Genomic DNA, 72,089 nt, shown 5'->3' on the forward strand with positions numbered 1-72,089 from the left:
ATACCTTTGCCCATGATTGATTCTATATTTATAAATTTTCTCCAAAATTCAAGTAAATCCAAACTTTCCCATTTGGATTGAACTTTGTTAAAAGTATTTCATAGAAGAATAAAATTTCTTATTGCATGGGTTTGTGTTTAAAATTTTTACGTGAGAAACCAAGATATGGTCCAAGAGAGAAGTAGAAAAAAGAGTACAAAAGGATTTTGTGAGAGTATGCTCAAAGCCAATATTTTGTCTACACACAAGCAATTAAGATCCTTACAATTTTTTTAAATGAGTGATAATCTGACATCCCCTCTGACATACGCCCCCATCACAGAATCGTAGATCATTGGCCTTGGTATACACAAGAAAAAGATTTATGATTGTGTATCCCAAGACAAATGATCTGCAATTCTGTGATGGGAGCAAATGTGGGAAGGAGTATCAAAAAATCATTATTCTTTTAAAATTATTGTGATGGATCAACAGCTCGGATTTTTTTTTCTTGCCAATGTGATGAGTCAGAATAGCATACAAATCCTTATAAATTTGGGGGGGGGGGGGGGGGAGTATATCCAACCCTGGTAGGTCACTCTCCCTGACAAGATACCTAATTTCAGGAGTCTGTGATGTCGGCGCATATGTACATGTTTTCGTTTTCCACGTTATAAAGGTGAAGAAAGAAGAATGAAAAAAAATAGTAGTAAAAGAATAAAAATAGTCGTCATTTTGTTGTGTCTCCCAAATCTATGGCACATGACGAACCCCATGACGTTTTCTTTCTTCATATAATAATTTTTTAGAGTCCCCTTACCCTTACTCAGTTGGTAAGGATTTCACCCTTACTAAGGGTTTTGGGCTCACCTCTTAGTATCCAAAAACATGATCCTATGCTTCATGATTCTAGAAGATGAAATTCTATGAATTTTAAACTTATGTCAAAGTTCAAAAGTTATTTATTTTCAAAACTTTAGATCTAATTAAAATTTTTTATTTTATTTTAATATGAGTTTTCGATGAAACTTAAAAGATTGTGATGTTGGATTTCTTATGTGGTAAACTAGTTGAGAAAAACGATCCTTAATAAGACTCAAAATTATACTATGTTACTAGGAAAAATATTTCACATTTTTGTTTTATTGTATACTCTATTATAATCAAAAGTAAGGTCGTTAAATAATCTAAAAAATATTTTTTTTATTTTAGGTTTTGATTCAAAGACTTGAAAATGGATGACTATTCTGTATTTACCGAATTCTCAAATTTAAAATTAAAATTTAATGAAGAAAAATAACATTTTTAGTTGATAGAATTTTGCTCCCTACATCCTTGTTGCATAGCATCGGATCAGGTTTTTGGATGGCTCGAGATGAGCTCATCTCCCCCTTAATGTGAGTAAGGCTAGCCTTAAAAGTAAATTATTCTCTTCATAGTCAATGTTTAGCCTCAAACTAGGTCTGACTTGAGTGTCTCCAGTAATAAATAAACAGTTTGAGATGACAGCATAATAACCAAGTTCAGATCATTCTGATAAATCTGAGAAACTTTTAAAAAATAAATTAGGTAATTTTTTAGGATTATACGAATGACATTTTTGAGTTTCTTAAAAGAAATCCATTTACTTGACCTTATCTCAATCTTGAGATTTGAAGGTTGAGAAAGTTAAAGTGTTGAGGTTGAAGGGTAAAATTTTTAACTTATTGTACGATTATTGATGATTTGTTGATTAATTTGTGTATTGGTGGATTTAATTGACCGATCCCTTATTCAGTGTTTTTTTCTTGAAAAATTAAGAGAATATTTGATAAAACATTTCAAATATTTTGTGACAGTATTTGAGAATTTCATGTAAAATGGATCCTTAAAAAATCTGAACTAATCCTTTTTAATCACAAGTTTGATGAAGAGCCTCAAACGTCATTTGAGGTTTGTACAGTCCTTTAAAAAAAAAAATTTGTTTCTTTGTACGGTTTTATTATTTAATTATATTAAAATTTGTTTAATTATTTCCCTTCGAAGGAGAGGAGGGAGAGAGTGGCCATCCCCCTTTCTCCACTTATATTGGCAACATGGGTCTCTTTGTCGCCAAAGATCAGTAGATAAACAAACCGGCATTGCCATAATCACCAAGCAATTAAAATACCCTAAAAAAATATTTAAGAATAAATTAAAAAAAGTAAATCGTGTGCTTCGTATAGCCGGTCAAATACTAATATATTAGTCTTACCAACTTAATTTCACTAATTATTTATAATTCTTGTCATAGGTGTCATCATCATCACTAAATCCATACTTTGAAAAGATTGGGGGTTGGTGCAATGAATCGACGTGTTTCTCCATTTGATTTTTTTTTTTTTTTTTTTGAGTCATGACTATTGTTAAATCAAGCTTTTTCTTATCCACGCTCACTGCTCACTCATTACGTGAAAATTCAAAATTTCAACAAGAAAATTCAATGGGTCAAGACCCACGAATTTTATAAATTGAATTCTGACGATCCAGGATAGTTGAAATTTTGATGTTTGTCAGATTTGACGACTTAGAATTGTCGAATTTCTCTCCTCCTTCATTCATTTGACAGTTTCATTCAGTTGGAAAAAAAAATCGACAATAAAAAATTTGACTACTGGAAAAGATAATATTTTTCTAAAAAGTAGTCACTTTTAATTTATCTTCCATTTTCCTCTAAGATTAATTATATGAATTGTTTGAGCAAGAAAGGCCCCAGCTATATTCTTGTTGTTTATGAGAACTCCCCCTCCCAATTCGATTCATATATCTCATCGTGGTAATATCCCAACAAAGGTGGATTTTGACGAGTCAAAAGTTAAAGTTATATGTGTCTCAAGCAACTTACATTTGAAGACAGTAAGGAAAAGTCCATGGTCGAAAAATCCACTAAAGAGGAGACATCATTATTAAGTATTGACACATGTTGCACAGGTGTAACGTATGCCCACAAGTCAAACCTCATGTGAGTAATGTGCAATGATAGTCCTCGTAATCTATATTTATTAGAAGCATTCAAGAGAAACTCTAAAATACCTTACGTGCAAGTTTAGACGACATTTAGGGTAGTGTATGGGCATAAACTACTGAACATTCGACTCTTCAAGCATAGGATTGTGGGCAGTTCTCTCCTATTTTATTATTGAAAAATAATTTAATGTTATTTATACAATATGAAAAAAGCCTAAATTTGATGATCCTAGGCCATCAAATTTTATAAAATTTGACTGATCAAGAAATTGAATTGACGTCAAATTTTTCATTGTCAAATATTTTTTTTTAAAAGGATCGAAAATGTTGAATTAATGAATGATCGGAGAAATTTAACAATTCTAAACCGTCAAATTTAAGAACATCAAGAATTTCATTGATCCTACATCGTCAAAATTCAGTTTTTAAAATTTGTGAGTCTTGGCCCGTCAATTTTTTCTATCAAAATTTTCAATTTTCACGTAGTGTTAGATCTTGTTTTGTTTTAAATTTCTAACCACTACAACAATTTTGGCCTACAGCGGCGGATATTTTCGCCGCTATATGGTTATTTGTCCGCCGGTAAAAGATATTGCGGCGATGAGCAGCGGAAGAACGATCCGACTGTGTTTCCTCCGTCGCTAACTACAGCAGCGGATAATAGTATCCGCTGTAGAAGGTAATACCATTAGCGGCGGTTTACTATATCCGCTGTAATAGGTCAAATTTTAAATTAATACTTATATACAACATATAACGGCGGGAATGCATATCCGCTGCAATAGGAAAATTTCAATTAAAAATAAAATATATGCAACATATAGCGGCGGATATTATATCCGCTGCTATAGGATAGTTTTAATCAAATAGAATAGGGGCGGAGCTTCAGATCCGCTGCAATATATCAAATTTCAATTAATTAAATAGAATATATAGAGGCGGATTATGATATCCGCTGCAATATGTCTGGGTTTAATTAATGAAATATGGACCATATAGCGGCGGATAGTATTATCCGCTGCAATAGAATAATTGTTAAATTCATAAAATCCGCCAAATCCGCCATGAAAAGCAAAATCAAACACTTCAACTCTCATTCCTCACCAAATCCGCCATTAATGAGGAGAGGATGTGGTGACTCGACCACACATGAGGATACATATTCATAAAGAGGTAATCTTTAACAAAGAGAGAGAGACTCACCAGCTGAGGTTGAGGATTCAAATCCCTCCTTCCACTCCTAGCAGTACAGGCTAGATAGGAATCCCTCGCGTCAACTCACCACAGCGACCACAAAGCAGGTGCTACACAATAGGTTGGAAATCAGGGGCCGAACCAAGCCTCTAAACGGAAGGGTCAACTGAAACTCCAATCGGAACTCAAACTGACGAAGAAAAAATCGTTGAAACACCAAATTTTAGGGATTTCAAAGAGATAGAGAGAATGAGAAGAAGAGAAGAAAAAATGATAGAGAAGGTGATGGACTTTTGAGCTTCTGATTTCAATGAGAGAGAGAGAGAGAGAGAATGAGAAAAAGAGAAGAAGAGAAGAAAAATGACATTCGGAGTTTAAGCTTCCCGCGAAAATTTTGCGCCTCTGGTTTTTATTTTTCTCTCTATAGCTGCGGAAAGCAAAATGCGCTGCTATATTACAATTTAAAAAATAAAATTTGATAAATAGAACTCACCAAAAATATCGAAGCTTTTATTTTTTAAAATCGATTTTTTCTTTTTTGTGGCGGAATCACATTTCCGCTGCTACATTACCTTTTAAATCAAATTTTTTATTTAAACAATGGAATATTTATAGAGGCGGAAGAATGAATCCGCTGCTATATTACCTTTTAAATCAATTTTTTTATTTAAACAATGGAATATTTATAGAGGCGGAACAATGAATCCGCTGCTATATTACCTTTTAAATCAATTTTTTTATTTAAACAATGGAATATTTATCGCGGCGGAACAATGAATCCGCTGCTATATTACCTTTTAAATCGAATTTTTATTTAAACAATTGAATATTTATAGTGGCGGTACCATGCATCCGCTGCTAAATTTTAATTTCAGTTAATTTTTATAATGGCGGATAAAATCATCTGCTGCTATATTCAAGTTTAAATCGGAAAAATTGGATGTTTATAGTGGCAGAAGTAATAATCCGCTGCTAGATTATCATTTTTTAAAAAAATTGATAACCAGAACACATCATCAAATATAAATTTTGATTGTTTTTTACTGGCGGATATATTAATCCGCTACAAGGTGATTTAAAATATTTTTTATAGTGGCGGATAAGTCATTCCGCTGCTATAGTTTAATTTTTTTTTTTTTTTTTTAAAAGGTTGGTAGACAGATCTCATATATTTAAAATTTTGGATTTTTATAGTAGCGGATAATATTTGCCGCCGCTATATTCAATTTTAAAATTGTTTAATTGAGAAATTGACAATGTTTATTGTGGCGGATAAATGGCTCCGCTGCTATATGATCATTTAAAAAAAATACATATAAGAACTCGTCACTAAATAACTTGAAAAAAGTGATTTTTATAGTGGCGGATACCGTATTCCGCCGCTATATGCACTGAATAAGTAAACGCGGTGCCTATGAATCCCTGTAACGGCGGGTATAATTATCAGCCGCAAAAAATTCGGTTTCTAGTGACGGATAATATTGTCCGCTGCAATAAACATATGTATAGAGGCGGATAAAAGTATCCGCCGCTATAAACAGTCGCTGTAGATCAAAAATGTTGTAGTGAACTTTAACTTTTATGTAAGTCGTTGTCTAATTGAATACGCATCTAACATCACGTTGAGAGAAATCTTTTTACTTATTTTCGATGATTGTGCAACTATAAAACACATAGAACATACTATTCCACAAAATATCTTCTCCCTATCTTCCTCAAGTTCTATGTTTCACATTTTCTTTCATTTGGAATACACCTGAGAGTTCAAAGTCTATGTTATAATGTTTGCAGAAGAGAGTAAATGGACAATATTTCCTTTAAGACAACATGCATCTCACATGCCTCGGCCGTTACACAAATTATTTATTTTCTTTTTTGTAGTTATTATCATCGTTGATATGAGATTTCGATGATTCTTTTATTTATCCTCCAAACGAATAAGATTGTTTCTTAATTTTGATTAATTGATAGCATACCTAATATTATTTAGTTTGAATTAATTATTACTTATAACTTCTTTTTTCCAACGAAGATACAATAAAACCTAGGACAAGTGACCCATATTTAGAAAACAAATTTCGAAGTCAAAGGTACACTAGATATAACACTAACCCTATTACTTAACCAAATTTTCTACTTATTTGACTGGATTTAACCACAAGAACGACATGATAAAAAAAAAACAGCATGATTAGGCACTAAGAAAGAGAATTAAATTAAGCAACCAAAGAAAGAAAATGAATGATTGAGTCTCTTATAAGTTGGTGCATGTCAAATTAAATCGAAGACGTGAAAACATTTCCTAGTGTCATATTCCAAGAACCAATGAGGGAGTTCCCCACTCTTCTTTGATTTGTCTAACCACAATTGGCTTCGTGCACCATTGACGGCAAATCCTCTCCCCCAACTCGGGAGGATCCAACATGGCACAACTAGAGTTCACAAGGATTTTTCTTTTCAAGGAATCCTCGCTATTGGATTACAAGTGGCATTTTTTTAAGGAGGTATTCCAAATTTTGGCAGATATGTAGGGGGGTGAAATAAATTCAAAACGCCATGTGTCTTATAACGACAATTGCCTCCACAAAACTTTGAGATACATGCCCCATCAACTCCCTCCAATTTTAAAAAAATGAAATTGCCTTTTGACTGAGCCTTCTGTGTTGTAGACTAATTCGAAATGACCTAAATATCTTTGTCTTCAACTTCTAACCAAAAACTTAAATAGTTTGTCTCACAACAAGAAAATCCTGGCTCCGCCGGCTGGGACGGAGTTTGCTGGACCAAAGACTTTATAGGTATAGTTCTATTATGTTCTGGTCAAGATCATATCTTGTTGACTTGGAATGCATGATTGACAAACCAAAATTATACTCAACTTTCTTCCCATACTATAATTTTGCTTGCCACAAGAAATTCCCTTGACCATTTTAAAACAAGAATCTTTCTTACTTACTTTTCTTTTAACTTCTTTGAGATAATTATGGTGTCCACCCACATTTAAACTTACATACATACCAACTCCCTCCCTGTGCTAAGTAGCTTATCTTCTCTCAAAACACTCAATGCAACGAAACTACTTCCATAAGATTCCCAAGCCAAAAACAATCATTCCTTTCCAATACAAACCCATATCCCACGTCTTGACGTGAAAGTGGATAGGATTCATATATGCTTTTTCAATCGTATCTCAAGGAAACTTCTATGGTTCTCATACACTTTCATGTCAGGGTGTGCGATGTGTGGTCCAATCTTGAGGTCACTTCAGTATTATTCTTGTTTATTACCAAATTATTCGTGCTAGAACGAATCATTGACTAACATATTTGCAAATCCAAATCCAAATCCAACTATTCATGTTCGAACCAAATAATGGAGATACAATGTATTCTTCTTTTGAGAAATTTGAATATGCTTTTCATATTCCTTCTTCGTGTATACATATAAAAGAGAAGTAAATCTTTTCCTTTTATTTATTTTTTTGACGATTAGAATTTTTTACCATATAATTTTTTACTAGGAAACATTAAAAATTTACAACTATATATATATATATATATATACTTGTAACTTGCATACTTGAATTATTCATATAATAAACAAATGAATCGAGACCTATGAATTGGGTTCATTCTAGAGTGGATCCAAATTCGAACCGATGAATCATAAATACATTTGGTTTGTACAATGGGCATTGAATCAAATGAAAAGCCAGAAAACTAAGAGAAAACAAAACAAAAATGACTTAATCGAAGTAAATTTTTACACGGCATGAGCACCCCTTTTTTGTGAATGTTACAAAATTTAAGATTGTGACCCACAATTACAAATTCCATTGATAGCCCACGACAGTAACCATCAAAGAAAGTAACCCCTTTTAAATTAGACTTGCCAGACAAAGCCTTGTGGGCTGCTTTCAGGCCCAAAATCTGACATCTTGGTTTTTCTTCATAACTTCTGGGGCCACCACGTGTCTACCTAACTGCATGGCAAGATAGAAATGTGTAAACACGTGGCAAAAGGAGATAATGTGGTTCACCTGGGCCATGCTGACACTGAATGCATACTATCACGTTTGGCTGCTTTTTGAGGAGTTACGTGTCACCTAATTCATCCATGTGGATCCACGTTCGCTTTCTTGAATTATCCCTTCGTACAACGCTGACCTCACTGCATACCTCACGCACCTGAGCACCAATATTCAATATTCATCCACCTTACTACAAGGAAATCCATTTATATTCCTCTACGTACGTATACTAGAGTTTTATATTCCTTTACGTAAGTAAACTAGAGTTAGGAGGGTTGAAAAAAAAAGAATTTGTAGGAATATTATTAGAAAAGAAGAAAAATAATATAGAAAGTTGTAGGTGTGTTTTGGGAAGGATTAGAAAAGAAAAGAGAAGACAAAAATAATATAGAAAGTTGTAGAGTGTCGAGTGTTTTGGGCTCGACACTCTACAATGAACCCTTTTTATAAGGATGAATAGAGAATTCGTTTCTTAGTTCATTTTGATTAATTAGTTGGATTATTTAATTTGATTCTTTTGTGCATATATATAATTCAAGCATGCAAATTACAAATACATTTATGATGTCAAACAATTTATAAAGTTTAACAGAAGGAAAAGTCCAGATTTGATAAGCATGGATTCACTTCATACCGGTTCATCGTTTGGTGTAGTAGGAATATATATTGGTAATTAATGGATGGCATTGTTAGTGCTGACTAATTCACAAATTATACACAAATTCCCATAATAATGCGAGAAAAGCGCGTGCAACTTTTCTTTGTAGATTTAATCATGACTTTTTCAATAAATCATGACTTTTATGAACTTCGCGATTCAATTACGAACTTTGCGATTAAATCAGATTACAACGAAAGATGAAATTTAAAGCAATAGTAAGATGAGAAGACCATGATGAAGATGGTGGTGACCAATTTATTAAATTGATGAAGCATTAGATAATGAGGATTACACTGAATATTTTTATATTTTGAATATTATAAAGTATTACCTTAAGTGTATTTTGCAAGGCTGCAACCTGGGCAGGTTAAACCCAGGCTCAACCTAAGTAGCAAAACCTCCAACCCGAGCTCAGTTCAACCTGACCATCAGGCTTAAGATCTTAACCTAAACTCAACCCGAGCTTGATCTTCTAAAATTGGGTTGAGTATGGGTTAGCCTGAATGAGGGTAGTTTTGGGCAGGTTGGGCTTGTTGAATAGTCCTAATTTCATTTTTGATTAGCAAATAAATTTTATATTTTTAAAAATGACACACAACGTAAAATAAAGTAAAACTACTAGTAAATAAAATCATATACAACCTTCAAATCCATCATGGAGAGAATGAGAATATTTAGACAAATCATATTAAACCAAAGTTCACATTGATTAAGTGTCCACAAGTCATAATAACAAGACGGAATCAAACAATTATAATTAATATAAAAATATTTATATTTTAGTAAATAGCTTCGGGTTGCTCATACGCTCAACCCGATTTGAAATTGGGTTGAGATATTCTAACCCAGACTCAACTCATCTTTTACATAAATCGGCCCAAGCTCACCCATCGATCAGGTTGAGCCTGGGTTGAGTTCAGGCCAACCCCCTCAGGTAGCAGCCCTAGTATTGTGGACTTGTGGTTACTTCTTGCGGACGCAAGGATGGTATCTACATGGGGTTTTGTGATTTATAATTGTTGCTTAATATGAGAACATCACCTAGTATGAACAATTACAGACTTAAGCCTAGTCTGATTTTTTTCCCCATTTTATCGAATTTTTTCCTTGCCTACTTATTCCCAAATCCCGGCTTGGTAACTATGGTTGAAACAACCGACGTATTTAGCAATTGACATGAAGACCTGGGACCTTATTCTAATAATGGTCTACCTCTTCACATCCACCTCGCAATGCATGCAGTTATTGATGGGCAGAAGAACACGGTATCCATTTCCGTGTAATACCTAACGTGTTACGTATGTGTGGAGGAGATCATATTCACTTTGGTGCCGGAGGTACACTAATGAATTTATCAAATGTAGATTTGAGGTAAAATTAAAAGGGTCGAAATTAGCTGTTTAACAAATACTAATGGAGTTGCTTATCAGGAATCAAATTGAATTGCATCGTTGCAGGGCTGTTTCCAGACAAGTCGAATTATAATAGGAACTTGATGATGTTTAACATGAGGAACAAATAGTAGGTAAGGAAGAATAATACTCGAGATGATCAAAATGGGAAAATTAAGATTAATTACCTGGAGGGTTTCGATATTACAAAGATTTATTAGAGAACATATCCCAAGAAAGAAAAAAAAAAAGATTTGATAACATGGCTTCTTTGATTACCATACACTCCAAATTCCATCCAAGATAAGAGAATAATTACCAGGATGAAGTGCGGTGTGATATTGTCCTGATGGAATTCTGTAAAGCCAAATAAAGGCAAAAGGAAAATATATACCAATTACTTGGAAGAAGAAGCATGAAGTGAAGTGATGCATATTGGAAACAAGAAAGCAAATGAATCATAAAGGGATACGATGCATTGTTTAGAAGACAGCCTAAAGTTCACCCCAATTGAGAGGAAATGATGCAAACTCTAAACAGTAAACAGTTCAGAGAAGCAGAAAGAGAGGCAACTATGATGGATATTGGGGTAATGACCTAGAATTTGTGTAATAAATTTCATCTCATCAATATAGTTCATTTAACTAGATTTTGAGTCAGTTTTAGGACTGATTTTTAAAGCACGTTGGCCAAATAGTGTTTAATGGAGTCCAAAGTTGTTCACTTAATGTCAAACTTTATAGGAAGTATTTGGGTACCAGTGTATTAATATAGAGAGTTTCATGAAGTTTAATTAGTTTTTGAAGGTGCAAGCAAACTAAATGAGAGAATGGTTTAGTTTTGTAAGTAGTGGGTCCCCTTACTAGTATGATGGTTGGCTTAGAACTCTGACTAACTACAATGTATGTCAACGATAGAAACTTAAGATGACCTACCTAGTTCAGAACAATCAATCAACGTAGAAAAATATTGGTAACACAAACAATCAACGTAGCTGGAGATTCATACTTCTCTGACAATTACGAACCCTATCTAAAAACAAAATCCTCAAAAAAGACCCCATAAACTCGCTAAAGAGTTCAGAACAATGAAACAGAGAAGCTTTAATATTTTGCACAATAACATAGGAGTCAACCCCTCTTCCCTTGAACATCTTTCGGCCCCTCCAAAGATCCCAGCAAACCACAAAAGGTAATATTATTCAAAGTAACCGCTGAAATGCTCATTTGAAAACACCCAAGGTCCAATTGCACCCAACAACCTAAAGAAGAAAAGCCCAAACGTCCCTAGAATTACCATACTATATAAAATATGATTGATTTATTCCTCACTAACTTTACACATGGAACATAAATCAACAACAATTCTTATGTGAATAAATAGATGATAAACAGTAGAACTTATTTGAGAGAGATGTCTAAGCAAAGAAGACAATCGAGTCCATCTCACAATCATTGAAGCTTCTCAAAAACCCAAAATAGAAAGCCATTGCCAGACCAAAAGATGATATTGTGCACTGATCAGTTTTCTTATTTGATGGAGAAAATATGCTTGAGAACACCCAAGGAAACCTTTCCAATCTCCACACCATCTATCCTTCTGAAAATAATCTCATTTCCCCACCTTGAAGTGAATCCCATTACAAATTTGGAAATTCTCAAGAGATAGAGAAGTTTCTTCTCTTGATCCAGCATTAGATCATCCAAACATCACTCCAATGTCCAGAATGTTGAACACCAACCATTATATAGTATTGAATTTGATGTTGTTTACATCACAATCATTAAAATTCATATCTAAACTTCCCGCACTAGTTTTTTCAAGGAGGCACTCCTTTAATGCCTCCTTACTGTTAAACCTTATTTCTGGCCTGGCATCTATAGCCTTCGATTGGAAATGAACTGAATGCCAAACAAGCACTCAGCCTCCATGTGCCCACCAAAAGTCCCTCATAAACTTGCTCTAAAATACTAATAGATGAATTAACCTCTGTACTACCAACATGAAGACAACTCTTCTAATCATCTGAATAAGAGTCATCAAACGATACCAACAAATAAACCATAATCTATTATCTACTTATCCACCTACCCAGCCACTCTTGTATGAATCCCCAAGGATCTCCAAAATTCCAAAAAAAAAAATGGAGACAGAGAGAGGCAAGGTTTAAAATATTGTATCGATTGAACGTTTCGGTTAATGAAAAAATGGATAGATCGATACAAACCGATACATTCCTGAAACATTCAAAGTTTTGAGGTCAATGTTTCATATAAGGATTGGTTGATAATGTTATGTATCGACCGATACATTCCGATATTTTAAACCATGGGCAGAGGAACCCAAAAACTTAGAATAGTGCAAACAGGAGTCTGACCAAAAGCATCTACAATTGAAATAGAACAATAAAAATTCAAAGAAATACAAGAACAGAAATGATATGATGACGTGAATATATCAGAAACAACTTGTTGTGCTTGCTTATAAACCTTCTTACATCCAACAGTGGGCATAGGAGACTCACTCTAAAGTTGTTAAACCAAGGGGATTACTTATCTTTGCCACTCCAAAACCTCCCCACCATAGTCTAGATAATAGGACTTCTGCAATCATCTGCACATGACCAACTGCTTGAATCAGCCTAGAACAGAGCCTCCTTGCCCAAATCAGAAAACCCAAAATTTGATGGATCATTCTATCACAAGAAGTCCGGATTCAGGAATAAGTTGGCAAGAGAAAATTTTAAAAAATCCGGTAAAATCAGAAAAAAAAAATCGAAATAAACCACCGAACTCCATACTGATATCATCCATGCATCCACAACAAATAATTATAGTTCTACGAAATATACATGATTTATATTGTACCAGTCAAAATCAATGTTATCCTCATTTGCATCATCATTATATTATGCTTTATCGGTAAAATGCTCACCATCTTCATCAAGGTCATATCCTCTTCCTAGTCCATCAAAGTCATCTTTCATTTTTCTCGATTTAATCACAAAGATGTCATTTAATCGTGAAATTTGTGATTTAATCGTAACGTTTGCAAAAGTTGTGTCTTATTAACCAATGAGTGTTGGGCATAGTGGCCAAAGCCAGTTCAAGCCCCCTCGTTGGCCACCCACAAGGATTTATCCCAACTTACTTGGAATGTGTGATTTGTGGAGTATTGCATGTACTTGGGGGATTTAGGTAAGATATGGTACTCTAAAAGGTTGCCTCACCCCCTGCCAGTCGGGCCTACGGGTCTGGACACCCCCGTCTTCAAAAAAAAATAATCGAAGTCTCATTGAAAAAGTCACGATTAAATCGGTGAAGGTTAAAAGTCATGATTTAATCGTGACTTTTTCAATAAATTGGCAAATCTGGTGCTATACTGTATGAAATGAATGACTCAAAGGGTGAAAATATTTATTGCTTCAGGAAGAATGGGAATTACCATTTGCACCCATCGTTTTTAACGAAACAAATTTTAAATAGAAAAAGGGTAAAATGATTAAAAAGAAGGCTAACTTTTAATTCGATGGAAATCTATCAAAAATTTTCATTGTGACTCAAAAAGATTGTATGAAATTAACCTAAAAGAACTTGGTAGAAACCTATTAGTGGGACATTGTAGGAACCTATTGAATCCTTTCAAGTAGATATGATAGGATCCTACTGAATCTTTATTGGAGATTTCAGTACTGAGCTACCGAATGAAGCTTAATTTGACATATCTTTTTGATTGACGAAATTTCCTAACAATCCCTAGATCAGGAGTCGAGGTTTTTATGGTTATATCTAACCTACTTTGCAAGTTCTAAGGATAATGCTTCTTGTATCACGAAATCGCCATTGAAAACCTTCGTAAATGCAAATGCAAATAAGAGGAGGAGGAGACCGCTAAATGGTGGGGTGGTAGGTCCAAAGAGTAATTGAAAAACAGGTGAGTGCAAAGAGTATTGTGAAATTTGGGGGTGGTACAAGAGCTAAGTGGGTGCAGAGAACACAAATGGTGGATGCAAATTACACTACGTGAAAAGGGGCTATAATCCACGGCCCTGGGCCGTCAAATTTTCTTGACGATTTTTTTGATGTCGAACTATTTTTTGGACAACCCAATGGTGCCGAATAACTACGGAAGGCCCGTCGATAAAAAAATTAATGGCTAATGGCTGTCGAATTTCTATTTCAACTGGGAAAAATAATTTGTTGTTTTTTCTGTGAAGCTAGGGCTATGCCTGAAAATTTAGTAGAACCTGCTGTAAACACAACCAATATTCACCATATCCAACAATCAACATTCACCAATCCATCCAATAATCAACATTTACAAAATTATCACTTGTTCTTATAAATCCATCACCTTCAGACCATTGCACTTTGAAGTTCATAATTCTTTTCGTCATAAATAGTTATAACAAGCAAATGACTAAACCTAATATAAGTTACAACTTACCTACAGTGAATTTGAAGACAACGACGGCAATTGAAACAACCCACAATTTCAGATACTTGTCCCTTGTAATAACACTTTCTATATGATAACTCACGCATAGCGATCGATAAGGATTCATGGAATACAAAACAATTAAACCCGTCTAGTGCTAGAATTAATTACTTAGATTAATTAGGTACGACAATCATTCTTTAATTTCATCATCTATAATACCAACAAGAAAATCCAAAAGGACCAAATATGGTCAAATAAATCTTGCAAATCCCCTAACACTCAATCCCAAACATGAAATTACCAAATTGAATGAAATCCTAGAACCTCAACATCTTGTCACACAAATCTCATAAACAAATTGATTTAAAAAATATATTAAAACAATACTCACCAAGAATCTGCAGCTGCGGTCGAATGTGCAATAGAAAGGTTCCACTAGTATCCAGACTAGCAAAGAGTGTACAAGGACTTAACAAGGCATATTGCAAAACTTAGAAGGCTTAAATATTTAACTAATCCATTCTACATCTATAGTTTCATTAACAAAACTAGATTTGATGTAACAAGACAAACACACCAAACTTTCCCGAAGTCCCAATAACAGTCTCCTTTTCTGAAAAGTCCTCACTTAGCTGTTCAGCCTCCCCAATTCCTAAGGGTTCCTTAATTCACAAGGCCCTCATGCATACAAGAGAACATCAAAAGGGATTTGGAAAAAAGACTTGTATTGCTCTCAATTCTTTGTGGTCTGAGTGATTAAGAATGAGAACATGTCCTTGTTCTACAAACCAGCGAAAGATGAAATGGATGAACATGATTGAACCTAATGGAAGGATCTAATGGCAGTGGAACTCTCCAGAAAAGTCCACCAAACTCAATAACTCTAGAATCTTCATAAGACCATCAAGAACTCTTCAAGATCCACTAAAAAATTCTCCTACTAAATACAATATGAGTTTATACACGATAATTTTTTAACAACAGAACATTCTAGACTTCTCTATATTAGATTAACATGTTAAAGAGCTCTCCAAACTCGTTTGGATGTCTCAAGCTCCCCTAAGACCTGCTGAAAGGAAGAAACCCCATCCAATCTTCTTATATAGGGAGTAACAATAGGGTCTCAACCTAACATTAATATGGTCAACCTTCTTTTTAAGAAAATAATTAACCACCAAGAGAACAATAGGGAAACTTCATCCCAAATTTCCCCTGTTTTAGAATTTTTTTTTCAACAATAAAAGATACTACTGGTCGACCATGATCATAACCACTAGGCTTGCTTCTAACCCATCCTGCATCATGGATTGGGTCCTTATCCATAGACCCAGTTTGCTGCATAATTTTGTCACAATTAAGGACAATTATGGAAATTTTCAAACATAAATCAGAAAAGACCATATTCAGAAATTAGAAGTATAGCTATCAATAAAGGATCAGAGGCAGAGCTTCAATAGGTATAGAAACTGAAAAATCATAATCACGAGTAGCAATTAATTTCACCTGGGTTTATGCGCAAAAGGCATCAACAATGGAAAACCAAAGCTCCTGAATCAAATGTTTTCCCATGATACATGCTAAATAGTTTCTTTATTGGGCTTTTGTTATGATACCACTTTCTACTTGTTTGCCCAAGAGTGCATACCCCATAGAGGAAGACCATATGGATGTCTATTCAACATTTGGCTAAAACAAAGAGGGAAAGAGGGGGGAAAAAGGGTACACAAATTAGCACTCCAAACAATAGCATATACAAACAGAAAATCAGTCACCCATCCTATAAAGAACATAACAAACAGTAACCTCAAGCTCAAACAATGTCTACTTTATCCATGCCATTTCATGTTAGGAAACAATTCAGACTGTAGAATTTACCTCATGGCCAGGTGTATCAAGAAAATACTCCTTGGATCATCCTTTTCTCTCCTCCTTTATCCAGGCTTGGGAACGGCAATGTATAAGGTTTAATTTTTCACTGACGGAGTAAAAAAGGTTTACCTAACAAGCAAAAAAAAATCAGTTACTAATTAAACAATATAAAATAAAGTAAAAGTACTGAAAGATGATAAATGGATCAATAAAAGCTATAGTATCAAAAAAAGTCCACGACTGGAATACATAATAAAAATAAGTAAACAATGTAGTACATATCCAAAGACAATAAAAATGTAATAGAAGTCCCAAAGAAGGGAGGTGATCATGATATGATTTTTGTCATCATACGAGGCCACCTAATGATGGAGCCTATGTCAATGTTCGCGAACGTCATTCCTTTAGGTAAATCTTTATCCTATAGCTCCGCAAAAATATCGAAGATCTCATCAATAAGGACAAGACAATAATCCGTGGATAGTACCTCTGTACAAACTAGTATCCCACAAGCATAGATCTTAGTCAAATGGAGGTTGCACAAATTGCACCTCTGACCATGTGAGGAGGGATAGTGTGATGATGTTCTCTCCTACAAACATATGAGTATTAATATTTTATACAAGATAATTAGAAAATCTACTTTTAACCAAATTTAGATCAGTACCTCAGAATAACCTCCGACGTCATATTTTAAGGTACTTTGTTTGTGTTTGCCATGAGTGAGAGCCGAACGCATTCTTCGGGCAATTTCTACGTGTTTGTTTCTAAAATATTGGCATTGGCTGCCGATTCATCCGGTTAAAGTTCTGCTGAATCTCTCAGCCATCCATAGTGATTGAGTCACGAGACTCACAACAAGTGACTGTACTTTGGAGGGAGGGAGGGAGGGGGGGGGGGGGGGGGGGGAAGAGTCGAACCTCTCTTTCAACTTTTTAAAGACCAAACAATAGGGAAGGTCACAGAATTAGCCCTAATCCTTATCAAAGAAATACATGTCACTTTGTTGGGTCTGAGAAAGATTTTTTCCCATAATTACATTTTAAGTTTGAGAATTACCCCCCTCCTTAAATTTTCCCATTGAGGATTGCCATATTTGTTAATTTTGGGTTTCTGTATTAATTCTATAATTATTTGTTTGTTCAAAAGAAGTTTTGAGTGTTATTTAAATTACTGATTTTTTCCTTTTTGTTTTTGTTGTTCTAAGCTAGTTTCTATTTTAATTTTAAATTTTAAAGTTTAGAATTTGATTAATTTCTATGTTCTCTGATGTTGCTTCATTTTTATTTTTCTTAATTTCCAATCATCGTTCCCTTAAATTAACTGAGTTTGCTATACTTAAAAAAGAGTAAGTCTAGCCTTACTAAGGGTGGTTGAGTGCAGGTTGTGGAATCCAAAAACAAGATCTGATGATGCCACATGGATGTAGAGGACAAAATTCTATGAAATTTAGAAAACTTTAAAAAAATATTTTTCAATGTTAAATTTTAATTTTAAATTTGGTAGTTTAGTAGCAGTTCATTTTAAAAATAATCATACTTTTTGTTTAATGTTCAATTATAATTTTGTACCTATTTTTAACATCTTATAAGTTAATAAGACAAATAATCTAATTACTTTTTACAAAAATATTATTTTAGATTCATTCAGCAACTTTAAATTAACAAGGTTGCCAAACAATTCAAAATCCTAATAGCACACTTAAACAGCAAGATACCAAACACTACACTCAGTTCAGAACCAACAACATCAAGCTCCTCTCAGCTTAAGCAACTTCCCTCAGCAACAGCAGCTTTTCACACAGCTTTTCCAAACAGACCATTAGAAGATGGCTGATGCATTGATTTCAGCTTCTCCGTCAAAATTCTGAAGTTGTTGACTCATGTTAAACACTTTACCCTTTAACTTTTGTAGCTGAATTTTTTGTGGAGCAGTATCGTATAGCTGTTTTTGATACCGCCCCTCCCAAGTCTCGTACTAGCCTTTTTTTTAACCTTTCCGACAGACCTATGCAATAAATATTAATCTTATTAAAATAAGATCATGTACTTAAAATTTTAAAAATGAAAGAAATAACATGATTGTACCTTTGTAATTGCGTCATTATCTAAATCTTTTTGTCCGAATGTGGGATCTGCTTTAATCAGTTGGTTTATCAAAATCTGTAAAATAAAAAATTTACTAAAAATTAATCTTTTGCTTAATAAAAAATAAAATAAATTAATGACCACTCACAACGGTATTGCTTGATTCAGTTGCCAAGGCAGTACCATCAGCCCTAGTGTGACTGGAGATGTACAACTCTAATCTGCTCGGCTGACTACCATCTGCTTTCTTCTTTCTTTTCTTTTTATGTAAAACAGAAGTCATCTTTTATGTATCTATCAAAATAATCAAGTAGTATGTACACACATTTTATCATGACTGAAAACTTACCAACTCCCCAGCCCTATTCACCACACCCTCTCTGCCTGTAGTATGTGGAGCTTTCATTTTGCCACGTAGTTTCGTATACCTGAAGCTCTTTTCCTTCTCCTCAGGTGTCAACTTTAAGTCGACAGACATCTCCCAGTCCCCTTGCTTCACCCAATTTTTAGGCTTATTAATCTTGCATTAAGCGTCTATAGTACTGGATGTATGATAACTCTTTCCTAGTTGGTGCTTCCAATTCCTCCAAGCTATACCAGCTTTCTGTAGAGAGAAATCCCGATGGACATCAATGATCTTAAAGTGATCCTATTTATGAAAATAAACAAATTCATCAAATTAAACAATAAAGATATGGTAAATAAAAATAAACACTAACAAAAATATTATAAACAACCAATAACAATTACTTGGATTAGAAGCTAAATGAGATCAAGTATATCGGTAGGCACTCTATTCCAAGAAGGGTATAGAGGTTACACATTTTCCATAACAAAGCAACCTATATGTGTCGCTAAGGCAGCTGCATTGTTACCGATGCATTGTTGAAGCTCAGACACTGTCATGGACAAAAAGATCAAGAAGATGGCAAATCTGTCGATCGAGAAGATGTGGGTCCATCCCCCGATAATCCAGATCAAGAAGGTGAACAGTCATGTGATCAAGTAGCTCGGGAGCATTAGAGTCTGAATCACGAGACCTATCCTTTGAGATATTGATTGTATTCAAATGATAAAATATAAATAACTTATTAGAGCTTAAAACAAGATTAAATACTATAAAGAATATGCAACAACAATATTAGTAACTTACATCAATGTGGAAACATGGTATCTATACATAAGGCTGTGAAATATATGGGAGATGTTACTGATATTTTAATTTTCATCCTCTTCTATAATATCTTGTTGAAGGGCTAATGTCAAAGTATTTGCACCCATATTTGCAGAAAAAAATGGATCCTCAAAAAGGTCTATATCTCAATTCAATCTCTTTAGAGCTTCTAATACGACGTGCTAATCATTTGTAGGTCTATTGTGGTCCTAACAATAAAAGAATTGTGTTGCTTGTGATGCAAGAATAAAAGGTTCATCAACTTCTATTGAATTCCTCATTAATCTCCCTAGATTAAGATATCTCAATTTGTTTCTAAATCAACGACATAACCATTTGAGTCTTCGATAATGACCAATCACAATAAAATACCATCTTCGTGAAGTCAATGTAATTCAATTCAATTATTTTTTTAATAGCACCATAATAAGTAACTTCTTGGTCATCATATTGGTATCCCTGGCACTTGACTTGAAACTAGTCATAGCCTTCACTGAGACTCCTGAATTTTGTGTTGTCAAGTTCATATTCCATTATATGGAAAACATACCCATTTACTGCATATGTGTTTTATGAAATGACATAAAAGTACAGACCTTCTACAAGCCTCTTTGTAATCGATTGACGAGTTTCATCTTTTAATTGTTGCCTAACCCAAGGGAGATAAGCTAGAAGAAGAGACAGTGGATGGTAGTGGGTTGGGCTGCAAAGGCCCACCAGAAGATAATCGGGTTAACAAATTAGGCCCAGGCAAGTCCAGAAGGGCTGTGAGTAGACGCGGCCCTCTAATCAAGAGAGGGGGATTTAAGTTGGGTCAGGCCCGTGGACGGTATTATCGACTCATTGCGTTTTTAAAACAGTTGGCTAGGAGAGTGTTATTTAACAAGCCGACAGATCTTCAGAACCAAAAGTTTAAAGATAACAACTTGGACGATGAGGGGGTTCAGAAAGCTGGGATGGTGTTCGATCGAGATGAAGTCTCGTGCATGGATGGCGAGGCACAGGGAGATGTAGGGTTAGAAATCAGAGAAAGGGGACAAGGTTTAGCTACAGAAGTGGATCGAGAGGCGGGCGACGACAGAGGGAAGGTTGAGGTAGTTACAACGAAGAATCTGCCCAGAGTCCAAACCGTTGACAGAACAGTAATGGAAAGTGGGCAGCCACAGAGTAAAAGTGAAAGGGAAATAAGTCCAGATGGTTCTCTTATACCGGTAACTAAGATTTGGGTTAGACTCCATAGCGATCTTTGGAAACACCAGGGGTTGCCGCTTGATACAAGGAACTCGAGCAATTGGATGTCATGGAAGGATAGCTGTGGGGATCTTTCTAGAAAAGGTATCTCGAATTTTTCATCGGTTTCTAGTTCTTATGTTCTTGTCCCATCCGTGAATAATTCTCTTTGGGTTTATGGTTTGGATTCTGTTGGGGCCTCCAATTCTATTTCCTCTTGTTTTTTTACTCGTTTTTCTGTGTTTCCCTCGTATACTATTTTCAGGAATCAATCTTCAATAGCCTTGAGTGATTCTCTACAGATCAGTGAGTGCTCTCAAGAGGGAGTTCATTTGAGGGAGACCAGTTCAGATGTCCTACGACTTTCCATGTCTGAGATTCCCTCTTCTCAGGCTCAGGTTGAGGTGGCTGGCTTGAATCAGACAGAAGGGTATTTTGATGGAAATTGGGATGATAAAGGTTTAGAGGAGCCTACTCCGGTTCAGGTGGAAAAGTTACTAGTGCAAACAGAGTTGGAAACAGTCGAGTGGTTAGTGAGTCAAGCTTTGAGTATGGCAGAGGAATTTGGAATCATACCCGAGACAGACGATAAGGAATGTTCGCTTATCTTAAGGGTAGCTATAGGAGATTCGAAGGACAGAGCTCTTCTTGAGTCAGAATTGAAGGAGTTAGGCAAGGTAAGTGGAGTAGGTGATGACATGTTGGGTTTAGTAGGTTCAGATAGCCAGGAAATCCAGACTTTTAGGGATGGTCAATCGAATGAGGTTGTCGTAGTGGCATCTATGGAATCGGTGAAGAGGTTTTATAATTCAAAGTTGGGCAATGAGATGGCATAAGGGTTTAGGGGCTGTGTGGTGGAGATCTGGGTTTTGTTAAGTCTCTATGTCGATTAAAATTTTGTCTTGGAATGTGAGAGGGTTGGGGGAGAGATCGAAGAGGGCGGCAGTGAAAGCATTTATTAGATTGAAAAGGCCTATCTTAGTAACTCTTCAAGAATCTAAGATCTCGGTTTGTGAGGACAATGTGATAAAGGATCTTTGGAGGGGGAATATCGGTTGGGTTGCTTTGCCAGCTATTGGAAGTGCAGGGGGTATTATTTTGATGTGGAATAAGGACTTCATTGAAGTGATCGACAACTTAGTTGGGGCATTTTCCATTTCGATTCTCTGTAGGTGTGTGAATGAAGAGGTTCAATGGGTTTTTACAGGGGTCTATGGTCCCACAATTAACAGGGAGAAGCAACAATTCTGGGAAGAACTGGGAGATCTTGCGGGATATTGGGATAAACCGTGGGTCCTAGGTGGGGACTTCAATGCCATCAGATTCACTAATGAGAAGAATGGGGGGCAGAGCATAACAAGGGGAATGAGGGAATTCAATGATTTTGTGAATAGATTTGCCTTAATGGATTTACCCTTGCTCGGTAGAAGGTTTACTTGGTCCAACAATCAAGTTGAACCCCGCAGGTCTAGATTAGATAGATTCTTGGTGAGCGGGGATTGGGAGGAGAGGTTCCCAAATGTAGTGCATACGGCAGCACCCAGTTTAGTCTCGGATCACACCCCTATCTTTATTGAGGCGGGGCATCATCGTACTAATCCTACCCCTTTTCGTTTTGAGAACATGTGGCTTATTCATCCACAATTTGCAGATCTAGTAAAAGTTTGGTGGAGTGAATGCCCAGTGGTGGGATACCCAGGTGTTGCTTTCAAAAATAAGCTCAAATATCTGAAAGAAAAATTGAAAGGTTGGAATAAGGAAGTAGTAGGGAGGGTAGAAGTGAGAAGGGCGGAGCTTATCAAGGAGATAGATGTTCTAGATTCCAAGGAAGAAGCGGGGGAGCTTGAAATAGATGAAAGAGTGCGAAAGAATGAGCTTAAGTTAGAATTCCAAAGGGTGGCTTTGATGGAGGAGATAAGTTGGCGTCAAAAATCTAGGATCAAATGGCTTAAGGAAGGTGATAATAATACGAAATTTTTTCATAAGGTGGCCAATTATCATAGAAAAAATAACCAAATTGCCAATTTGATGATTAATGGGATTATGGTTGAGGGGGAAGAAGAAATTAGAGAAGGGGTAGTGGGCTATTACAAAGAGCTATATAGGGAAAGAGAGGAGAAGAGACCTCGTCCCAACAATCTCGAGTTCAATAGGTTAACACAAGAAGAAAGAGTGTGGTTGGAAAGGAAGATTGAGGAGGAAGAAGTGAGATTAGTCGTGGCTGCTATGGGAGGGAATAAAGCGCCGGGGCCAGATGGTTTTACTATGGAATTCTTCAAACATTGTTGGGAGATTATAGCCAAAGACTTCATGAAGGTGGTTTGGGAGTTTCAGGACAAAGACTGCTTGGACTATGGCTTTAATAGTACATTTGTGGCTTTGATTCCCAAAAGAGTAGGGGCGGTTGACTTGAGTGAATTTAGGCCTATAAGTTTAGTGGGATCAGTGTACAAGATTATTTCCAAGGTTTTGGCTAATAGGTTGAAAGAAGTTGTGAAGAAATTAATTGGCTATGAGCAGGGTGCATTCCTTAAGGGAAGACAGATTTTGGATGGAGTGTTAATGGCAAATGAGTGTCTTGATTCTAGGATGAAGGATAAGAAAGAGGGACTTGTAGGAAAAATTGACATGCAGAAGGCTTATGATCATGTGAGTTGGGATTTTTTGGAGTATATGTTGGGGAGGATGGGATTCGGGTCTAAGTGTATTGGGTGGATTATGAAGTGTGTAACTTCGGTTTCATTTTCGATTCTTGTCAATGGTAGTCCGGCGGGGTATTTTAGGAGTTCCAGGGGTTTGAGACAGGGGGATCCATTATCCCCATTTTTATTCCTTATTGTGACTGAGGCCTTGGGGAAACTGTTCAGGAGAGGGGTTGAAATAGGGAGGTTATCGGGTTTTAGGGTAAACATTGAGGGTCCTTTGATATCGCATTTGCAATTCGCTGATGACACCATAGTGTTCCTAGATCCTTCTAGAGAACAAGTGAGAGCTCTTAGGGTCTTATTATGTTGCTTTGAAGCAATTTCTGGATTACATGTCAATCTTCAAAAAAGCAAGGTGTTTGCGGTGGGAGAGGTGCCGAACCTTCAAGTTTTAGCGGCTATCCTAGGGTGTAGTAGTGGTCAGCTTCCTACATCCTATTTAGGCTTACCGTTAGGAGCTCCGTATCGGAGTAAGAACATTTGGGAGGGAGTGATTCAGAAAATGGAAAAGAAATTGGGTTCGTGGAAGGCTAAATATCTCTCCAAAGGGGGTAAGGTTACTCTGATCAAAAGCACGTTAACGAGTATCCCAATTTATTTCTTATCTCTGTTTACAATGCCCAAGGCGGTGGAAGTGAAGATTGAGAAACTTATGAAGAATTTTTTGTGGAATGATATGAATGGTGGTAAAAAATATCACTTGGTGAAATGGAAGGTGGTTTGCACCCCAAAAAAGAATGGAGGTTTAGGGATTAAAGGGCTAAGGGTAACGAATAAAGCTCTCCTAGGCAAATGGCTTTGGAGATTTGGAGTAGAAAGAGACAACTTGTGGAGGAGAGTGGTTCAGGCTAAATATGGAGAAAAGAGTTACGGTTGGTATAGTGACGAGGCCAGAGGAACCTATGGGTGTAGTGTTTGGAGAGGTATTATGAAGGGTGTTCATGAGTTTGATAGGGAGATTAGATTTAAGGTTAGGTCGGGGGACAGTGTTAGATTTTGGGAGGACTGGTGGTGTGGAACTTCACCTTTGGCTACTCAATTTCCATCCTTGTACTCTTGCTCGTTGAAAAAAAATAATCCTATTCGGCAGTGTTTGATTCGGGACGGGAACACAGATACTTGGGACCTGGGATTTAGGAGAAATTTCAATGATTGGGAATTGACGGAGGTTACATCTCTTCTAGGTCTCCTAAATTTGACTCGACTTAGAGAGAATGAGCAAGACAAGAGAGAATGGTTCAAGGCTAAGGATAAGAGGTTTTCTGTCAAGTCTTTCTATAAATGTTTGCTTCCGTCTTGCGAGATTTCCTTCTCTCCATCTTTAATTTGGTCCGCTCTCATTCCTTCTAAGGTGTCTTTCTTTGTTTGGCTTGCCTCTTTGGGTAGAATCCTCACTTTGGATAATTTGATCAAACGGGGGTGGGTCACCCCAAATTGTTGCTTACTTTGTTCGAGAGATGGGGAGTCAGTTAATCATATGCTAATTCATTGTCCCTTCTCCAGTGTTATTTGGATGTTCTTTTTATCCCGATTCAAGGTGGACTGGGTCTTTCCTTTCTCTTTTCTTGATCTTTTGAAGGGGTGGAGTCTCAATACTTTCTCTTCTAGAAAGAGACATCTTTGGGCTATCCTTCCTTCAGCCATTGCTTGGGGCCTTTGGAAAGAGCGCAACAACAGGGTCTTTCATAGCAAGGAGAGCTCGTCCCACACAGTGATTTTAGAGATTCTTGGACTTCTGTTCTTGTGGTCCAAGTTGAACAAAGCCTTTGAGGAAGTGCGCTATCAAGATTTCTTATTTAATTGGGAGAACATTTGTGATTAGCTTTCAGTAGTGTAGTTTTCCTTTTATTTTGTTCTTTTTCTTTTGTTCTTTTGTTATTTTGCTTGTTGTTCTGTTTGGGGGCTATCTCAGCCTCCTTCTTTTCTCTTCTTCATTTATAAAATTTTATACTTATCAAAAAAAAAAAAAAAAAGCTAGTAACAGCTCTAATCGTGAATTGGCCGTACAATTTCTCACCCATGGTTTGCAAGTTGTGTTCTACAATTACGTCTAGTTTTTTCTTCCCTGATGAAAAATTACAACATTTGATTCAAAGACAATAATAGTAGTCATCGGCCCCCCAAACTCTCATTATTTTTTTTCAAATGCACAAGGAAAGAATATACACCTTTGAGGTATTCCTTTGACAACCTAGGTTTCATTATCCACTCTTTATTTGGAATCATCATTGTTGAAGACATCTACAAGTTTAATGAGTAAAGATAATGTATTCTAATGGAACTTTTAACAAATCGAAAGAACGAATCTCGACATAATCTCTTAAAGTGACATACTATCTAACTTTGTTTCTAAGTAGTTCCACATAACCCATTCAAGAATTGATATTGCCTAGTATTTTGTTCATATGGAATCTACGTACTACTTGTTCAAAATCAGACAATATTTCCCCGCACTCATCCCAATGTACGGGTATTTTCTGTTGATTCTCATGCCAACCAAATATTCAAGATAGTCGAGGCATGAAAATCAACAAAAAGTAACATACACGAATAGGAAATTGGAAATTCCATCAGATTACGTATAAGTAAAACATAAACTCATATACATATGAACAACACAAGCAAAATCAATTCTCAAATTGTCCACATTGGACAATTCAAGGATTAGTGTTTATTAAAATCCTATCTTTACATGTACATGACATGACATGTAACGAAAGACCAAATTTAATCAATCATCACTTGTGCATCTCATTATAGAGAAAGATAAGAAATGAGCCAAATCATAATCCTTGAATGGGTATGAATTATCCATTCTAAAAGGAACCTATGTTAACAATTATTTTGATCATGTTGATAATAGATAGCCAACATGATTGGAAATTGTTCTAATCATGCATATTCAGAGCATAATAAGTAACAAAAAGAAAATTCTAAACCAGTAAACGAGCCAAATAAGGAGAGAGAGAGAGAGAGAGAGAGAGGAAAAGAATAAAAAATATAAATGGAAATTCTCTTTAGTTTCTATTTTTAGTTAATTACATTTAGTTCTAGCTACCTATTCATTGATATTTAATTAGACTACTTGATGTCCTTACCAATCCACAATCGAATCCCTAAGATGACCATTCAGGATCTAACAAAAAATAATGTGATTCACACAACTTCAAAATGGATGTACAACATATATATCAAAAGCAGCCATTTTATAATCTGAGAGAAGAACATCCTCTTTGAATGTTGCTTAATTTATTCAACACAAATGCTAGAAAGCAACACATCATAAGAATTTCTAAATCATGGAACTACATATTTTACTACATTATGTGAGATTTCCAACAATTTTCTTATTAAATTATTAAGAATCAATTGAAGGGCAACTACAATTAAAATTTTCTAACCATAGCTCATAATTTAAGGATTTTAGAACACAAATTCTTATTAAGAATTTCTAATCCATAGCTTATATTTTACAACTTAAAATCTTCTTTAGATTAACAAAACAAATAAGATTCAATTGAACTGACCTTGTAGCCTATTGCTCAAAAAGATTCAATTGAATGGCAACCACAATCAGAAGAATCAATAGAAAGGCAGGTTCAATAGCTGATGATTCACTGTATCGTCAAATTTTACTAATAAGTAGGGAATTTTGCTGAATTATGAACTTTGAAAAAATCGAAACAACACAAGGATTTTCATTCAGGAATATAAACAAACAAATGGTATGCAAACTAACATTCAAGAATATTGTTGCACAACCTTTTAAGAACACAAAATATACCATCTATACGTAATGTTCAGATCCTACACTATACAAGGCCACTCTATATATAACTCATTCATGCATTCTACATCTATATTACCTAGATACCATGGATATAGTTTAGATACACAGCATATTATAGAACTTGAAGTGATGAGCAACGTAAGATTTTTACCATAGAATAAATTGGAAAAGAAATAGAGGATGTCCCTGCATACGATCCTTCATCCTTGAGGTTTAAAAGGATCACCAAATTAAGCTCAAAGAGCTACGAAGATTTGAGTTCTCAGAAATTCAGAGGCCATTAAAACTCTATTGTTTTCAACCTTGAGAGAGAAGAAGGAAAATATGAGAGCGATTTAGAGAGAAATTACCAGCGAAAACGAGAGAAATGTGAGATCGAGAGACAGAGACCATTAAAACTACATCGATGTGAAATCGAGAGATCGAGCGATGCAACGTTTTGCATTTCGAGTATCGGTCTTCCCCTCTTGTCGTTGTTGAGTGATTTTTTACTCACAAAATTTTCCGTCACAGTGCTCACAGACTCTCCAATGCGTGACACGTCAAGCCTCATAAGGGTAGTTTTGTGAATTATTGATCATTATTAATTTATTATACGCTTCTCCCAAAATTGTCGTAATTTCTAACTTGTCCACTGATTTCATCAAGTTCCAGTTCGTATAGGAATGTTTCAGCCGAAACCGGCCATTCGAGAAAACCTAGAACATTTCAAGAAAAATAGGTATAGATTTATAAATATTTCTAACTTTCCTAACTTTCCTTTCATTTCAGTATAAATATTTCTGGCAAGACAAGTTCTATACGTCTAGATATATAATTGCACTTCCCCATTTTTAAAAAGTGTATCATGAGGTAATTGTGTATCCCAAGACTTTCAAATTTGCGACTACCAAACTTGTCATGTCAGGAGAGTTGATTGAGCGTGCCATGTGGGATAGTCAAAGTATCATGGCTCATAATGAAATGCACTCTAAAATAGAAATATATATAAGAATCATGATAATCTTACTACCAAGTGACACACTCAATCGACTCTCCTGAACATGAAAAATTTGAAAGCTGCAGATTTGTAAGTCTTGGGATACATGTTTTTATGAGGAAGTGCAATTGTGTATCCTGAGGCTTGTAGATTTGCGGCTCTCAAACTTGTCACGACAGGAGCGTCGATTGAGTGTGCCACGTGGGATAGTCAGATTATCACGACTCAAAAATTGAACCATCCACCATATTCCCTCCAATACACATTGTTCATAAATGATTATGGCCAGCCCAAAAGTTAAAAAAATTCAATGGTTATAGTTTCCATCGAAGCCCACCAACCCTATCCAAACCCAAGCAAGAGACTTTAGTACATCCTTTTTGAGCTGGAAGGCCGAATTGTATGACCATCTTTAATTTGCATCATCAACTATCTTTTTGTAAGGCCTATAATCCCACTAGTCATTGACACCAATCTTCCAATATCCCAAAATGTGTCCTCATTCTCAACAAGTAAAGTAAGTGACCTTTGAAAAGTGAAGAAAGAATGGAGTCAAAGCCCAAATGGGTCTTTATTTATTTATTTATTTATTTTGAGTGTGCCAAGAAAAACATGGTTTGATCCACTTATCACAAAAGTGCCATGAAGCTCAAGCGTGTTCTCACTGCTATGTAAATGTTTTCTATTTTGTTGGCGGTACGATGAGTTGAGGGGTCTAGGGGGCATGCACGTTTTAGCAACTCCAAGTTTTTTAAATTTTGAACTTAATTAAGCCTATAAAACTTGAAAAAAAAAAATAGTAATTGTTTTCGATCTGATTCGTGGATGTGGTAACATTGCCGAGTCACATGAATCATTGTGTTTTGTGCAATTTTTATTTCATTTTTTCACTCACATTTTGTCAAGGAGCTTAAGGCACCCTCTAGATTATCTATTTCATCCCAAACAAACAATCTAGTTAAGGACAATACTTGGGAGAATAATTCCATAATAAGTTGAAAGAATATTGTTGTAAGAATCCTGAAAAAGTTTATTGGTTAGGAAAATTAATATTCTCATTAGTATCCATTTTGGTTGTAGGTATTTACTTAATTAAATAGAATTGTAGGTAGTTAGATAGGTATATGACTTAAGTAAGTAGGAAATTGATTTAGGAGTGGGCAAGGAATTGGGTAATTACCCTCTTTATGAATGTGAAAGGTATGTTCTTTAAAGAAGTCAGCTCCAGCTCTAGAAGTTGACTTCTGGAAGAAGCAGAAGCTAAGAACTTGAAAAGTCAACAAAAGTTTATTCGTTATAAAAGTACATAAGTCAGAAATTGATGTTCGTTTGACAATTTTTTTATTGTTCGATTATGATAAAATGATTAAAATACCCTTAATGTTGATAATATACCTAGAATGCACAAAAAATGAATAGAATACCTTAATATATATATATATATATATATATATATAAAATAATTTTATATTAAAAAAATTATTTTCAATTTAAATAAATTTATAAATTTTATAATTCTATCAAAATTTCGACGACATCTTCTCTTAAAAATGAACATATGATAAAGAAAATATTACATAATACACAATCCAACATCCACATAAAGATAAATGGTGTTTTGGTAATAAAATAACGATGGATGAATTACTTTTGGTCTTAGTAGTAAAGATGAAAGATATTTTGATAAAGATGAAAGGTATTTTGGTAATTCCCTTTTAGTAAATATGAATGGTATTTTGGTAATTCCCTTTTATTTTTTAAGGTTAAATTTGATTAGAAATTTGATTAAAGATGAAAGGTATTTTGGTAAAGATGAATGGTATTTTAATAATCTCATTTCATTTTTTTAAGGTTAAGTTTGGTTGAAATTTTGATTAAAGATGAAGGGTATTTTGATAACTACACTTGAGTCATTTTATGTTTTTGACTTTTCGCAAAAACTATTTGAAAAAGTCCTTCTTGGATGATTTCTTTTAAGAGCTAATTTTGAGTTACAATTGAAATCCACGGGAGTCAAAAAAGTCTAAATGAACATCATTTATCTGATTTTTTTGACTTAAAAAGAAAAATAAAAAATTGACTTCTGAAGCTCAAACGAACAGAGTTGAAGTGTTTGTATTTAAATAGATGTCTTTATATTAATGCAATTAACAAGATTATTAATTTATCTAAAACTTCTCCTGAAATTAGGAAGATATGATCTCCCTCGAAGTGAAACAATTGTGTTTTATTTCTTGTTTATTAAGTCAAAATAGGCAAGAGAAGGAGTTTTTGTATCAAATTAAGAATAAAAAAATTATTTAAAAAAAAAAATATACGGATTATATTTTTTTAAAGCAAATTCGGGTAGATCTGAATTCGATTCTAAATTATTTTGGATCTAAGACTCTAACTCAAATTCAATCCGAAAATCCGATTTTTCATATTTTTCAGATCGATTCGATCTGATTGAGACATTAGATATATTTCGCATCATTGCCCGTCCAAGGTGAGACAAACATAATCAAATTTTTGTTTAGGGTGTGCTTGATAGGCATACATAACCCCCCCACCCCCACTTGACTTACTTTCGGTAACAGTGGTTGATGAACACGAGAAAGCCTTGTGAGCCACACGGTTCAGTTTCGTGTGATGAGACGCATCTCATATGGCCAACTGTTTTCCGTGTGTGGTGTCGGACAACCCCGACGCACTTACCAGATATGACACACGTGCAGTCCAATTGTGAAGGTACGTGGAGCCTTTGTGATGGATTTTGCCAAATCACGTGGGTAATTAGTCACGTGTCACGTGTTTAATATAAGAGCCTTTTTTGTGGGTATAGGAACGTTGAAAGGAGTCGCATAATAACGGCAAGTGAGATACATCCTAATCATAACTGAGGTAGCTAATGGTATTATAATTAGTCACGTGGATTGTTAAAATTGTCAATCCAGGCCGACAACAACAGCCTACTCTGTGGGGCTCACCCAACCCATGAATTATGAATGTTTGGTCTATCTTTTCAGCAGCTCCCCCAAATAAAAATATTATTTTGATTAATAATTTTTAATCATTTGATTTTGAGGATTAACAATCTATGGGTGGATCTATTAATAAAACAAATGATGTTAGATATTAGAATAATGATTTTTGAACACCCCCCTTTGACACACGCTTCTTGACATGACATGTGTTAGAATCATAGATTATTTTCGTTGGAATAAACAATTGCATATATTTATGGGGATGTACAGTTGTGTATCCCAAGGGAAAAAATTGATGATTCTAACTCATGCCATATCAAGGGGTGTGTGTCAAAAGGGGCGCTAGAAAATCATGACTCTAGATATTATTAATTTGATCATTTTTATTGTGGATTAATTTTTCGAAGGATAACTTGTAGGTCAGCACGTTAGTATGAGAATGACATGCAACAAATTGGGGGTATGAATTGCAAGTTTGCAATCTAACTCTTTAGAAATCTAGGTCAAGTGTAGTCAACCGAAATCATTCATGCATCATAATGGTTATGAGTCATGACCATTGAATCCATTGAATCCATCTAGTTCAGGGTTTAGTCTAAAAACATGTCTATCTCTATGTATGATAATATAGCCAATTTTTTTTTTTTTTTTTTTAATTTCTTGACTGATGATAATTTAAACCTCTATAAGGTTACATAAAAGAATAAATAAACAAATAATAAAATTATATAAAAGATGTTATGTACAAAATTAAATAAACAATGACATGTGTTTGGGATATCCACCTAAAAAAACATAAACCATGGTTCAGCTTAGACAATCCTAATTTTAATCTAGCCATTATATTTATAGAGTTGTGTTGGGGGGATTTCGTTTTTCACTGGATTTCACACACTATGGTGATGAGGATGTGCGCACGTAACCATAGATTTTTTTCACTTTTATCTTGAGGAAACATATCTATGACCACCACATCAATGCAATGTGAAACATAGTGTAAAACAAAGTCCCTCTAGGATTTTCCATTTTTATATTCCATAATTGATTGATATTATTTACTCACAATCATTTGAACTTTGGGTGATTTATTAATATTTAAAATACCCCTATGCTTTCATACTGAGAATAAAAATATACGTTCTTAATAATAAATAAATAAAATAACCTAACAAACTAATCTTCATTATGTGATAAATAAAAACCTAATATTTTTCTTTTCAAAATCAGTTATGTCAAGATCTTCAACATCACGATAAATTACTTTTAATTTAGTTAATATTTTCTTAATTTATTGTGAAAAATCTTTGATGTTTTTGTCCAAAATTCTATCTATTATTTCAAAAATCCTATTTTGTTCTCGACGTTTAAAGATTCAAGTAAATAGAATCTTCAGGTCGAAGACGACTACCAAAAACAAAAGCAAAAAAACCTTTGAAGGTTGAAGTAGATTAAATCTAAGGATTAAGAAGATGATTGGTTTTTAAAGACGAGTCAATCGTTTTTGTTATAGGTTAAAAACTAAGAACATTTCGGTCATTTTCCATTAGATAATTAGAGAAGACCGAGGTCAATTAAAAATCTTCAACAAAACCCACAATCAGAGTTGACTACAACACCAAATGTCACATGTGATAATCCCACCACCGCATCAGCAGTAATAGAAGCCACGTGTCCCACATATCGTTTACCGACACTCAAATTTCGGACTAGCAATGGCTTCGTGCCACGTGCTGATTTAAACACGTGGGAAAAAACAAAAAGCGGATGGAAGGCTCTCGCACACGGGGGGAAACTCGTATTTCACGTTCCGCCGTTTACGACATTTAAATTGTGCCCATTGTAACTCTCTCTCTCTCTCTCTCTATAAGATCATAACCAACGTCTCCTTTCCTTCTGTCCTTATTCTTTGAGAGAGAAGGAGAAGCTTTAAAAGGCCAACAAAATACTTGATCAACCAATCAAGAAACCAAACAGCTCTCTTTGTATCTGATCGATCGTCGAGATGAAAAAGACTGATCTAACCCTATCTACGAGGACAAATTGCAATTTAGACCTTTGCCTTGTTACTCCTTCTCCAGTTTCATTGCAAGGTTCCGGAGGTGACTACATGTAAGTTCGACTCGTAATCTTTCTTTCGGTAAGAATCGGATTTTGGAATCTGATCGGGTGGGTTTGAACGGACCGATCCGATTTCAAACTGGTTCAACATTGTATGATTCACGATTGTGGACTTAGATTATTTAAATTTAAAAAATAAGTTATATATTATATATTTTTCATTTTAGACATTTTTATTCTTATTTTGTTGCTTTTATTTATTTATTTTTCTTTTTAATTTTGAAGGACTGAAGGATCTAAGAGTACGAGAAGCCCACAAAATGTCACAATCTTTTACGGAGGAAGAATTTGCGTTTGCGATACCACAGAGCTTCAGGTTTGCTCAAACTAAATTTGTTAGAGTATTAGATGGGAAGCTATATAATAAGGTGCACTAAGATGCATCCAATCATTTTTATAGATATTAGGATGGATTTTATATTAGATTAGGATAATTTTCCTTTGTAATCACGTTTTTTCTTGATTTTCAATCTTTTAACTCGCTAGTCACTCACTCACTGCGACAAACCCAGCCAATCGGTCATTGTAATACTTGGGTCTATCAAATTCTTAGCCTGATCATTGTTTTAAAACTCGTCGAGTTGACTCGAAACTAGTCCGAGTTTTTAAATCTCAACTCAATTTATTTTCGAGACAACTTGGTCTGTGTCGAAACTCGATTGAACGAACAAACTCATCAAGTCAACTCGGTGTAATCAAGTTCAGAATATACTGAGTCAGTTTAGAAAATTGATTGATTTGATGGTATATAATTTTTTTGTGGAGATAAAAAAAATAAAATGTTTGTTTATCAAGTTTTAAAATATTTATAAATTTAATACATTTTTATCTGAATCTCTTGAGTCCGATCACAAGTTTTTGAATTGATTGGACTTGGTGGAAATTGAGTCGAGTCGAGTTTAAAAACCATGTGAGGCCCAGAAAACAATTAATTTTGGTATTAGAATTAAAATTGATAATAATTGGAATAGTTGTATAAAATAGATTTTGGTTACAAAATTTTGATTCGACTCAACCAATCATAAATTTATGCTTAAAAGTTATAATTAACGAGTATTTTGTTATAAATGCAGGCGAGAGCGATCATAGGGCTTGCAAGGACAAAAATGGAGGAAAAAACGAAGACCCCACATTCGAAGCCAGTAATGCCATCCCTACAATCTCAACTTCACAGCCCTCCCGATATTTCTATGAGGAAATCACTTCAACAATTTCTCGAAAAACGAAAGAAGAGAATCAAGGCTTCTTCCCCTTATCACAAGTAATTGTAGCTTAAAAATATGTATCACATTGCACACATTAATTATGTTCCCTTCCCTATAGAGTTATTGTTACATGTCTAAATTATTTGTAAATTTAGTATTTAATGAAGTTTTTTTTCCCTTACAAATAAATTTTGGCTTATGAGTCGTAATAATCTGACGCCCCCTTGTGACATATGCCCATCACATAACCTTAGAATACAAAAGAAATAGATTTATGATTCTGTGTATCCCAAGGCAAATGATCTACGGTTCTGTGATGGGGGCCTATGTTAGAGGGCGGCAGCATTAGAAAATCATTATATATTCTTAACGTATAGTTTGAATATTCAGCTGGGTTGATCCGAAACTCAGATAAGTCAACTCAATCCGATTGGATTTCAATGTGATTTGGCCTCAAATTTGATGGAACCAACTCGTTAAAAAACTCAGAAAAATATATAATAAATATAGTATATTTATTATTTTTTTCAACTTGAGGACTCTCTTGACAATTGAGTTGACTTATTAATATGGATTTAATGGATGGATACTAATATTTGATCTGAACCATGAATTTTGTATGGGTTTTAGTACCTATACACTGATTGCCCAAAATGCAACCCAATCCTAATTAGGGTTGCCAATGGATTGGATCGGATTCGTATGGATCCAGAAAAGAATTTATTAGACCCCAAATGTGATCCAAACCCAATCAGATTTTATTAGAGTTACTTTCTATATTTCATTCATTTTCATGAATAGTCAGTCGTCGCGATAAAAAGCTTAGATAAATTAAAAGAGGTGAGAAAAGTGAAGGGAGGAAATTGTAAAAAAAAAGTTTAAAATGAGAAACTAATTTTTGTGCATTTTTGTTTATTACTTTTAAAGTGACTAAATTTTGAAAATTAATCATCAATTTTCAATTTAGTTAGATTTTAAATCAATATAGACTTGGACAAGAAGTAAAAAAGTTGAGTTACAATCAAACAATAATTTCATTATTTTAGAACTAACGTCTATACAAAGGTTATGTGAAATCCAACATTGAGATTTATCTTAGGGATACATGTTGTATCATCAAGGGTCTTCTTTAATTCCAAATATTTGATTTCAGGGCGTTCTATTATGATAGTAGAACCTTAATTATATTCTGGATTTCGCTTTTGGAATTTTAGAATCAGATTCTAGAAATCTCGTTTAACTCATTATGTTTAAAATCAAAATCTCGTTATATCTAACACTGTGAAAATCAAACTAAAAATATTTATCTTAGACACGGAAGAAGATGATTTTTTGGATAAAAAATTAAAGATATTTGAAAAGAGGTTGAAGATGAGAGCATTTAATGTCATTTTCTATTAGATCCAAGAAAATTTCATGGTCTAATGGCATGTCTAAATTAGCCAAAGATTTATGAAGATTAAATGACATATATATACACGTTTTTAGATGAGCAAGAGAAACGTTATATTAATAATCACACTTGATGGAAGAATTGGTAAGTTGGTTCCATCAAATTTTTTGGGTCTTCCTTTATTCAGACTTGGAACTGCGAATGCAGATGATGTAACACTATGCGGGAAGAGTTACCCTACCCAAACCCTTAACTCTAACCTTGACCTTAAACCCTATGAGGTATAACTTAAACCCTAAAATCTTATATCTAAAACAAAACTTAATTACTAAATTTTATAATATATAACCTCAACCCTTTATCCCAGCAATCACAGAGATGATGTTACGCTAATATAAATCTAATCATATCATTTCAAATGAAGTAAACAAAAATTAATCCCTAAAACCATAATCTCAAATGTTTATCCGTTCATGGGACACAAGCCAAGTTACCTAACATAACTCTAATTATACAATTAATCCTAAACCCCTAATTAAACCCTAGACTCTATAACCTATAATCTAAACCCTAAAACACAAGCCAAGTTACCTAACATAACCCTAATTATACAATTAATCCTAAACCCCTAATTAAACCCTAGACTCTATAACCTATAATCTAAACCCTAAAACTCCATGTCTAAACCAAGCCTTAATCTGTAAGGAATATAAACACAAGTATTATTCTTCTTATGAAGATGATCAATTGATGTAGTATACTTTTTTTTTATAATTAGGTATTCTTGTAGACAATGGATCGAGCCCGTATTTGGGACTAGTCCCAGGGCACGTGCAATGTCCACACATCACACGCATCAAGTAAGTGAGGGTGCACCCTGGCGGGTGGTCCTTGAGGAATTAATACTTATATTGGGTATTGAACTCACGACATATGGGCATTAAACACTTATTTGTCTGAAATAGCCATTGAGCCAACCCTTTAGGTTCTATTAGAGTAGTATACTTCATTAAGCTTGTAATGGTGGTACTTAGATGATATTGAAAAACATCTAACAATACGAATACAACAACTATAAACTAAATGAAGTAAGCATCTACAGACGCACCAGAGTTCAGCCCCACGAGAAAAATAGAAAAAGAAAGGAATGGCAAGTGCTGAAGAGAAGGCCGACTACATATGCATTTATTGACATGAAATTGATAGATTTTTTAACAAGTTACATGTTAGGGATGGGTGAGCCATCTGTTGGACACCACAGAAAATTGACGCCCCCACCTTAAAATTTATATTTAATATAATTATGATCATTTTGGTAAGAAACAGAGAAAATTGATGCCATAACTCTATAATCACGTTGGTTAATTTTCAAAAGAATATGGATCCTATGTACCTAGAGTAGAGGATTGAAACCATATAAGCCACAATCCAAGGCATTGATGCCTAAATTATCTCCCTTTTAAAATTTCTTTGGATTATGGCTTATGTGGCATGTATTGAAGTGTGAGAGAAGGGTTTCAATCCTAGAGAAGGGTGCATACGATGTTGGATTCTTTTCAAAATGTCAAAATATCATTCTTTTACTATATAAAGTCTAGGGTGCAACTTGGTTCATTTTAGAGCAAAATCAAAATTGAACCGACCAAGGTCGGTTCCATTATATGAGAACCAGAATCGAACCGATCTAGTCTAGAACTGAACCAACCCAAACCGACCTTAATTTGGTTTGGTTCGGTTCGGTTCCAAGAGTTGCAAAAAAAAGTTTTTCTTACTCAAATTTATCAATAAAATTATGTAAACACATGAATTATGAAAAATTAAAAACCCAAGAAGAAGATTATGAGATCACGTAAAAATTATATTAATTTCAAAAAAAAAAAAAAAAGGATTTCTAAAAATTATTTAAAAAATTAATTTTTCTCCAAAACTACAAAACCCATCCCAAAACAAAATGAGTTTTCTATAAGGTAACTTGTAGTCGCACACCCGCAGCCACACGGAGAGAGAGAGAGAGAGAGAGAGAAGGAAGACCTATTGGCCACCGGAGTTGAGAGGTAACTTGCACCCGCACGCCGAGAGAGAGAGAGAGAGAGAGAGAGAAGACCCATTGGTCACTAGAGTTGAGAGATAACCTGCAGCCGCATGCTGAGAAATAGAGAGGCCCCGACTGCCAGAGTTGAGAGGCAGCACGTAGCCCGCAACCGCACCTCACCTGCAAGAGACGACAGAGAGAGAGTAGAGGAGGGAAAGATGAAAGAAGGAAAAATAGTTTAGGATTTTAAAAAAGAATTTTATTTTATTTAAAAATAATTGTTAGTTTGATTTTTTATCAAGTCTGAATCGAACCATTACTAATTCTAAACCGAACTAAATCAATCCAAAATACACAGTTTGATTCGATTCTCGATTTGAACCGAATTAACTTGCACCCCTAATAAAGTCTTTGTAATCACCCTTTAATTAAAATTTTAAATTACAAATACGTGCCTAGATGGCTCCAATATATTTTTCTTGTGAAATCTTGGACCAATTGAAATTAGGCGTTAGAACTTAGGATATGCGGGCCCCCCTTAACTGATTAGGATTACATCAGGTTGAAGAACACGTGGACTCTTCAGTTTTGGTAAATATTTGACAAACCCACATGTTTACAAACTAAAATTGACATGTCCCATGACTACAATCTTCGTTGTTAGATTAAGATATCTTTTTTTTTTTTTCCCCTCAAAATCAACCAACTTCAACCTTTGGAATAAGATTCTGCTAAGATGACAGTGTTGATGATAACAGTGATGAGGGCATATTGAGGTTACATTTTTGGGGCGATGGTGGTGATGATGACGACTATGATAATAACAGTGATGAGGGCATATTGGGGTCACATTTTGGGGGCGATGGTGGTGATGATCACGACCATGATAATAACAATGATGAGGACATTGAGGTCATTTTCAACGGTGATGATGACATTGAGATCACTTTTTAATAGTTTATAAGAAAAGACTGAGGTCAAGGGTCACGTCTTGAATCTCAAAACGTAAGGAGGTATCTCAAACTTTTTAGAAAGACTATAGGGTTTTGAGTTTAGCTAATTATGACTACGAGGCATGTGCAAAAGCACATGATCCCAACTTTGTAAACTTGACATTCAATGGTTGAGATTTATATGCATCTCGAAAACACACATCTTGAATATATTTATCTCGAGGTTAAATCATAACTATTGGATTTTGTGTTTAAACAATTGAGACACCTTACAAAATATAGGATTTGTGCATGTTTAATTTTGAGAGATTCTATTGCCACACCAAATTAGATGTTTGGGATGTATGGGATCCATGAATTGATTAGGATTGCATTAGACTCTTTGTAGTTTTGATAAATATTTGACAAACCCCTATGTTTACAAACTAAAATTGACATGGAGAAGCCTTTTCCTTAGTAAGATCTTGCACCTTATTAAGGATTGTTTTGCTCAAATGGACTACAAAATCAACAATTCAACACCAAAGCCCTTTAAGTTTCCTTGAAAAAATTAGGTCCAATTTTTTATTTTTATTTTTCAAAATTTTTTTTAAGCTTTTATCCAAGGTTTTGACAATGGACAACTGCCAAACTTCTACATACTCCCAATTTTAAAATTGAAATTCATCGGTGAAGGCACACTTATTGGCCAAGCGCGCGGGTCACATATAAGTGCAACCATTTGACAAAAGCAACATATATCTTTTATATGCAAATCTCAATCAGAATTCCAATCATGCTAATTTGGAGGGATTCTCGTTAAACATTTCATGATTTTTTTTTTTTTTTTTCAAAATTCATAAATATTTTTTCCTCTACAACCTTGAAGCATCAATGCCACAAGGTGAACCTAAGGATCCTTAGTGAGGGTGAAATCCTTACCAACTTAGTAAGGCTAGGCAGATTCGTTGACATGTGCCTTGATTACAATCTTTTTTTATAGACTAAAAAATAACTTATTTTTTAGGAAAAATTACTTAAAGGACCCTCGTGGAGGGACTTATTTCTAAATAGCCACTAAATTTTTGACGATAGCTTGGTAGGACATTTAGTAAACTTTTCTTTTCTAAATGGTCCCTCATTACTTTCAAACTCACCATTTTTTTCTTTTTAGGTGTTGTTTGTTAAACTGAAAAAAATAAACGTTGAATGACATTAAGCGTTGAAAAAATTATTTGTTTAGATGATGAATCATGTTTGTTACACATTGCTGAAACTGGTAAATTGTTTTTGTTACCTTTACAATCATATTATACATTGTTTGCATGTTTCAAATGCTTATTTATTATCAAACACAATAAAATATATTATTTCTTATAAAATTAAAATATAATTTATTTTTAAATAATAAATAATACTCAAATCTTCAATTTATAAATAATAATTTCTATTTATAAAAAGCCTACAAATTTCAAATTAAAAATAATAATGTCATACAAGTCACTAAAATTTGAAATCAACTTTAAAAGAACTTAATTTTGGATGAATAATTTTCGATGGAAATGAAGGATGTGTAATTATAAAAGCACCCTATGAATTAATAAGGACAACCCACACTATAGCCATTTTTTTTTTTTTTTTATATGGGTTAAAGTTTTTGGAATGAGCAAATTTTTAGTGAGGATGATCTATATGGTCTAGAGATCATCCTCATCAAAAATCAGTTCATTTTGAAACTTCAAAATGAGGCCAAGGGGTCATATCTTCACTTTCAAAACATAAGGAAGTATCTAAATTTTTTGCAAATGCTTGAGAGGCATGCCATTAGCATGTAAATAGAAAAGGGATACATATCTATGGCAGATATGATTTAAAGAAAAAAAAAAAATTTAATTATGACTAGAAGGAAGCATGGGCAAAAGCACGTGTTACAAAATATAAGATCTATGTATGTTTAATTTTTTTATAATTACTTTAAAGGAATAATTTTAAATAAATAATATAATTTTTACAATGCTCTATCTCTCTTACACGGATATACAAACGATTATGCATATACATGAGAATATAGCCTTTGTTAGTTATATGCCAATCTTTACTATTATAATGAGAGAAGGCAGAGTAGAAGTGATTCAACACCAAATTTGGGATCCCGCATATGCTCCCACTTTTACATGTAAAACTTAATATAATTAAGGTTATTATGGTAAATATCTAAGAAAATTGTTGTTCACAATCTTAAAATTACGTTGGTTAGTTTTCAAAATTACAAAAATATCATCTTTTACTATGTAATCTTCATAAATCCCTTTAATTGATATTTTAAATTACAAATAAACTTTTTTGATACATGTCCGTTTGTGCCGCCTTTTATTGATATATAAAATTATATTATAATTAATTAATTATAAGTATTTAAAGAGTGTAAAGTAGAATGATCTCTTCCTTTAAAATTAGAAGTTAGGAGTTTTTGCTTTTCACAACAAAGAGTTGGCATTGAATTAAATCAGGCTCAAATTTTGATATGTTAATCTAATGTCTGGTTTTTGATAAAGATTGAATTTGGTAACAAATGGGTCGGATTTGTATCAAATATTTCTTGATTCTAAATGAACTCTAGAAGATATCACATGAGAAAATATATAAATTATATTATATTAATCATTTAGAGAGATGTTGTATATCAAAAGATATTTTGTTTACAAGAAGAACGAAAAGTGGATAAGGACTTCAATTATGTGGCTAGATGGGGAGGTCAATTGGGATCCAATTGTCCACTAGACTTCATGTATGGCTGTGAGGCATTATGTTTGGCCGGGAAGGAGATGCCAATTGAGGTGTAAATAGTAGGAAGGAAAGATCGATGTCCCAAGTTGACCTTCTTCTTGTTCGTTAGTGTCAGCATGAGTCAATTTGGGAGAACAATGTCATCCTAAGGATTTACAAGAGGACGGTACGCGTTTTCCTCTTGGATCTCTCAACTAAGGCCACCAAACCTTGCCTTCAAATTGTTTTTCCATGGTTATGCTAGTCCATGAGCCAGACACCAACCTGCAAGGGTTTGCCGGCACCAGTGACGGTGTCATACTATTGATACTATTACCTGCATGTGGCGTGTCATCCTAAGGATCTGCAAGAGGAGGGTACGCGTAACAGTGGTCCCTAACACCTTTTCTTTTGAAAACCCGGGATCTCTCAACTAAGACCCACCAAACCTTGACCTCAAATCGTTTTCCTATGGTTATGCTAGTCCTGGCTTACATGAGCCAAACACCAACCTGCAAGAGTTTGCAGATGCCAGTGGCGGTGTTGTACTATTACCTGCTTGCAGCATGATTGTCCTAGTGCCATTGATAAACCATGGGCTACATCATGTTTGCACGAATGGTGTAGCCACCTACAAGGCTCCTACCATGATGCGACCGTCAAGCTAGGTAGGATGAGTCGTATTGCTCGTTGGCATTCGTACTCCCAGCTGGTGCCCTTGGGATGTGCATTGTTTACATTCCAAAGATGCTTATCAACAAATTTCATCCAACCTAATTAGTATCATATCATATTTGGTTCTAAATATTAAGATTTGATAAAGACCTGATCCATTAAGGATCTAATTGATCTGATAAAAATTTTAACCGTCGTTGGATCATTCTCAATCCGACGTTTAAGATGTAAAGGGGAAAATAGGGTTTTTTATTTTTTTACTCTCTCATGTAAATGTGTAGCTCACCTCACTCTAAGCTGAACCAGTTCATGTACTAGGTACTCCTCCCCTTCTCTCTCTTTAATGAACTTTCCCAAAGTCCAAACCCTATTGAAAGAACGAATCGGATTTGCGCCCAATAATCGATTTGCTCCATCTCCTCCATGCCTCTTCGTCTCCAACAAATTTATACTTTAATCGGATTCAATCGGATCTGGATTACAAGGTGATAATTTTGGATTGGTAGTGGGTTGATGATGATCCGATATAGATCTGACCCATCACCCATTGCCAATCCTAATGCAATATTTATGATTATATATGTGTATTTGACATTTTAGTTCAAATATCGTTAGGGTTCAAGAGAGATAAGTTGGATGAGAGATAGATAAAGATTGTATGATCGCCTTATTGTATTAAAGGCATTTTTGTCAGATTAAAATGAGGGTATTTTTTATTTTCAAGAAATTCCATCATTCTCACTATTTGTTTAGTACTAATCAATGATTGAGACCTTCCACTAGGGGTAGACCTTAAGTTGTATTTCAAACGTATATGTCTAGTATGAAGCCTTGTTAGCAATTTGGACAACAATAAAAATTTGATTCGTGAAAAAATTGACTTTTATTTAATTTTGAATTGCAAAAATCTGATCTAATATTCGATAAATGAAAAATATGTTGCATATGATTCATACATGTATTATCTGTTTCATTTCAAAAATTTGAAAATAAAAAATTCGACCATATGATAGTAATGTTAATAGTGCTAGTGGTGATAGTGAGGACATTGAGGTTATTGTTCCATTAATTTTTAAAAGAAGACCAAAGTCAAGGAACAAATCATTAATTTGAAAATTTAAAGTGTAATCTTAAATAAATGTAGAGGGTTATGTCATTATTTTTTTTTTTAAAGATAAAAAGGGACATTTGTCATGTAAAAATGTGGATTCCTCAAAAAATTTTAAGTATGGCAGATTCAAAGTCGACTTGTGTTACACATCATAACTTATAAGTTTACACTTTGCAACATACTACAAGGTATAGTAGCATTTTTTTTTTCACCGAGTTTTATAAAAATTTGTATAAGTCAAAAGATTTGTTAAAAACATGTTTTATTCTTTTCAATGTTAAAATCCATGAATTATTAAGAATAGCTCAATAATTTGAAGAATAATACTTGCATGGAAAAAAAAAAGAAAAATTCATGAATTTTTCAAGAATTAAATGGGAGATTGATTGCTAACAAGTGCATGGAGTAGTTTAGATAGGGCGGAATTAGAAAAACCAATAATGTTATAATATAAAATAAATAAAAAAATGAAAAAGAAAAAGAGGCAACCTCCACAACTCTGCTCTTTCTGAATCTCTCAAGTCCATGGTTTTAAAACTTGAGATTGGGATGACTCGATCAATTCAACTTGGTCTTAGATGCAATTTGGCAATATGGGCAATGCTAATTGTTTACAATATTTTGAAAAATTCATGATTTTTATATAAAAAATCATCTTTTAATGATTTAGATATTTATTGTTTATAATAAAAATAGATTTTGTGAAAAAATATCTAGTAATCCACCTTAAAAAGAAAAATGATACCATTTAAACAAAAATATATATTGATAAATAATACTGAAGCAATTTAAATTATTTGAACCAGGCTTTGGGTTTTTTTTTTTTAAAATTATTTTTATTGACATAAAACTAAAAAAGAAAAAAAAAAAATTAATCCAATTTGTAGGCTTGTAAAAGAAAATAAAAAAACGTTTTGAACATAAATATATTATATTAGGGTAGTGCTCGGAGGCCCTAAAGAGAATTAAACATTGTGCCAAACATTTTTGAAATGTATGGGTTAGAAGTTTTAGAATGGGTTGATTTTTTGTTGGGCTGATTTTTTATGAGGATGATCTCTTCGTCAGAATGATCTTAACTAAAAATCAGCTCATTCCAAAACTTCTAGTTTCGTCAAAAAAATTTTTATAAGAATCGGATGATCCACAATTCTTCAACTTGTAAATTGGGGTTAGAAGTTTCAGAATAAGTTAATTTTTTGTGAGAATGATCTCTATGATGAAGAGATCATGATAGAGATCATCCTAAAACAATCAGTTCATTTTAAAACTTCGATCTCCTATCTTGAAAAATGGTGGGCACAATGTTCGGCACTCTTTATAGGGCCTCCGAACGCTTCCCATTGTATTATATTAGAAAAAATTATAATTAATCCTCCACGCTCATTGCTCAAGTCTCAACTCTCAGACTGTCAGCTGTTGAGACATTTGTTAATATAGATACGCGGAGGCGAGCTTTATGCAGCTGCAATAGTACTCTCTCTCTCTCATCCTAAAATGGCGGATCGAATGGTGAGATTTTTCAGAGAAGAAGCTCGCACTTACTTTTACATCCTTCTCTACATCGCTCTTTCCAGTGGACAGATCTTCTTCAACAAGGTCCGTTTCTTAGCTTAGGGTTTACCAATCTAACAACTTTTTTGATTGTTTGTCTCTTAAATTTCATTCTCTTCGATCCATGATTTTAACTCAACGATTTGGGTTTCCTCTTTTGATTTCTTCCATTGTTGCTTGTTAGATTCTGTTCCTACAAATCGATTCGATACTCAATTTTGCTTGTTAGATCTTGATTAACATATTTTGACTAATGCAACTTCAATTAATGGAGAATAAGGCTACTTAGAATCCTTTCAAGAGGTTAATTTTGTTGTGAATTAGTAGGTTTATAGAAGTAGAATCAAATCAAGAAAAAAAAAGAACAATGGAGAACACAAGTGTAATGTGGTTTGGATCTAAATTCTTTTACTTATTCTCATGAAGCAAAGCAAACCCATTTTAATTCCTAAAATATAGGAACTCGATTCACTTTGAATTCTCAATGTTCTTCCACTTGAATGCATGTTCATATCTCCTTTACTTCAATCCAAGAGATTTCCACCTAAACGTTACTTATGATCAAGTAGTCTTTATTCCAAGAGAAGTTCTGCACCAAATGAGCTTCTCCTTTGCATTGGGCTTTGTAAGCATGTCAACGACATTGTCATAAATATGGAGCTTTTGTAATATGTTTTGACTATCGTCTACCAGAGTATAATGTGATATTGCACAATATGTTTAGTACTAGAATGGAAGGCTGGATTCCTAGATAGATGACGATAGGACTGCAACTTGGGCGTGTTGGGGACCAACCCAAGCTTGACAAACACCTACCCATGCCCATGCCAAATCGACCTCGGGCATGGAATGCCCAACCCAAACCCAACCCAAGTTGGGTTGGTCTGGTCTGGTTACTTCATTCCTCATTAATACTAGATAGTTCAGTAATGTTAAGGGGTAAAGATAAGTGGTATCTAAAATAACTTAAAACTTATAATTATTTTTCCTAAAAATTTGTTTCAAAATTTTATATAGAAAATTTTAAAAATAAGAAGCTGACTAACTAAAGTAACCATCTTTATTTAGTGTTTATCGTAATTGCTTATGAAAAAACATTAAAATTATAATATAATCAAAAGATAATATGGAATTACATTTAAACAAAAGCATTAATAATGAAAATAATCACACGTAAGTTTTGATATATAGGTAAACAAAAGCATCTTGAAATTTGATTTGTGAATGGGAAAGAAACCACGATATAAGAAATATTTTTAAATTATGACCATATTAAGTTCGGGTTCAGGCAAATCAGGTTGCCCAATACCTATGCCTGAACCCAAACCAATATGAGTTAGGCATTTTTTTTTGTTTTTTGATTACCCAAACCCGAGGCCAAACCCAAGCTAACTATGCCCATACCTAACCCAAGGTTGGGTTCAACCCAGCGGGTTCGGGTTTGGCCTGCCCAAGTTGCAACCCTAGATGAAGAGCATTTTGTGTATCGCAATGAAGTTGTGCTCCTCTTTGCTCAAATTTCAAGTCTCCAAGCAACCTCTTCGGCCAAATTGCCTTTCTTGATGTGTGTGTGTGACCGACATACATTCATCATTTGCAGTAGAATGGTAACCACATATTGCAACCTTGATAACTAATTGATTGTACACCCTATAATAGATGTTCTTCTATCCAAGTCCCTACAAAATCTTCATCAGTTGATTTCCATCAAACCAATACAAACATTTGAAGTACCTTTCAGATAATGAAATATTTACTTCATAGCAGTCCTATGCTTCTATCCGAGGTTTCCATGTATTTAGTAACATCTCCCATCGCTTGTGTACATCAAGTTTGGTGCTAACCATGGATAACATGAGGATCCCTATTGTTGCTGTACATGATACTAAGATATTTTTGTCTTCTCTACTTCAGTTCTAGGAGATTGTTTGATAGAAAACATTATGTTCATAGGAAATGGGGTACTAATTTGCTTGGCATTTTGTATATGGAAGATCGCTAAACCTTTTCCACAACTCTTCTGAGTTAACCAGATTTTATTGTTCTTTCTAACACTGAGGACAGTCATTTCAAGAATTCAATTAAGTCCACCCAAATCCTTCATTTCATACTCCCTAACCAATTGAGATTTAAGAGTGATAACATTTTCAAGATTTGGACCTCCTACAATCATGCTTTCAACATATATAATATAATAAAGCTACCATCTCTACACCTATGAAAATAGGCATGATCACATCTATGAAAACCTAAGCTCGTCATGAAGTAAAATATCTCTTGTACCAACATCTTGGTGTCTTTTTTAAACCAAAATGCTATTTATTCAACTTGCAAATGAATTGTTTTTACCATCCTCCATAAATCTTTCAATCTGTGGCATAAATTTTTAGTTAACCATGCAAAAAGATGATTTTCACGTCTAATTATTCCAACTCTAGTTCAAGAGCAACCACTATTCTAATAATGCTTATACAACAACAGGAGAGAAAACTTTATCAAAACCAATACCTGATTTTTGAGCATCGCCTTTGATGTAGAACAAATTGCTTTCAAGAAGAGAATTGTCATGGCCGAATCAACCCACCTAGATTTGGCTGAGTTGACTCAGCTTGACCAAGTCAACTCATTTTGACCAGTCTGGTTTGGATTGACCAGGTTGGGTCCATACTTAATCCAATTTTGATTTCAGTCTTATGTGTTTAGTTTATTTTAAGTAATTTAGAAATTGTTTAGTTAGTTTTTATTTCAACTTTAGGAAATTTCTATTATGTCTAGTTTCTAATTTGTTTAGTCTCTAATTTGTTTTTAAGTTTCTATTTTTTTTTTAAATTTTTTATTATTATTTAGACTATAATTAGAAGTGTTTAGAAGTGTTCAAATTGAGTTATAATAGGATTAGAAAGTTGCTATTATGTTATAGATTATGAAATTACTTTTTAGTATTTTAGGAGTCTAAGTTGTTATGATGAAGTTATCTATAGATTCTATTTATGGAACTTCAAAAATGAATTCAATACATATCAGTTCAATTCTCTTTTTCAAATTTTATATTCTCTTAATTAATTTTCAGCTCTTTGCTTCTTCCTCTTCACAAGCTATTACTTCTTTAGCAATTGAATATATTGGTTCACACTCTTCTGTTATTTCCATACATGTTAAATGTCATATGCAACCAACACATGCTGTTTGCATATGCTATTTCGTACATTGGATATGTGGTGGCTTATGTTGCAAGAATTTTTTTTTTTTGACCGTTGGATAGTATGCCATCGCACACAAAAATATGCCATCACATATTGGCAGATATCATATTGGGGTGTGCGACTGTAGCATATGCGATCGCATTTGACAACGTTGGCTACGTTAGTCTTTCACTACTTTGAGCTTTGTATTTTGCAATCCTTCTTTTTGTACCTTTCCTTAATGGCCCATCTATAGCCAATGGCCTTGCACCCTTTAGGAAGATGCGCAAGATTCCATGTTTCATTTTGACAAAGGGCTTGCATCTTCTACTTGACATGCCTCTATTTATGATATAGGCTCATTTTCTTTAATTAAGAGAGCACAAGTAGAAAAGCCATCATTATCACAATAAAAAACATAATCAACTAAGACTAGATCTTGGTTTTCTTCATTCTCTGAGTCTTGGACTTGTTCATTAACTTGTCGATGTTGAGGAAGAACATTATGGCAGTCATCGATTTTATCCGTACTCATTAAAAAGTGAAAATTTTGATTTCTTTCTTAAGTTCTAGTAGCTACTTTAGTGTTATGTTAAATTGTTGGCACTATTTTGTATTTAAGAGTCACAATCCAAAATTTGAATATGAATACCTATAAAAATATCGAGAGTAATCTTTTAACGGATCTTGGTTTTCTATTGCATCTTTACTGTAAAAAAAAAAAAAAAAAAGTTTAGCCCTAAGGGAAACTGCAAATCAGTGATGCCTAAACTTTGGTGTTATATGCAGGGCAATTGGCCCATAAGAGCCTGGGTTGAAATTGCATAGAACTATTTTATTTATTTTTTGGTCCGTTGATTGCATGGCACTATTTAATTATTAGAAGTCCTATACTCCTTTTTTTTTTTTTTCTTTTAAATAAAGGGTCTTCTTTCACCTTAAAAAAAAAAAAAGCTTGTCTATTGGCCTTGGAATAGACAGACAATGTTGGTTGTGACCCAAGACTTGGCCTGAAACTTAATGTCTGATTGCCTTCCTGGATCAGGTTTGATCCTAAATACTTGGTTAATAAATAAATCTGCACGTAGGTCTGATCGTAGCCCTATTCAACAAGCTAATAGGCAGGGCTAGTGCCAAGATTTTTGAACTCGTTTGAGGCCTTTGCCCAGCAAGTTGACATTCCTACAAACATGACTAAACACAGGGAATTACTGCTGTTACAGCTGATCGGCTTGTGTTTATGAGCAATATCTTGTTATAGTAGTGCCATGTGAAGCATGTCTGCCGATGCAAGATGTGATGTGCCTTGATTTTCATCAGTTCAACCTCCAGAATTAGATGATGTTCCCTAGAAAATTTTTATTTATTTGTTTTTGCTTCATTGGCTAACAGGATTTCTATTTGGACTATTTAATGTAGTGGGTTCTATCGTCAAAGGAAATCAACTTTCCCTACCCTCTTGGATTGACTCTTCTCCACATGGTCTTTTCATCAGTGTTGTGTTTCATCCTCACCAAAGTTTTGAAGGTAGTTCTTAGTAGATTCTGTTTTAAACCCTCAGTTAGAAAATTGTTCAATAGTTTTAGTACATCCCAAGAAATCAATTATATTCATGTCACTTAGCAATTCATCTATCTGTCCTCATAGGTTATGAAGGTTGAGGAGGGGATGACTGCAGAAATGTAAGCATCAGATGAACTCTTCTTCGTTTTACATTATATGACTTTTATACTTTATCTGTGGTTATTATTATGATAGTTATGTAAGTCTTCCTTATTATATATATATATAAAAAAAAAAAAGAAGTTATGTAAGGAAATGTGGAACAGTTGAGGTTACAACACAGGCATTTCCTGCGTTTTTTTTTTTTTTTTGGGTTCTTGTTGGTAGAATTTCTTACAGGTTAAGAATATCACCAATAATAAATTAGGGGAATAGAAAATTGTAAGGTAAAAGTATCCTTGCAATATCCAGTTGCAGTATCGGTATTTTATTGTGTGGGTACAGATTGGGTTAGAGGGGTAATAGTTCTTTAAGGTAAAGCAAAAAGAGTTAGGGAAGAGAATTCCCTATATACAGAGATTCTATAAGCTACCTCCTTAGCAGAGCAATCAGCTATGTATCATTAACGAACCGTAAGAACATGATTTTTTATTATTATTGGCCAACCTGTAACTTACTCTATCTTCTCACATAAGGTTTCTAATTTCCATTGATTAGTCCCCTTATTCTAAGCTGACTGGGTAGTGTTAGCTGAACCTCTTTCTATTTCCAGAGGAGTTGAAAAACTTAGTCCAAAATATGTGAAGACTTCGAAGATTTTCTTTTTGCCATGTGATTTCAACGTTCCTTTGACTAAATGATGACTTGTTTCTATGTTGTTTGGGTACAAGTAGGTGTTGAGAGTCTGACATGGCAAAGTTCTGAATTCAGCAAACATTGAGAAATAAGATTTGTGGACAGATCTCAATATGTCAAAATTCAAGTAATATTTTATATAACAAGGATAATAATGGATTATTTTGAAATTTAACAATCTGTGACATTTAGCAATAGACGACTATACATTTTAAAATATAAACGTTATATTTTCTAAAAGGAAAACTTCACTGGGAAGGAGGTCAAGGGGACCTACCAAGTATAAACAAAGATAAAAGTACATCAACCAATGTTCACAATAACATTCCAACTGAAAATGAAATCCCTCATATCCCCTTCTGCATTCCACATAGATTGGAAGATAAAAGGGCTCTGATATTAAGAAGAATACTATGAATATCCTCCTTTTTACTGGCAATCCTCTTGTTCCTTTCCAACTAGAGATTTCGTATGAATTCAACAAGAGCCTCTATAAATGCCACCCTCTTAAAGAAAACACATTGATGTGATAACTACTAAAGAGCTTTATACTTTAGGAGAACCCAATACATCCATAAAATGGGAGAAAAGAGATCCCCAAACAATTCTAGCTAGGTCACAATGAATAAAGAGATGATTGACCGATTCTTTTCTAGCTTATAAATCATTATCATCATCATCTGCACCTTATACCAATTGCTGAGTTGGCAACATGAATCATATTTTGTCATGTAACTTTTTAAATGTTCATGACCAATTCAGTGGCATAGTAGAGATGCTTCATGAAATGAAAGCTGATTAATTTCTCAATGTTCAGATATGCTACATCTGTTGTCCCGATCGGTGCAATGTTTGCGATGACTTTGTGGCTGGGAAACACTGCGTACCTGTATATATCTGTTGCATTTGCACAAATGTTGAAAGCTATCAGTAAGTTTCCATGATAAACGTAGATATAGCTACATGATTTTAAGTAATTCTTGGGTCTAACATGTCTATATGGTCAGTATTGTAGAGGAAAGTGCCACCTAGGTGAAGTCAGCTGAGATCAAAACCCAACCTTCACAGTTAAATATAAAAAAAAATGGTCAGACTTGTATGCTTCTGTTAGAATGTCCATACGGTTCAACACTCAGAACCATCTCATACCGTCCATTCAATAGTTTACCCAATTCGTTATTGGGGTACCGAACCGCAAACATGTTCGAACCAAACCAATTCGGGGCATGATTCGCTCTTGGTTCATGAAATGCAGCGAACCAAAGGAATTCCACTATTTTACCTAATTTTTTGGACCCCCTCCACATGTTGATAATATTGAGATATCCCCCTAAAATTTTAAATTGATAGCATGCCCCCCTTTGACCTTTGTCTTTATTAATAAACTGACAAAAAACAACCAAATACCCTCATCTTCAACCTGTAGATAAAATAAAAAAAGTTTGATGTTTTTCTTCCCAAAATCTGTCTTCTTCAATCTCTTTTCTACCTACTCATTACCTCAACCTTGAAATGCCCTCATCTCATTCTACCCCTATGAATCGTGTTCATTCTCAAGTGGCGAACCACGAATTGTGAACTTGAATTTGAACAGAGCAAACCCACAAATCAGGTAACATAGGTCCATACAACAACTGGCTCCTGCCTCATGTGGGCACTTACTATATCTTCAGACACACCATACCTTCCCATCCTGACATCCTTATGATTGTACATAGCCATTTCTCATGAAAGCAGTTCATAATGTAATCTCTGCGTGGGCTTCTGCAGTGCCTGTAGCAGTTTTCATTCTTGGGGTGGCAGCGGGACTTGAAGTAATGAGCTGCAGAATGCTTTTTATAATGTCTGTGATCAGTTTTGGCGTTCTTGTGGCTTCGTACGGGGAATTAAATGTTAACTGGATTGGAGTGGTTTACCAAATGGGTGGTGTTGTCGGTGAAGCCTTGAGGCTCATTTTCATGGAAATTTTTGTGAAAAGGAAAGGCCTTAAGTTGAATCCTATATCTGTCATGTACTATGTTAGTCCCTGCAGGCACGTATAGGCTTCCTCTCTCGACTTTGAATTTGTCAATGGCTCTTGAAAATTCTACTTAAATTTCCAATTATGTGTAGAAAATTTTCTGCTAATGCGACAGATTGTTGGTTTGCTCTACAGTGCTTTATGCCTTTTCGTCCCGTGGATATTCCTCGAGAAACCAAAGATGGATGCGGCCGGGTCATGGAGTTTCCAACCACTTGTGTTGGCTCTCAACTCTCTCTGCACTTTTGCACTAAACCTATCGGTTTTCCTTGTTATCTCACATACGAGTGCACTGACCATCCGTGTTGCTGGGGTTGTCAAGGACTGGGTGGTCGTCTTGCTGTCGGCCCTTCTGTTCGCAGATACAAAGCTAACAGTTATAAACCTTTTCGGCTATGGCATTGGTAAATATCAATAAAAAAACTAAAAATCTACTTCTGATACAGTTCTTCAGTGGAAACCTGGTATGGTTTCCTGGACAATGTGCTTGCAGATGGTATACATGCTTGCCTGGATTCTAGATTGGCCAAATGTTTGGTCAATGCTTGCATCACCCGTAGCTCAAAATTTGCACAAACCAGACAAGGCTAATGGCTGATCCTTTTCCTTCATCATTTAGTGGTTACGAGTTTGAGCTCTTGATCAGTTTGTGACCTGCCTACATATGCCATGTGTTTAGCACACTTCACAGAATACAGTTGAACTCTAGGAAACACACCGGGTTTCCTTATCTCATTTTATGGAAGCTCTTCTCATTATCCATCAATTTATTAAATTTCCTTAGTTTTTGGAATGTTTTGTGCAATATTTCCCTTTTCCTCAGGTACCAATAGCAAAAGCACCAACACTTATTTTCTGCAAAATTTCTATTGAAACCACTATTCATTCACAATTTTTTTTGGTGAATCATGTATTTCCACCAAATTTTATATCTACAGCACTTAGTTTTTGTTGTTGTTGTTGCTGCTGTTATTTGTTGAACAACAATGTAGGAACATTGAACATGTGAAATCTTTCCAAACTACGTTATTTCTTCAAAAAATTGATCTGCACTCAAATTAGTTGAACTTTTTGATATTTTATTATTAAAAATTATAAATAGATAAAAACTCATGTGCTTAGTAGTGAATAGTCTGTTTAGTGCACGATATGTCTGAATGAAGTGAGATTACATTACAGATGAAAAGACACCTAAAAGGTTAGACTAGGGAACACCTAGAAAGGAGGTTGAATTTACAAGCTAGGGTAGTTCATCAAGTTGAAAGGAAAATTTTATAATACAGTCGTAAAACTAGCTATGCTTTATGGAGCTGAATGTTAGGGAATCAATAAGCATCACGTTAATAAATTGAGCATAGAAGAGATGAAGATGTTGCGATGGGAGTGGAAAGACTAGGCAGGATAAAATTATTGATGAACGCATTTGAGAAAATGTGGGCGTAGCGCTTCAATAGGAGATAAACTAACTGAAAGCTGACTCAGATGGTTTGGGCATGTTCAATGAAGGCCGACTATTGAAGAGTGGGGGAGACCCAAAAGAACTTGCAATGGAGATAATGAAAGTAAATATGAACTTACCCTGAACAACGAACCTCTGTATCCCTTTTCCAAAGTTTCTTAAGTACTTCATTATGTTCTTCAATTACTTGTGCAAAGCTTTTCTGAAAATGTAAAAGAATTAGTTCATTAATTGATGCAAGTATGTAAAAGGGGGAAAAAGATGGAAAAACTTTATAAATAGTAGTGAAAATTGTTTGAAATTAAAGTGTGTGTGCTGCAGCTATTGCAGGTGTAGCTGCCTATAACAACCACAAATTGAAGAAAGAAGCAACTAAGGCTAGCTCGAATGAGACTCAAGAAGTGCAAGCCATGACGGTGGCCACATCTTTGACTCCTCTCAAAACAGATGTATAGATAAACGGTCCCACAAATAATTTTGAGGTACGTTGTATATGATAGCATACTTTTTCAGAAAAGTTAATTGAGACCACGCCATATGATGTATGCTTTCTAATTGTTTGGTCTCTCTGATACAGTATTGGTTTGTAAAGTTTGTTTAACTTTGGGGATGCAAGATATTCTTTAGCTTATACGGCGGAAGTGAGTACATCCTTGGCCTTTTTTACCTTTGTTTTATCTTTTTTACTCTTTTGATGCGTTCTTGTCATGTTGAACTAAAGCCAAGACTGAACAAAACTATCGGCTATGAGTATCATATACAATGGACACGGAACCTTCTGCATTTGTGATGGGAAGTAATTGCAAAAGTTGTCGGGGTTGGAGGAAGTAATTTTGTAAAACCAGAAACGGTCTACATTTGTTTCCTGAGAAAATTGATAGTTGTCACAAGTCTGTTGTTATACACAAAAAAATGATGATTTATTGTAAAATAACTTGAAATCAGTCATGGATATCTGTTAGTTTTTTCAATATTTGAAACTCTCCCCTTTATGGATGACTGTTACATGGTGGTACTTTAAATTTTATGAATAAAGTTCATATTAACGACTGGTGCTCAAGTATCGTAGGGTGGAAGGGTGTGGAGCACCTTTGGTTGCTGCTTATACCTGATTTTTCCTTGTTTACTCTCTCATGCTACAATGACAAATCTTTTGTTTCAACAGCTTAAAAATGATAGATATTTGTAAAGTAAACCAATTTTATTTAACTAAATTTAGCCGTAAGTGACTGTTGCTATAACTTTCTTTAGTTTGATTATATTTTTCACTCATCTCAAGTCCATGGTTTTGTTGCATTTTTCCTCAACCTTGCTATGGCTAGGTTAGTAATACTCATAATTTTCAAATAGTTACAATCAAACAATTTTTAATCAATATTATTCTTTTTATTTATATTTTTTTATGACGGGGGTGTCCGAACTTACGTTCGATTAGGGGGACCGGAAGAGCCAGGAATAAAGCGAAGGCATATGGGTCCCTCCCCTGGGCAAGTGCAATGCCTGCACGTAACACGCACCAGGTTAGTGAGGGTGTGCCCTCGCTGATAGCCCCAAGGAAATACTGCTCATGCTGGTTACCAAACTCACAACCTATAGACTCACCGCTTATTGGATCCGAAATTGCCATGGTTTTATTAAAATTCCATTCTACTTTTGGAAGATTTTGGATGAATTTTGTGATTTCAACAATGTTTTAATTTTTCTACCATTAGGCCTTCTTTTGCTGTCTTCTAATTTTTTTTTACCGTTGTAGCCTTCGTCATTGTAATAATTACTTTAATGAAAAAAACCTAATAGTTCTCTGAAAATTACCCAAACATGCATTTCTTGGGTTTAGCTTGAGTTGTTAGATTTGGATCCATTCAATATTTTTTCAGTGCGAGGAAATGCCCAACTTGAAAGATGGGAAGGTGCCAACTTAGCTAAGTTGGTAAAGGCGTATGTAGAGTTGATCCCACGACCGAGGTTCAAACTCCATTAAACTGTTTTCACGTTGACAACTAACCACCTTGTTTGCGTTGAAAAAAATAATAATAATAAAAAATAAATAAAATTGTGAATGAGGGTAATCAATGATAAAAATAAAATAATTTTATTAGTCAGGTGCCCGAATGAGACTTGATTCTTACCAGTTCCTTTAAATAACTGCCCATAACTGGACCCAAAAATAATCAGGTCGATAATGAAAGACCCAAACCAACTAATTGGTTTTGGGTACATCAGGTAATTGGGTACCCATTAACACCCTTAAGTTTATGTTGGTTTATGGCCTTAGGCTTTGAGTCTAATTGATCCTTGAAATTCGCTAGTTTTTTAGTATTATTCTATGAATTGGCCTCTAAAAGATTGATTTCCTTTCCAGGCCTACTTGTGGGTCCTAAGTGATCATTTATTAAGAAGAAAAACCCAGGTTTCTTGAGGGTATTCTGGTTATTTTGGCCATTTCATATCTCGAGGATCACTTGGGTGTGCTAAGAGGCCTGAATACCTTGGTTCTGAATAAACATAAGTTCTACTCATCCTGAAAATAGACCACTTGGAGGTATAAGCTAATAAGTTAAGCATCTAAAAAATGAGGTGTCTTTAGAGTTTCTTCCCAGTTTAATAATTTTTTGTTTCATCTTGAATTCCTATAAAAGCCATAAGCCAAAAGTGGGTGAAGGCATTTATGACTTTTGGCCTAGTTCTCGCTTTTGACTTTGGGATATTGGCTAAGCAAGATTTTGGCCTTATTTCAAGTATTTTCTTTGTTAACATTAAATTTTTAGTGTTGTCATGGTAAAAGTTACAAGAAGCTACGAGAAGATGTTGTTCTTACATTCACAATAAAAGTTTAGCATTAGTAGGGAAAATGTTAATTATAATTATGTTACCAACCCCAATAATCCAGTGAAGCTATAGGCGTTCGTAATGATGTTGGAACTCTTTTGACCCTTGCATAGTTATATGTAACTAGGGGTGGAGACAGGATTTTGTCTACGTGGGGCAGTCAAGACATTTTTAAATTTGTTATGGGAAAAGTGGATTTTGATTTCCGCCGCTGTTATCTCACAGTAACATATAAATTTGCAAGTTTTAAAAAAATTGTGGGGGAAAGTGCCCACACTATAAATCTGCCCTTTGTATGTAATGATAGATCTAGTTAGTGTTAGAGTGTCTCTATTTCATTTATCGACATTCAGGTCTAGTCCATCCGGGTTGTTAGCTACCAATAGGAGATCAGGGTTGGAGTCCATTTTGCTATTGGTTTGAAGGAGTCACCACTAGTCAAATTTAGGAGTATGAATAGTCACCCATAGATTGGAATGAGTCTCATTTGATCTACATATAAAAGGTTTAGAGTAGGTGGTTTGATTGAGAAATGGGAAGATGTTAGGCACCCCAATCTTCTACTTAGGGACAATTGCCTTTTAAGATCCTACTTAAAAAAATTCTAAACTTTCGCAGGATTACTGACTCATTAATCAAGTCCTAGCAAATGGTTTGGGTTTCGAAAGGGTTCATCTGATGTACAATGTTAGTGGGAAAAATTAGCTAAGATTGATTAAAGGAGTGAAAGAAGGTTAAGGTTCTGAAAGATGATTCTAGGTCAAGGTTTTGAAACGGCTAGCCCTGAAAGTTTCTTTTGGTTTTTACAAGGGCATAACACATAAGAAGGTTCTTTAGTCTACTCCGTTTGAGTGGATGCTAAAGTTGGTAGCTCCACTAGGTTTTGAGAATAACATAAATATTTTTTTTATTTAAATTTTATAATTGTAAGCTCGGTGGAAGTTGGACAGCACTTTAGTACTGTTAGTCTCCGAAAAGTGTTGTAGACAAGGCTTCAACTACGTGGAAGGTTGGAAAGCTCATCGGGTTAATAATAGGGAAGCTAGGAAGGTTGGGTAGAGAAAATCGAAAAGTTTGAAATAGGTCGGGGGTGTCAAAACTTCAGAAAGAGAGAAAATGAGAGTATGTAAGAGCTAAGAAGGCTTAAAGAGCAAGAAAAGAGAATTTTGAGGAGTGTTGAATGGGGTGGGGACACCCTCTTTTTATAGGTAAGGTCGGTCTAGCCTCTCCTTGAGGTTGAAGAGCGCATGCAAGAGGTGTAGGGGAGTGGTTGATCTGCTTGCTTGTCAAGACCCGCTTTATAGGCCAATCTTGGTAGCACCTAGGTCAAATATATAGATTTGACTAAAAGAAGTGAGTGGACTTGGCTTTTGGGGTCTCTTTTGGGTTTTGTGACTTCCAAGAAGGGTTAAAAAATTCAGGAATTCCCGAGATTTTACAAAAAATTTGGGGAAAAATGTATTTGTTTCTTTGGGAGCAAGGTTTAAGTGTTCGAAAAGGTTTAGGGCTTGCAAAAACGATTTTTGGTGTCGGTCTTGGCATCACCTGGGTCAAATATATTGATTTCACTTAAAAAAGTGATTGGGCCTTGGTTTTGGGTTTTTTTGTGACTTCTAAGAAGGGTTCAAAAATTCAGGAATTCTAGGGATTTTGCAAATTTTTTGAGGAAAAGGAATAGGTTTCTTTGGGAACAAGGTTTAGTGTTCGAAAAGGTTCATGAAAGGTTTGGGAAGGATTTTGGGCTTGGCAAAATGATTTTTGGTATTAGGGTTTTTGGGAAAGTTCAAGATTTGGTTTCTAGGTTCCAGGAAAGTTCCAAAAATGGTTTAATGGGTATTGGGAAGTGTTTGAAAAGGGTTAGGGTCACTAGGGTTTGGGTTTTAATGCCTTAGAACTTTTTAACGATATTACGAAAATGTTGTACTTTTGTACTTGGAAAGACACATGCAATTTTGGGGTGTTTACAACTGCATTTGATGCAATTGGCATCGAATTCAACATTTTGGAATAAAATTCAACTATTCTCTCTATAATTATTAAATTTTTAGAACTCTTTATAATAAGAAAAGGTATAAGAAGTTGTTACTTAGACATTTAAAATAAAGTTTTAGTTTTGTTGTCAACCCCAATAATCAAGGTTAGGGTTAGACCCTAGCGGTGATATTTGAAGTTCATTGAAACTTTGTATGGTTATAAGTAACAATCGTTTTGGCTAGTGTTGGAGTGTACCCATTTCATTTATTTACATCCACACCCAAACCGTTTGGGCTGTGAGCTACTGATCTGTGGTAAAATATTGGATCCATCAAGAAATAACTTTTATCACGTGACTGCATTGGTGCAATGGGTATCAAATTTAAGATTTTTCAACTATTTTATCTATAAATATTAAAATTTGCAGAACTATTATGATAAGAAAAGATACAAGAAGATGTTACTTGGACATTCAAAACAAAATTTCACTCTTTGCCAACCCCAATAATCAAGGTAAGGTGTAGACCTAGTGGCGATATTTGAAATTCATTGAACCTTTGCATGGTTACAAGTAACAATAGATTTGGCTTCAGTGAGAGTGTATCCATTTCATTTATTTACATCTACATCCAAACCGCTTGGACCTTGAGCCACCAATCTATGGAAAAATACTGGATCTACCAAAAAATAACTTTTATCATTTCATTGATTTGGGCGTCGAATTTAAGATTTTGGAAGAATTTTCAGTTATTTTATCTTTAAACATTAAAATTTGTTTTGGGTTGTGAGCTGTCGATCTATGCAAAAATACTAGATGCACAAAGAAATAGATTTTATCATGTGATCGCATTGATGAAATGGGCATCAAATTTAAGATTTTGCAACATTTTTCTAGTATTTTATCCGTAAACATTAAAATTTGTAGAACTATTATGATAAGAAAAGACATGAGAAACTATTTTCTCTACAAAAGGGATTAATTATAATTTTGTTGCCAGCTAGCCCCAATAATCAATATGTTACATGGAACTCTAATGGCGATATTCGATATTTGACATTCGTTGAACATTTGCATGGTTACAAGTAAGAATAAATTTGGACGACGTCAGAGTATATACATATCATTTACTCATATTTAAGAAAATTATAATTAATCCTTTTTACAGAGAAAATAGTTTCTTGTGTCTTTTCTTATCATAATAGTTATGCAAATTTAATGTTTACAGATAAAATACTAGAAAAATGTTACAAAATCTTAAATTTGATGCCCATTACATCCATGTGATTACGTGATAAAATCTATTGTTACGATGCATGGAACCCTAATGACGATATCAGACACTCGTTAAACGTTTGCATGGTTATAACAATAGATTTGAACAACGTTAGAGAATACCTATTTCATTTACTCATATCCAACAAAATTATAATTAATCATTTTTATGGAGAAAATAGTTTCTCGTGTATTTTCTTATCATAATAGTTCTGCAAATTTTAATGTTTCCAGATAAAATACTAGAAAAATGCTACAAAATCTTAAATTTGATGCCCATTACACTAATGTGATCATGTGATAAAATCTATTGTTACAATGCATGGAACCCTAATGATGATATTCGACATTCGTTGAACCTTTGCATTGTTACAAGTAATAATAGATTCAGACAACGTCAGAGTATACTCATTTCATTTACTCATATCCAACAAAATTATAATTAATCCTTTTTACGGAGAAAATAATTTCTCTTGTCTTTTCTTATCATAATAGTCTGCAAATTTCAATATTTACGGATAAAATACTAGAAAGATGATGCACAATCTTAAATTTGATGCTCATTAAATCAATGCGAACACGTGATAAAATCTATTATTACAATGCATGGAACCCTAATGACGATATTCGACATTCGTTGAACCTTTGCATTGTTACAAGTAACAATAGATTTGGACATCGTTAGAGCATACGCATTTCATTTGCTCATATCTAACAAAATTATAATGAATCCTTTTTACGGAGAAAATAGTTTCTTGTGTCTTTTCTTATCATAATAGTTCTGCAAATTTCAATATTTACGGATAAAATACTAGAAAAATGATGCAAAATCTTAAATTTGATGCTCATTAAATCAATGCGATCACGTAGTAAAATCTATTATTACGATGCATGGAACCCTAATGACGATATTCGACATTCGTTGAACCTTTGCATGGTTACAAGTAACAATAGATTTGGACAACGTCAGAGTATACCCATTTTATTTACTTGTGTCCAACAAAATTATAATTTATCCTTTTTACAGAGAAAATAGTTTCTTGTGTCTTTTCTTATAATAATAGTTCTGCAAATTTTAATGTTTATGGATAAAATACTAGAAAAATGTTGTAAAATCTTAAATTTGATGCCCATTACATTAATGCGATCACGTGATAAAATCTATTATTACGATGCATGGAACCTTAATGATGATATTCGACATTTGTTGAACATTTGCATGGTTACCAGTAACAATAGATTCAGACAACGTTAGAGAATACACATTTCAATTACCCATATCCAACAAAATTATAATTAATCATTTTTATGGAGAAAATAGTTTCTTGTGTCTTTTCTTATTATATAGTTCTGCAAATTTTAATGTTTACGGATAAAATACTAGAAAAATGTTGTAAAATCTTAAATTTGATGCCCATTAAATCAATGCAATCACGTGATGAAATCTATTATTATTCGGACAACGTCAGAGTATACCTACTTCATTTACTCATATCCAACAAAATTATAATTAATCATTTTTATGGAGAAACTAATTTCTCGTGTATTTTCTTATCATAATAATTCTTCAAATTTCAATGTTTACGGATAAAATACTAGAAAGATGTTGCAGAATCTTAAATTTGATGCCCATTAAATCAATGCAATCACGTGATAAAATCTATTGTTATAATCAGTGGAACCTTAATGACAATATTTGACATTCGTTGAACCTTTGCATGGCTATAAGTAACAATAGATTCGGACAGTATTAGAATATACACATTTCATTTACTCATATCCATTAAATTATAATGAATCCTTTTTACGGAGAAAATAGTTTCTTGTGTCTGTTCTTATCATAATAGTTTTGCAAATTTTAATGTCTATGGATAAAATACTAGAAAAATATTACAAAATCTTAAATTTAATGCCCATTACATCAATGCAATCACGTATTATTACGATGCATGAAACCCTAATGATGATATTCGACATTCGTTGAACGTTTGCATGGTTACAAGTAACAATAGGTTTAGACAACGTCAGAGAATACCCATTTCATTTACTCATATCTAACAAAATTATAATGAATCCTTTTTACGGAGAAAATAGTTTCTTGTGTCTTTTCTTATCATAATAGTTTTGCAAATTTTAATGTCTATGGATAAAATCCTAGAAAAATATTGCAAAATCTTAAATTTAATGCACATTACATCAATGCGATCACGTGATAAAATCTATTATTACGATGTATGGAACCCTAATGACGATATTCGACATTCGTTAAACGTTTGCATGGTTACAAGTAACAATAGATTTAGATATTCGACATTCGTTGAACGTTTGCATGGTAACAAGTAACAATAGATTCAGAAAACGTCAGAGTATACCAATTTCATTTACTCATATCCAACAAAATTATAATTAATCATTTTTATGGAGAAAATAGTTTCTCATGTCTTTTCTTATCATAATAGTTTTGCAAATTTTAATGTTTACGGATAACATACAAGAAAAATGTTACAAAATCTTAAAGTTGATGCCCATTACATCGATGCGATCATGTGATAAAATCTATTGTTACGATGCATGGAACTCTAATGATGATATTCGACATTCGTTGAACGTTTGCATGGTTACAAGTAACAATAGATTTGGACAACGTTAGAGAATACCCATTTCATATCCACCTCCGATACATCTAGGCAGCGAGTTACCTAATTAGGAAAAAAAAATCTGACCTACCAAAGAAATGGCCACTCTACCATCATCATCAAAGCCTTGTCCAAATACCTAAATTTTTGAGTCTCTAAATATATATAATAATAATAAAAGATAAAAATAAGAAGAAACTTGAGCTTGGTTATTAGCAAAAGAAAATTAAAAAAATGGTTTTAAAATAAATAAATATTTAAAAAAAAGAGTCCTACCAAATTAATCATATGGGCCAGAAACCCCATTACAGAACAATTAAAAAAATAACCCATTTATGGTTTTGTAACTGACTTTGTAGTTAATAGTTATGCCAGGCCAGCTGCCCTTACAGCCAACACATTTAACACAAAACTTCTACTTAGAAGAACTCTCTCACATTTACATAAAAATCGATGGGGTGGTGGTTTCTGGTGACCAAGTAGACTTCCCTCTCTCTTCCCTCCCTCTCCTCAATCAAAACCAGAGACCCATACAAAACCAAAAGAGAAGAAAAAGAAGAAAGAGAGAGAGAGAGAGAAAACAAAGAGAGGGAGAGAGAATGTTATCTTGGTGTTCGTGTTTCAATGCTTGATGGCTTTGCAAATGAGTTGGCCACAAAACTCGTCTCTCCTCCAAAGAAGAAAATCAAACCTTCCATTAGGTTTAAAGAACCTCGGCAACACATGCTACCTCAATAGCGTACTCCAGTGTCTGACCTACACCCCACCTCTCGCCAATTTCTGCCTCAATTGCCGACACACCTCTCTTTGCGATTCTCACCAAAACTGCCCCTTTTGTATCCTCGAAAGGCGTATTGTTCGTTCTCTCACTCTCGAATCCTTTAACGTTGATTCTCCTTCAAAGATCCATAGCTGTCTCACCATTTTTGCCCATCAATTCCGCCATGGAAGACAAGAGGATGCTCATGAATTCCTTCGATTGGTTCTCGATTCTTGCCATAACGCATGTATTCGAATCAAGAACCCTAAGTTCAATTTAAACCCCAATATTTCGAATTCTCAATCCATAATTAACGATATCTTCGGTGGTGCCTTACGGAGCCAAGTAAAATGTGTGTCTTGTGGTTCGGAGTCCAACAAGATGGATGAGATCATGGATATTAGTCTTGATTTGTTTCAGACGAGTTCGCTTAAAGATGCGTTGCAGCGGTTCTTTCAGCCGGAGGTCTTGGACGGCTGCAATAAGTATAAATGCGAAAAGTAAGTTTAATTGTGAATTTGTGATTGAAAATGCTAGTTTTTTTCTAATTTTTTGTGACAATTTTAATCTAAAATTTGATTTTTTCCTCTTTTTAAGGTGTAAGAAATTGGTGGCAGCAAGGAAGCAGATGTCGATTCTGAAAGCACCTAATGTCCTTGTAATTCAGCTTAAGGTATCAATTACAATTGAAATTGTTTTTACCAAGTTTTAAATTCTTGTTTCAAGGCAATGTCTTGGTCAGTAGATTAATCTAGAATTATCTCGATTGAAGCCAAAATTGGAAAGTCTCAGCTGAAACATTCGGGGGCATAAAACACTTTTTGTTCTTTTTAATTTTTTTTTAATAAATATTTGATAGAACCCGCTGCTCCCCCATAGGTTTGGACCCATAGCTCAGTTGGTTATGGTTCAAGTCTAGCTTAAACCCTGAAAAAAGGGTAAAACCATAGTTATTACTACTAACACTATTGAATATAAGTCAATTGAAGCCAAAATTGGAAAGTTTCAGTTGAAACATTTGGGGACATAATTTTATTTATTTTTTGTTAATATTTTAGAAAAGAAAACAACCTAGGTTTGGATCCACAGCTCAGTTGGTTGACATATTGTAATGCAACTTTGAGGTTTTGGGGGATAAAACCATGGTTATTACTACTAATACCATTGAATGATTGGGTCAATTCTTATTGAGTGCATGTATTTTGGTTGTAAAGAGATTTGAAGGTATTCATGGTGGGAAAATCGATCGAACCATTTCCTTTGAAGAGGTTTTGATGCTCTCTGGTTACATGTGCAAAGAAAGCCAGGTATGTTTACTTGGTGAATGTAAATTTGTTTTAGATTTTTTTTAAAATTGTTTTCTACTTAAATTTTGTCTCATTTACTTGCCAAAAATTGTTTATATGTTTTATTTGTGTAGATAGAATTTGTATTTGATCAAGTGGGTGTCTGGATGACATATCTTATTATGGTATGACCCTCTATAAATGGTATGGGATTGCGAATCTGAGCAGTAGAATTAATAAATCTTATTTAGATACAAAATTTAAGTGTCAGGTGAGTGATCCTCAAGTTTCCTGTTCAGATAGGAATAAACCAATCAATGAAGTACCTAATCTAAGGATGGGTCATGTTTATGATGAGTTCCTTCTAGTTTTGAGATGCGTATTCCATAAGCATCAAAGTGTGCTAATCGAACATTGGTTTGATGCTTGCGTCCATTTAGGCTCCACCCGCATGGCCACCATCCCTTGCCTGTGCCATACTTTATATGGAGGATAATTACCATTTACCGGGATAAGGAAAAGTTTGTAGCAAGCTGTTTTAAAGTTAGCTAGCTTCGACTTGTACTTCTCTTTCCTATTGAGCCAACTGAAGTGCATTATTGTTAGCTTCTTTTTAGATACGAGCAATCTATGATGTATTGAATTTCTTCAACATCTCGTATTTTACAAGGATGTCCAGAATCAAGATTCTTCCATATCTCCAACTTAGATAAAATCTTTCATAAGTTACTCATGAAATGAGCACACAAGTGCTTGAGCGAAGTGACATATTTGACACTTTGTTTGCGGTGCATTAATTATGTTGGGATACGACTTTTGTTCAATTATTTGCCATCCTTTCCTTTAGGAGAAAAAACTCTTCTTTGAATCTTCATTCAAGAGAGGGTTGGAGAAAGGAAGGGATAGTAAGTTTAAGAAGGTCCAAAGCATATTGTCATCTTAGCATTTGCGCCCTAGACTGGTTCCCCCTTTCTTGTCACGGGATTCAACCCATCTTGTGGGATTGGGAAACAAGGATTTCACCATACATAAATTGATTTTTCGGAAGTTATTGTGAAATTGCTAATATTTTTCATGGCATAACATAGAAATTGATTTGCAACCTATATCCATATATCTTGGCTTACAATCAAGCAATTGAGAGGAGTCCTCTTTTGTATGATCATGGAAGTAAAGATAAATCGTTGAAGGAAAAATTATCTTATCCAAAGATGCACATTTGGGTGCATTTGCTTTGGGATGATATTAGGACTTCAGATCAATTTGGGCTAAAGGGAGGTCATGGAGCTGTTCATGTAGTGATTAGTAAAGCCTTGTTTGGCATCGAGGTTTAACATCTTTTTTTTGAGGCAATGTCTCAATTAGAAGATAAACCTAGATTGTCTCAACTAAGACACTCCAAAACTTTTCGAGTTAATCCAAAACATTCATTATTTCAGGTCGATGTTAATGTCACTCTTGGGTTAAACGATGGTTATCATTGTAGGAAGCAAAACTGGTTCCTTACTATTTACCATAGTCACCAAGTCTAGGTTCAGGAATAAGTCAGCAAGGGGAAAATTCGGAAAAAAGAAGGAAAAAGCGAAAAAAAATGGGGGAAAAATTGGGCTTGGATTAGGGCTGCGAAATTATTTTACTAAGTGGCGTTCTCAAGTTATATCATCAAATTCCTTATTAATTCCCAATCCCCATATTGATATCATTCATATATCAACAAAAAGTAACCAGAGGTCCAAAACACATTTAAGGTTTATATTGGTAAAAATATAAAAAGATTATGATTATGAATCCAAGTTAGGATTCGTCAACTGATCAAAATCATCAAATTCAATGTCATCCTCATTCTCTGACACATTATTGGTACAATGTCACGATATCTCTTCTTACTAGTGCATCAAGGCTATCTTTGTTTTTCTTGATTTAATCGTGAAGTTCAGAAAAGTTGCAATTAAATTGTGATTAAATTTGTGAAAGAAATATCATGAATGATTTAACCATGAATTTTTCAGTAAGTCGCCGAATTTGGCGACTATGTTGTTGACCCATCTTTGGCTTCAACTAGGAGGCGATTAATTATAGAAGAATTTTGTCTTATGGTATTGAAGGGAACATTTCCCTATGGTTTATGGGTTTATTGTCAGTGGAGTTTCTGGATTTTGTTGAGCTTTTAGTGTTAAAATGCGTTAACAATTTATTGTTTACCTTCTATATATGCTATAAAAGGCATGACTATTGGTAATAAACAAGACATGTCCTTATCTGTCATCTTGATACCTTATTAGATTGAGACATGTCCTTATGCTTACATAAGAACCAATTACTTCCTTAAAATAGTGATAGTATAATGGAAGAAGAAAAACGAATAAGATGTGCATATTGTTGATAAGGAAGATATGAAACAAAACTACCGGAAAATCTTAGAGAGATGGTTGGAAAACCTACTTAACGAAAAGTCAAAATATGCATATCAGCATCGAACAAAAACTGTTAGATATCATACAAAGAGTTTTAAGGACCCAAGTATTTTTATTTATATGTAGTGATACTGTACTTGATTGATACAGTTTTTCCTAAAAGATACTTCATTGTACTGCGTTGAAATGACACCTGTTAATTATATTTTAAGATGTGTTTTCGTAATGTCTAAAAGTGTCATGCCATGTTGAGGAGTGCCCAAGTGCCAACATGTGTTGGCACAAAAAAAATCCCAAGGTAGAAGTGCCAAGGTAGCACTGGTTCTTATAGGATACAAATAAACCAACTCTCAAGAGTGCCGGGTCTATGTCATCTCGCTTTGCACAAGTACGAGTTGGAATACTAATTGTTTCAGAATAATGTCTTTTATTTGTCATCAATTGAAAAAAATCCCTTATTTGTTGAAGGTGTAGTGAGAGTTTGTGGCAAAGAAATATAGCTGTCCTTATAGATAAGAAGTCTTTTAGCTACATGAAAGGGGTGGATTCTTTTTTGTTTTCTTTAGCAAGTCACTGCATTTGGTTAGTTTTGTAGAAGAATATTTGTCATGGATGAAGTAAATGAGTAGGAAGTGAAGGACGTACAAAAAAAATTAGGAATTGAAGGGGATTGAGAAAAGGCAACAAATAAGCAGTAGATTAATATAGGAATCTCTAGATACCAATTTCTGAAGAAAGAAAGATTAAAATTGATATTCTTGGCTGGTAAACTAAAATAATTAACAAAGGTACTCTTTTTTTGACTGGTAAACCAAAATAATTAACAAAGGTACAGATACTGATATCAAGAGAATAGAGGTCATTATTAAGATCAAGAAATATGGATCTCATCAATGGATATAGAGGGAAGGAACTGTTTATATTTATTGCTTATATTTCTATAGAAGTGTTACTTAGTTTTGTGGATGCTTCTGTGTTGCATTTCATCGTGCCTAGTTCTTATGTTTATATTTTAATTGGAATGCAGGACCCACATCCAGAGTACAACCTTTTTGGTACCATTGTGCATTCGGGCTACTCACACGAGTCTGGACACTATTATGCATACATCAAGGTTTGTCTTCACCAAGAGTTTCTGTTACTTCATCCTGAACTGTTAAGAATGCTCAATATAAGTTTGTCTGACATCTACGTTCTTTGTTAACTAATTTAACTGTTCTCTATGTGGTGTACAGGATGTGATAGGCCGGTGGTGTTGCTGCAATGATGCTCATGTTTCACTTTCAACTCTACAGGAGGTTTTGTCTGAGAAGGTTTACATTCTTTTCTACTCCCGTACCAATCAAAGATCACAGACATCAAGAGCTGCCTTTGCTACCAATGGAGTGAAGTATCCTCATTCTACCAATGATGCACAAACAAGTCCTATTGCATCTACTCCATTGAAAACAATGGCCACAAAACGACATGAAGCACATCATTTGGACAAGGATAAGCCCACAATATGTAGTAACGGGAAAGTTCCTTCAAACCCAATGATAAAGTGCGATAACCTGAAAAATGTTCATGCAAATGGAAATGGAAATGGAAATGGAAATGGTAATGGAAATGGAAATGGACATGTTCAGAAGTATGGATTTGTGGAAAGGCCTCTTGTCTTGAAAGAATCAGTGGTTACGAAGAAAATTAAGAAAGATTTGTTATCTGTAATCAACAATGATGGGGGTAGCGAGAATAAATCTTCCGATTCTTTGGATCACAAAAGTAAGCACACTTCTTTGGTACCAAATGGAAATGGTGATATTCAGGGAATTGATGTTAAATCGGTGAAAAAAATTGAAGCACGTGAAGAAAATGGTACCGAACATTTGGTAGTGAAGGGCCAAGGACCTGAAAAGGATGAGAACAGCCTCTCTAACATCTCTGGGAGAAAGAGAAAATCACTGGATGAAGAGTCACAAAATTTGCTTTCAGAAGATGCTTATCAGATGGAGGAGGAGAAATTTAAAGAATCGTAAGTCATTCTCTACTTGAAGTACTTTGTAAATGTTTCTTATTAAGAAATGCATAATGGGTAGGATTCACTCTAAATAAACACTTAAATTACTCTTGGATCATTTGAATCGTTCGAATCACAAGGAGCAATATGGGTAGTCGTACACAATTTTTTTGTTTTTGGTTAAAATACTTTTCCCTTATAGGATAATGGTGGGTGGGACTCTTGTACCATTTAGTACATGGTTGATTGAGACTGTCTAATTGATGAGCTACCTCAAAGTTTGAGGGTCATATGGTTCTAGTTTTCCAATTTTAAATTGATCTTGTGCTTTTATTCGGTTAAAGTTACGGGTAGTTGTTAAATATTGTCATATGTCAGATGCTTTGGATCATCTAGTAAATTTGATTTTGAGACTATGGCCCATTGACTGGAAGTTTGAGACTGATTGTATGATAGGCTAATTCATTTGCTTCCTTGATGTATATAATTTACTATGTGGAAAGAAGTTAAAACACCTTGGTCTATGATCAGGTTTTCTTTATTTACTAGAATGCCGCCTGTGTTTAGTAAAACCATCAACTCAATGTCGTGTTGTCAAAACAATTTCACATCCTTTGGTGCATATTTCAGGCTCACTGGGGAAGTTTCTTCAACTCTTCGATCATGTGGTTGGTATGATGAAGTTTACAGTTTCATGCATGCCAGAAAGAGATTATGTGCAGAATCCGCAGGCAGTACTACCGGTGAAATTGAGCTAAAGTAAGTTGTTTTTTTTCCTTTAGAACTTCACAAGGAGAAATATTTTATTTTGGTGGTCTAATGTCCATTATTTCTGTTTAATTATTTTGTTTGTGTATGTGAGGATGTGGATAAGTTTTTACTGGTCTTCTTTTTTGGATGACAGGGCAAGCTGAGACATGTAGTTTAGGCTTTTCTTTAGGAAGACTAACCTAATCCAAAACCCCCCCCCCCCCCCCCCCTCTTTTTGAAACCAAATTTAGTATGCTATAGGGGCCATTAGAATTATGTAGTTATCCCAGAAAATCTGAGTGGCAGACTATAGCCACCAACTTAATGACCATCAATCAATCGTCATATGTGGCCAAACACTTCTTAATGTAGTACACATTCGATTGAGAAACCTAAGAAATAGATTAGTAAAATAATGCTTTTGATAGGGCTGATTTGCATCTTACCAAAGTATCAAACATTGTATAAGCTTGGCATAGAGCATTGCACCAAACAATGGAGAAAACCATAATTTTCGAGTCCAAAATATCATTACTGAGAAAAACTTTGCCGCAATATATCTATATATATATATATATAGAAAATCTGAGTGGCAGACTATAGCCATCAACTTAATGACCACTAATCAATCGTCATATGCGGCCAAACACTTCTTAATGTAGTACACATTCGATTGGAGAAACCTAAGAAATAGATTAGTAAAATAATGCTTTGGATAGGGCTGATTTGCATCTCACCAAAGCATCAAACATAGTATAAGCTTGGCATAGAGCATTACACCAAACAATGGAGAAAACCATAATTTTCGAGTCCAAAATATCATTACTGAGAAAAACTTTGCCACAATATATATATATATATATATATATATATATATATATATATATATATATATATAATAAATGTTGGTATGTGATCTCAACCATTCAGATCTTTTAATCACATCTTCCAATTGAACTTTAAAGGAAAAAAAAACTATTTTACTTAAAAAAATAGGTCTGTTCTTTTATCAATAAATATAATAGATTTGTTGAAATTACATACAATTAAGGAAAAAAAAAACATTCCTTCAGAAGGCAAATAACAAGTGATCAAGATATACAAAAAGCCTAGATCATTGTGAAGCCGTCATGAGTAACTAACTACAGTAGGAAAAGATTCTTCTTTTTAACTTTCGACAACCAGGACTGATGGTAATCTTTAAAAATCCTTCTTTTTACACTATTTCCAGATACTTCTAACAAAGGGCATAAGGAAGAATCGTCCAAAGGATTTTCCCACAATAACTGGTGGCAGACTAGACCAAAGAGATCTGCCCAATTATCTTGGAAGCACATTCAATACCTAAGAATAGTACAAAATTGTAAGTTTTGCTAGGGAACTTACAGTGAAATATATGATTAACATTCCTGTTTTTCTAATTACACATGATACACATTTTTATATTGAGTTTTTATAGCAAACGAGAGAATGAGTACAAATAAAGCCAACCATAGAGGTCGAGATGATGTACCTAGGAAGGATAAAAGCGTGAAAAGAAAAAAGAGAACACACATGCTTCCCTCCCTATTAAAAATCAACTCTAAGAAAAAAATGCCGCTCTCCAAAATCTCCATGAAGCTGATGACCCATAAACACAAGACATTTTTTCCTTTTTCTTTTTGTGGAAAAACCAATGGCCTAAAATTCTGCTTCGTCCCCAACAAGGACCTTCCTATTTCTTTCCTTTCAGATATCCTGAAGAACCACAAACGGAAGAACCCTCCAGTAAAAATACCCTTGAGAGGAGATGAGAAAAATGGTGTGTCGGGAAGATGCAGAAATAGTACTTCAAAATCCCCGGGCACCAAATCAACACTCCTCCTTCAAAGTGTATGCTAAGT

At 34.4% G+C, this 72,089-nt stretch overlaps 4 protein-coding genes across 52 annotated transcripts in view; 3 read left to right on the forward strand and 1 right to left on the reverse strand.

Annotated features, from left to right (window-relative positions):
* Nucleotides 1-7,773: 7,773 nt before the first annotated feature.
* LOC147390625 (uncharacterized) lies at nt 7,774-28,266 on the reverse strand. 46 transcript variants are annotated; one of them, XR_015183065.1, is made up of 9 exons: nt 27,687-28,262; nt 19,387-19,662; nt 18,986-19,285; nt 18,785-18,895; nt 18,637-18,711; nt 16,556-18,556; nt 16,184-16,366; nt 10,560-10,597; nt 7,778-8,345 (listed from the first exon to the last, which is right to left on the reverse strand). XR_015183065.1 is itself a non-coding variant. In XM_086459428.1 (9 exons), the coding sequence occupies exons 5-9, from the start codon at nt 19,112-19,114 to the stop codon at nt 10,516-10,518; spliced, it is 486 nt and encodes a 161-aa protein (XP_086315554.1). In that variant the 5' UTR covers nt 19,115-19,285; nt 19,387-19,676; nt 27,273-27,362; nt 27,687-27,779; nt 27,886-28,262; the 3' UTR covers nt 10,398-10,515. The 46 variants fall into 46 exon arrangements, 22 of the variants coding, with proteins under 22 accessions (XP_086315565.1, XP_086315546.1, XP_086315554.1 ...); XR_015183063.1 differs by lacking the exon at nt 10,560-10,597 and adding an exon at nt 12,765-12,853; XR_015183059.1 differs by lacking the exon at nt 7,778-8,345 and adding an exon at nt 12,765-12,853 and having other exon boundaries at nt 10,398-10,597.
* A 5,068-nt stretch (nt 28,267-33,334) lies between these two features.
* LOC147390626 (protein TIFY 5A-like) lies at nt 33,335-34,994 on the forward strand. The gene is made up of 3 exons (XM_086417460.1): nt 33,335-33,589; nt 33,824-33,914; nt 34,672-34,994. Exons 1-3 carry the CDS (start codon nt 33,483-33,485, stop codon nt 34,861-34,863), a joined length of 390 nt encoding a protein of 129 aa, XP_086273586.1. The 5' UTR covers nt 33,335-33,482; the 3' UTR covers nt 34,864-34,994.
* Nucleotides 34,995-45,014: 10,020 nt separating this feature from the next.
* On the forward strand, nt 45,015-55,290 carry LOC147390627 (Nucleotide/sugar transporter family protein). Of its 3 annotated transcripts, XR_015182886.1 has the most exons (9): nt 45,015-45,311; nt 49,868-49,975; nt 50,096-50,130; nt 51,624-51,736; nt 52,577-52,838; nt 52,962-53,230; nt 54,607-54,767; nt 54,863-54,926; nt 55,007-55,290. XR_015182886.1 is itself a non-coding variant. In XM_086458717.1 (8 exons), exons 1-7 carry the CDS (start codon nt 45,210-45,212, stop codon nt 54,738-54,740), a joined length of 1,023 nt encoding a protein of 340 aa, XP_086314843.1. In that variant the 5' UTR covers nt 45,015-45,209; the 3' UTR covers nt 54,741-54,767; nt 54,863-55,290. The 3 variants fall into 3 exon arrangements, 2 of the variants coding, with proteins under 2 accessions (XP_086314843.1, XP_086314844.1); XM_086458717.1 differs by having other exon boundaries at nt 54,863-55,290; XM_086458718.1 differs by having other exon boundaries at nt 45,018-45,311; nt 49,841-49,975; nt 54,863-55,290.
* Nucleotides 55,291-63,401: 8,111 nt separating this feature from the next.
* UBP25 (ubiquitin-specific protease 25) overlaps nt 63,402-72,089 on the forward strand; it is a 10,371-nt gene continuing 1,683 nt past the window's right edge. The window contains exons 1-7 of one of the 2 annotated variants that reach the window (XR_015182870.1): nt 63,402-64,257; nt 64,355-64,430; nt 64,972-65,064; nt 68,485-68,571; nt 68,693-69,471; nt 70,087-70,215; nt 71,438-71,569. Coding sequence is in view for 1 of the 2 variants with exons in the window: in XM_086458651.1 (XP_086314777.1) it covers nt 63,629-64,257; nt 64,355-64,430; nt 64,972-65,064; nt 68,485-68,571; nt 68,693-69,471; nt 70,087-70,215 (1,793 nt within the window). In the remaining variant the exon portion in view is untranslated. The remainder of the gene's footprint in view (nt 64,258-64,354; nt 64,431-64,971; nt 65,065-68,484; nt 68,572-68,692; nt 69,472-70,086; nt 70,216-71,437; nt 71,570-72,089) is intronic. The other variant, XM_086458651.1, reaches the window with a different exon arrangement.

This window comes from Akebia trifoliata, chromosome 11 (genome assembly GCF_017979445.1).
Source record: "Akebia trifoliata isolate Shusen 1 chromosome 11, ASM1797944v1, whole genome shotgun sequence".
In the NCBI taxonomy this organism is placed as follows: Eukaryota; Viridiplantae; Streptophyta; class Magnoliopsida; order Ranunculales; family Lardizabalaceae; genus Akebia; species Akebia trifoliata.

Coding starts and splice junctions, on each gene's coding strand:
- LOC147390625 (XM_086459420.1), bottom strand. CDS start 19,114: ATGTCTGTCGACTTAAAGTTGACACCTGAGGAGAAGGAAAAGAGCTTC. Junction 18,712..18,784: donor CTGAATCAAGCAATACCGTT/GTGAGTGGTCAT, acceptor TTTATTTTACAG/ATTTTGATAAACCAACTGAT. Junction 8,346..12,764: donor CTTGGTTTAACAACTTTAGA/GTGAGTCTCCTA, acceptor ATTGGTGCTCAG/GTGCGTGAGGTATGCAGTGA.
- LOC147390626 (XM_086417460.1), top strand. CDS start 33,483: ATGAAAAAGACTGATCTAACCCTATCTACGAGGACAAATTGCAATTTA. Junction 33,590..33,823: donor GGTTCCGGAGGTGACTACAT/GTAAGTTCGACT, acceptor TTAATTTTGAAG/GACTGAAGGATCTAAGAGTA. Junction 33,915..34,671: donor GCGATACCACAGAGCTTCAG/GTTTGCTCAAAC, acceptor TTATAAATGCAG/GCGAGAGCGATCATAGGGCT.
- LOC147390627 (XM_086458717.1), top strand. CDS start 45,210: ATGGCGGATCGAATGGTGAGATTTTTCAGAGAAGAAGCTCGCACTTAC. Junction 49,976..50,095: donor TCCTCACCAAAGTTTTGAAG/GTAGTTCTTAGT, acceptor CTGTCCTCATAG/GTTATGAAGGTTGAGGAGGG. Junction 51,737..52,576: donor ACAAATGTTGAAAGCTATCA/GTAAGTTTCCAT, acceptor GGGCTTCTGCAG/TGCCTGTAGCAGTTTTCATT.